Raw genomic sequence first — 71,673 nt, 5'->3', positions numbered from 1 at the left:
CAACTTTCCATACAGTAACTGATCTAATGCAGAAAAATTTAAGTTTGAAAGCCCAGCTGCGTATGGCCGTTCAAGCGGTCAAAGGTCTAGCGAAAGAAAATCTTGAGACGCCACACCAAGATGGCACCGAGCAAGAGGGAGACCATGTGGAAGAACCGGAAGAGAAGGGTGGAGCTTCGGAGGAACTTGTGAGAGTTCGGCCGGCGACCCCGCCCACCGACGCAGCATCGCTTCCGGCGACCTCGCCTTCTTGCCGACAGAAGGGAGAATCGAGCAGAGGAGTGCATCCGCCCCTCCTGCCTGAAACAATAACAGCAGCAATGACTCCCAAAGTAACAGATCAGCCTGTAGCAACAACCAGTCGTGTCATCAATCCACAGAGTGTAATTCGAGCTACTACTTATTACGCTCGCACCAGAACTGAACTGCAGGATTTGTGCAGAGAATCAAGAATCCAACCTGAAGAAACTCTAGCTGTATGGTTGGGACGTTTGGTCGTGGAACTTGGGTCCGACCTGCTGAACCAGGAAGAAGCAAGCTTCTTGGTCAGACACGCTTCATGGAGTAGAGGACATGTCACTGACATTGACATGGTGGCGTTTAACATTCACTGGTCTATTCCACTGCCAGCGCTTGTTGCAGGACTGATCGGTCAAAAAGCCCACACATGGCATGACGGATGGCCAGAACATACCGGCGCAGAGCAACTCATTTTAGCGATTATGGGAGTCTCGTACTGTGCCTGGAACCCCAGAGCATGTGCACTAGGACTGACATCACTCCAGCAAATAAGACCATGGCCTCACCGTCATCTACGAAATCCTGGAACCGTTCCAGTGACCATTCACAACATAGATAGTTGTCTTGAGGTTTATGGGCGAAAGAACATCGTTGTCCTCCGGATTCTGCTTAACCCAATGGTTAGCCAACCTGTGAGTAATCTTCTTCGTCAATTGTCACGACTGCGTATCCTGATGGAGCCAAGAATATCCAGCGATCGGGAACATCGACACCCGACCAAGGCGCAAGACATCGCGAATCCGATCTTCCATCGTTGCCACAGAGGACACCAGAAGAGCGATACACGTTTGGATTTCTCCTACAGTGTTCTGGACTCAATAAGTGGCAACTTCGGATTTTAGGGGACGCAGGCCAATGGCAACTGGCCTATGAGTTAGGTTTTCATTATCTGGAAGAACTGGATGATGAATCCTCGACAATTTCATCTAGTTGAGTGTGCAAGAGACGGTTGTCCAGAGTAGAGTTGTGTTCAAACACCTGTATTATATGTCTTAGAAATGATAGTGCAGTTCCATGTGAATTTTGTAATATTAGTAAAATAATTGTTTAAGAGAATTCTTTTCACAGATCCGGAACTCAGAGTGCGTGGCGGAGAGAAGCCCTGAGAAACAGAAGGATAACATCATCGGCAGAAGTGAGGGCTTGACGCCCACTGAAGCCCTGATCGTGCAATTTTTTGTTATGAATCTGGTTATGTGTGTATGTATTTGTGCCGGCTATTATTTAATTCGATCCCTGGAGGACGAACTTCTTATGTTAGCTGATTTTGTGTTTACCCATTTAGTTCAACGACCCGTTGTAAGAGCTACTGGCGACCCGAGTGACGAGCATGTGGTATAATTCAGCTGTGCCTTCAGCAAGGGGGGATGTCATGACCCAAAGGGTATGACTTTGTGTGTGCTTCGGCACTGCAGAATTATTTCCCGCCACATGGAGTTTTCTTTGCACGGTGCAATTCTCAGTTGCGTAGAGATAACCCCGGTGCAAAGGAGTTCCCGCCACCCGTATGTAAATTTGTTTCCCACTATTGGCTGTTTCTAAATTATTCCCACGTGGCGGCTAGTAATTGGCTTGCTAGCTGTATAAGAGGCTTGAGCAGTTTCCGCCCAAGTTGGAGGACTTCACATCCATCTTGTGAAGAACTCTAAGTGCGCTATGGAGCCTAACAAACTCCGTGTGTGCCTTAGAGGAGGATACAGGGGCCTGATCATCCTCTAGCCTCTCCCCGTCACCGCACGATCCCTCGACGTACCCTACCCTGCACGCTCGTGGAGAGTCACCTTTCGGACTCTCATTTCGGTCATTCCACGGAGCCTAGCAAACTCTGTGAGTGGTATCCAGAGCTCTGTTCGTGTTCGTTTAGCGGAGCCTAGCAAACTCCGCTCGTGTGTCTTCGGTGGAGCCTAGCAAACTCCGCTTGTGTTTGTCTGTAACTGCAACTCAAGAAAGTTTTTCCTGCCTGCACTGCGACCACCTACGGTGTAAGTAAAACAATCTTTAATCAACCTCTACGCGTCAGTGCCTAATTCTAGTTCGCCATGCCGACCCTTTCCCCGGCCCACGTGCCTGGGGTGCTGGCCACAGCCCCTCGGCCCCGACAAGTTCAAGCGTAGTACATTCCTCAGGAAGGGGTTAAGTCAACTCAAGTCAGTCCTGAGGCCACGTCAAACATTGGGGCACCTTTGATATAGCAATAATTTTCCTCCATTCTTCCCAGGCTTTTGCAGTCCTTGTACATTCACTAAATTTTAATCCCATACAGTCTTTGGTGTTGGTAGTCCATCTCATCCTAGGTCTTCCTCTTCTTCTTTGTCCATCCACAGCACCCTGTAGGATGGTATTGGTAAGAGCACTGGGCCTCCTGGTTACATTTCCAAGCCACTGCATCTTTCTAATTTTTATGATTTCGAGTGAGAGTTTGTATTTTCTGACTCCTTGTCTGATTTGATCTTTCACAGATTCATTTGTTCTGTGTGCAGTGTAGGGTATGCGTAGAAGTCTTCTGAAGCACCACATTTCAAAGTGCTCAATTCGCTTTTCCAGTGCCCTAGTGAGTGTCCAGGTTTGGCAGCCACAGAGAGCTGTTGAAATGACAACAATGTATAGTAGATGGAATTTCATTTTCATTGTGATGTTACTGCTAGTCCAGATTTTCTTCAGCTATGGCTATTCTTGTTTTTACTTCTTTTTCTAATGAAGCATCTTTTGTGATGGTTTCTCCAAGGTATTTAAAGTGTGTTACTTTTTCTAGCTTCTCTTATTACTAATTTTTACTGATGCATCATCATTCCTACTGGCTGATGTTATCATTACTTTGCTCTTCTCCACACTGTACCCGCCTCCGCTCTAACAGGTGTTCCTGCGCCGCCTTCGCCTGAGCCCTAGATCTTGCGGGCCCCGGGCCTACGGGTGGACCCCGGAGGTTACCCCTGCTGATGTCAGGAGGGCCCCTGAACTCGCCTGCCACGACTTTGAATGTAACTTCAGTGGGGGGGTCCATCCTTGGGGTAGCCATCAGAGTTGGCGCGGTCCCTGGCGGGTAGTCTTGGGGCTCCGTCCTCCCCTACACCCCAGCCACTCGTCACCTGTAGCTTTACCTCTTCCTGGCTTCCACGGTGTCCTAGGACTGCCACTGTCTTACCCCCAACCTTCCGGCCATCCGTCAAGGTCCTCGGCTCAATGTACTGTCTGCCAGGGTCGCCAGCCCGGCCCTTCTGCCTTGGCTCCTTCCTTAATCCTGCTGTGGGCTTCTCTACCGACTCTGCTGTGTGAGAAGCGGCCGGCTCCCTCGCCGGCCCTGCTGCCTAGGAGGCGGCCGATTTTCTCACCGGCTCTTCTGCCTGCAGCGCAGCCAGTTCCTCCACCAGCTCTGCTGCTCAGGATGCCGCCGGTTCCTTCCCCGGTTCTGCTGCCTGCAGCGCAGCCAGTTTCTTCACTGGCTCTGCTGCTCAGGATGCTGCTGGTTCCTCCACCAGCTCTGCTGCTTTTAATGCAGCCAGTTTCCTCACTGGCTCTGTTTCTCAGGACGACGCCGGTTCCTTCCCCAGCTCTGCTGCTGGCGATGCAGCCAGTTTCCTCCCTGGCTCTGCTGCTCAGGCCGCTGCCGGTTCCTCCACCGGCTCTGCTGCCTGCAATGCAGCTGGTTTCCTCACTGGCGCCACTGACAGCCTTGGAGCCGGTCCCACCACCGGCACCGCTGCCAGTTGTGTTGCCAGCTTTCTCGGAGCCCGCCCTGGCTCTGCCCCTTGCTCTTGCTGCAGCTGAGTGCGGCAGCTGATACCCTCCACGCCAGAGCTCACTCCACTGGTCTCTCCTCATCAGCCGCCCTGCTGCCTCAGCGGGGCCGCCTTTTGTTTCTTCTGGGAGGCATCCTCCGCCCCCGCTGCTCTGCCGCAGCCGGATAAATGCCCGGCTGATCACCCGCGCCGGCGTCCTCGGCATGCGCACCTCCTCCAGCTCTTCTGGATCTGCGGGAGGTAAGTAGGGCTCTTTGCTGCCCTGGGGTTCCTTCGGCGTCCCAGCTCCCCTGGGACACACACTAATTTCTATTCCATTTGTCTGACTTCATTTTATTGTTACCTTAATGAATTGATTCCTGGCATATGAAGGTGTCAGCCTGTACATGCTGATCAACCCGGTGGGGCCAGACATGTCACGTTAATCTGTGTGTGTGCGTATATATTTGACAGATTTGGTGGCTGAAAGCACCCAGCCCCATGGAAACTGAGTCCTGCAAGATAGCTTTACTGGGGGTGAGGACTTGCAGAAGAGAAAGATCCAGTAACAAATCCAAAATTAATCCATTACTAACCACATTACCATTTAAAATACCTTGCTAATACCCAAAACCCAAACTCTACCCTTGTACTGCATACAAATACTAATTATTTTATATATCTACATTTTTTCCCAAAAGCCTGCACAAAAAGAGCTGACTAGAGTACAACCACATAAGCAAACTAATTTCCCAGGGATCCTTTGCCTTCCTGAATCTTCAGTTTGATTTTTAAACAACAGCTTTTTTTTCCTCTCTTTCTTCAGAAATTTCTTAAAAGGACAGCCTTCTCAAAAATAAGTAATCCTTCTTTCTCAATATTTAGTTCTGTTTATTTACCTTCATTTAGAAAAAAAATGGAGTTCAGGTTCCTTTTTATTATTTTTGTCACATATATTAACACAGTGGGGCTGAGGGAGGTCCAGGGCGGTTTGGCAGGATGCTACCAAACCCTTTCAGACCCTACCAATCCCTTTGCAGATGCTGCTAGACCCCTTGATCCCCCCACCCCCCACAGGACCTCTCTTGTCCCCCTGATCCCTTCAGGTCCCCCCTGCTAGCCCCCTGATCCCTTAAATCAAGTGGTCCTTTTTTTAGACCGGGTATACATGGGTTTGTACTCCCCTCTTCAATTGAGGGAATTATTGGCAGGGCCATGTGCTGTGGAGGGACACAACAGCCCAGCGACTGCCTCTGTCCCCTATAGAGTCAGGCCCAGTCAATCAATTACTTAACTATATACAAATTTATTATTACAACAAAACCATTAAAAGGTAAGGACATAGATTTTATATATATATATATATATATATGTACGTATATATATATATATATATATATATATACACACAAATTTACAAAACAATAAATCCTATACCATGTACACACACACACACACACACAATTATTATTCAAAAATACAAATGAACAATAGAACAACCCAAAACAAAGGATATTGATCGAGCAACCTTATATCTCTACTAATATACAAATTATTACTTCAACTTATTCACATAAACTATAAGGCAGAGTCTACAAATATAACCAGCAATCCTTAGATGACCTGGGTGCCCTCCAGGGCAGGGGCCCCACCCCCAAGGTACCACTACAGGAAAGGAGGTGGGGAGAAGGAAAAGGAGAGAGAGACCCCAAAGACTCCTAAGCCCCCACCCCCATTACCCAGGAGTGGCTCACGTGGTGCCCCTTCACAACCCTGGGGGTCCTTCCCCTGTGGGGACCTTCTCTCCAGGGTAACTTTTTTCTCCGCCATCCCAGAGGGTTGCTTTCCGTTCTCCAGATCGAGCTTTGTTCCCTGCTGGGCTTTCCTGCCAACGGACTCTGCTGCCGCTGGCCTGGCTTAGGGCCACATGCACTGCTGTGTGTAGTGGGTGCTTCACCTTGTGCTAGGGGTTGGAGGCCCAGGCAGGTTTGTGCAGCACTGGGGCTCGGTCTGCTCCCGGACCCTCTATGCAGTGTCATCTGAACTGAGCTGCTGCCCTGTGTTACCTGTCAGCTCTCTGCTCCTGAGGGAGCCCTGGCACTCAGCTTGCTGGAATCACAAAGGACTTTTTTTATTCTCCATCCCCTCCCCACCACACACACCTCATCTAACCAGAACTATGCAGAAGAAAATTTTAATAGGCATCTTGGGCCATACATTCCCAGGTCCCAATATGGGAGGCCTACTTTAACTTGATTGACTAAAACTTGGTTGTTGGGTTAGGGAAAGTTGAGGCAAGAGACCGAGTCAGAGGAGGTATGGGCAACATTTGAACAATGGTTAAGGGTTCATCACAATGTCCAGCCTGTTGGAGCCCTGACCACAAATGCTATCATATTTTTCCTGGGATGACTGGTGGAAGTCCTCCCCACAAAGTTTATGAACACTCCAAGTAATCAATCCCTTTAAGTATGTTAAAAGACTAAAGTAAGATCTGGAAGTCATGCTAAGCTGAGGCTTATTCACAACAGGTAAAATACAAAACACTGATGCTGACTTCACAGTGCAAGCATAGCTAGGCTATCTGAGAAGAAACAATGTGGTATTCCTTCCAGTATATCTTCTATATTCATAATAATTTCAAGGTGGCTCCTAGGTGTCTGGTTACTCCTTAAAACTTAATGTTTTCCCTAGCTGTTAATCAGTTTCTCGAGATATTCCAAACCAGATATCCCCTTGTTACTGAAAAAGGTATTCATTTAAATTGAAAGTGTTTATATAACAGGATTTTCCCTGTCAATTACAGCTTGGGACCCTCTTGATTTACACAAATAAAAGAATGCTTTGAAGAGGCTGGACTAAGGGTATAGAAAAGCTGTAAAGCAGAAAACAGGGTGCTTTAAGAGGGAGAAATCTCTCTGACACCATCCGTTGTTGTTCTCGAGAAGCTGGGAGAAACAGATCAGCTCTTTCGGTCGCCTGTTTAAACTTCAACTATCATGCTAGGAACTTTGCCTGTCAACAAACCACCCAAGTGCCTTGAAATGGTGAGATCCCAGATCTTCCTCTCTCTCTTTCTTCCTCTTTCTCTCTCTCTCTCTTTTTATTTTTCTTTCTAGGCATAGCTTTCTGAACCTGAATTGTATTAGTTAAGCTTGAGCTAGGTTTCCCCATACACTCAATTGAAACAGGGTAATATTGTAATTGTTTTTGTTTTCCCCTGCATATCTATTACTATTAGTACCATCATAAATTTCATATACTTAGCAATAAATAACTTTTATAGTCAAACTGGTGGTAACCCGGTGAATTTTTCCTTCTCTACTTCCTCTTCCCCACTTGCTCTGCAGCAACGCTTCTTTTACCCTAAGCCAAAGATCTCTGTGAAGCCCAGAAATACTGTGGGGTCCACTCATCAAGAGGCTACCAATTCTAGGACAGTAAGGGCAAAAGATTGGGACGTGCTGAGTTTGAGACATGTAAGGGAATCAGCTTGTATAGGCTGATTGACGTAGTTTGGCTCAGACGTGCCCTAATGAACTGAATGCTAGCCCATGAGGGTGTCAGCTGGACACCCAGTCAGATTCAGAGCTATTCAATTCACCTGTGTGCTTGTGTCTGACTTCATTTTATTGATACCTTAATGAACTGATTCCTGGCATATGAAGGTGTCAGTCTGTACATGCTGATCAACCCGGCGGGGTCAGACATGTCACGTTAATCTGTGTGTGTGTGTATATATATTTGACAGATTTGGTGGCTGGAGGAACCCAGCCACATGGAAACTGAATCCTGCAAGATAGCTCCACTGGGGGTGAGGACTTGCAGAAGAGAGAGATACAGATCCATATAGAAACAAAAGTAACACAAGCAGCACATGGATAGAATTACAAAGACCCCAGAAACATACCCCTAATAAATGAGTGCACCTCAAAGTGATGGGCAAATCTGGTAACATCTGTACCAGCAGCTATAGACCCAAGTCACCTCAAATGGCTCCCAGGTTCTCTCACCCTCTGTGCAGTGCCTCCTGCACTGAGCTCCTGGCCTCATGCAGAGGTTGGGGACCTGAGCCACCCAACCAACTCCAAAGATCCTGCTTCATGCACTGGCCTGTGCACCGTGTCTCTGGCCACATGACAATGGTTGCAGACCCAAGCCACCTCATGCAGCTCCCAGGGCCCAGACGCCGTGCACTGTGCTGCACACTGAGAGCCTAAACACTGGAGCCATCCGCAGCTCCCCGCCAATAGAAGTCTTCAGGGGCTCTCCTGGGCTACTGCTTCACCCTGTGATGCATCTCCCTCATGCAGGGAACACAGCTCCTTTTATACTCTTCAGGGCTCTGCCCCACAGTCTTCTAGACCAGACAGTGTTGCAGTCTACAATCAGGTCCGATGGAGCTCCTCTCCCCCTCCCCTCAGGAAAGGGGCATGACTTCATTTCTCTTGCTGCCTCCTGATTGGTGGATGGGCTCCACCAATCAAAACAACAGAATCTCAAGCCTGGGACTCGACCCATCTCTGAAAGGTAAGCCTGCTAGACTTTTTAAGTCAATCTAACCTCCCCCTAACCTCCTTGAATTTCTGTATGTACCCTAAGTGACATCACTGTCCAAAGTCCTTTGTTTTCCTCCCCATTTTGGAAGTACTATGTATTGGACATAGCTGGGGATAAGGCACTGGGTAGGCTCAATCTGTGCTCTAAGGTAATATAAAGAAACTTTTTTTAAGATGCCTGGATAATGTGTCTTGTAGTTAGGGGTCAAGCTGATTGTTAGATTTTGGAAAATAACTTTTCCCTGGGTCAAACTGGCATGGCCCTTCCTAGCAGTTTCACCTTCAGCTGCACACTGGTGATACATTGATCTCTCCTGTTTTCAGCTTGAGGTACAAAATTGCTTAGTATCCTGAGGACTGAAAAGCTTTTGCCTAACTAAAGTAACTGAAGTCAGTATAGATGTGTCTCAGTGAAATGTAATGGCCTGTGGTATACAGAAGATTGGACTAGATCAGGGTCACCAACCTGTGGCACACATGCCACAAGTGGCACAGTCAGCTTCTGTGTGTGGTGCACAGCAGTTCAGAGAAGGGGTAGGCAGCACAAGGCTGATAGCACTAGGAACGAAAAGCAGAGCAGTAGAGCTGGCACAGGAAGGGGATCCATACATTCATAGGCTATAAGGGGCAAGAAGGGACCTTATAGATCATTGGGTCCAGTTCCCCTGCACTAGGCAGGAAAAGACAACTGGGGTCAAGTGACCCCAGTGAGGTGACTGTCCAGTCTCCTTTTGAAGATTTCCATGGTAGGTGAATGCAACACCACTGGAGGGAGTTTATTCCACAGTCTGGACACCCTGACTGTGAAGGAGTTTTTCCTGGAATTGAGTCTGAAGTGGCCTTACAGGAGTTTGTATCCATTGCTCTTGGTTTTCACCAGGGGTGTCCTGGTGAACAGCTGTTCACTGAGTTCTTGATGTACTCCCCTGATGTAGCGGTAAGCCACTACCAAGTCCCCTCTCAGCCTTCTCTTCTGTAGGCTGAAGAGGCCCAAGTCCCTCAGCCTTTCCTTGTATGGCTTGTCTTGCAAGTCCCTGATCATACAGGTGGCTCTTCTCTGGACCCTCTCAAGTTTTTCCACGTCCTTTTTGAAATATGGTGCCCAGAACTGGACGCAGTACTCCAGCTGCGGTCTCACCAGTGCAGAGTACAGTGGGAGCATCACTTCCTTAGTTTGCATGAGATGCATTGATTAATACATGCCAGCATGTTGTTTGCCCTGCTGGCCACTGCATCGCGCTGCCGGTTCATATTTATGTGATGGTTGATCACTACCCCTAGGTCCCTTTTGGCTATGGTGCAAGTCAAATGGTCACCACCAAGCCTCTAGGTATGTTGGGGATTGTTTTCCCCCAGATGGAGCACCTTACACTTCTGAGTGTTGAACTTCATTTGCTTCCGGTCTGCCCAACTTCTGGCATGACCATGTTCCCCCATAACATGGTATCGTCTGCAAATTTGGCCAGTGAGCTTTTCACCCTCACATCCAAATCATTGATAAAGATGTTGAAAAGCACCAGTCCAAGCACAGACCCCTCAGGGACACTACTGGCCACTTATCACCAGGACAACACAGATCCATTCATGAGAACTCTCTGGGTCTTACCATGCAGCCAGTTTTCCACCCACTGAACTGTCAAGCAGTTAAGTCCACAATCTTCCAATTTTTCCACAAGGATATCATGGGATACTAGATCAAAAGCCTTTTGGAGGTCTATGTCGACCTTCTCGCCCGTGTCCAGGAGGCAAGAGACCTATTCGTACAAGGAGATGCGATTGGTAAGACAAGACCTACCCATGATGCAGCCATGCTGGCTGTCGTTCAGAATCTTACCCTCAACAAGTATATCGCACATAGATTCTTTAATGAGTTTTTCCAGGATTTTCCTGAGATAGAGGTTAGGCTGATTAGCCTGTAGTTGCTCGGGTCCTCCCTCTTCCCATTCTTGAAGATGGGCACAATGTTGGCCCTCTTCCAGTCCTCAGGGATCTCCCCTGTGCGCCACAATTTCTGAAAGAGTTTTGCCAGGGGTTCAGCAATGACCTCGACCAGCTCCTTCAGGACTTTCGGGTGAATTCAATGTAGTCCTGTTGACTTATAAATGTCTAGCTTTTCTAGTTGGTTTTGCACCAGCTCAGCATTCACAGTGGGAAGTCTATCATTCCCACCATGCCCCCTCTGATCCTTACCTTGCTTGTCTTTCCCCTTGGTCCAGTGAAATACCGAAGGAAAGTGGGTATTCAAGAGTTCAATTTTTTCCTGAGTGTCTGTTACCAGCTGTCCCGAGGTGTTAAGCAGGGGTCTCACTCTTCCATTTGTTTTCCTTCTGCTCCCTATATACCTAAAGAAGGACTTCTTATTGTCCTTGACTCCCTTGGCTAACTTAAACTCAGTTGCCACCTTAGCTTTCCTAATTATTTCCCTACAAGTGCTGACCACTGTTGTATAGTCCTCCTTGAGGACTGTCCCTAGCTTCCACTGTCTGTACAGCTCTTTTTTCTTTTTCAAGAGGACCACAATGTCCCTATTGAGCCAGGAGGGCTTCCCAGCCCTTCTGGTACCTTTCCTCTTCATGGGAACAATTTTCTTTTGTGCTTCGAGGATCGTGTCCTTGAGGAATGACCACTCTTCGTGCACCCCATTCGCCTTCCGTCCCTGGTCCTGCATCACCTCTTCTACTAATGCCCTGAGCCTGTTGAGGTCAGCATTTTTGAAGTCCAGGACTTCAATCCTGCTAGTTGATTTGTCAACCTTGTGGTGGACAGTGAACCTGATGAGCTCGTGGTTGCTGTCGCCCAGGCTACCCTCAGTGTTCAAGCCACACACCAGATCATCTTTTTTGGCCAAGACCTAGTCTAGGAGAGAAGTACCTCTGGTTGGCCCTTGCACTTCCTGGGTCAGAAAGAGCTCCTTGGTTACAGTTAAGAAGCTACATGACCGATCCGACCTAGCCAAATGCTTCTCCCAATCTATGTCCAGGTAATTGAAGTCACCTATAACAACCAAGTCCCTTGCACACGCAGTCTCTGACAGTTCTCGAGAGAACTCCAGATCCAGCTCTTCCCCTTTGTTTGGTGGCCTGTAGTAAATGCCTACAGTTAGGTCTCTCTCACCTGTCGCCCCCGCCCCGCCCTGAAGCTTGACCCAGAGAATTTCAAGCTGCTTATCTTTGGAGCCAATGTCAGCATCATGCCCTGAGTAGGCACTGTGAGTCTGACTCTGCCCCATGCTCAGGGTCCCTCCCCAAACTCTTTTGCCATGACTTGATGGTGTATATAAGAGGAAGGGGGCTCAGAGGTGTTTTCTTCCCCTCTGGTCCCAGCAATGGAGGTACTCACAAGTACGCCATGGTGTTCCTCAGAGCTCCATCTCTCCTACACCATATCCACTTGCCAGCTACTCGGGAATCCTGGTCTTCGTCCTGGTGATGGTGAACCCCTTTGGCAAAATGGGGTGCAGTGTTGCCTCTAATGATCTGGTCCGGTACACAGATGAAGATTATGACAAGGGCTTTGGCCCCTAGCCTCGGGGCCTCCGCAGCCAGTGTTGGGTGTCCTCCTTGAGAGGAGTGCCTGCTTAAATCTCCTTATAGCTGAGGGGCTGGGAACTGCCCATCCCAGCCTGGTGCCAGCTAAAGCCCCTGCTCTCCTGTGGTGGAGCAGTGCCAGTGGAGTTGGTGTTGCCAGTACATGGAGCTTCCCTCCATCCAGCGTGCTCCCAGTTGGCTCCCCCTCTGCCAGCTTCCGGTGGGGTTTTTGAACTCCCCATGGTGGTGGCTCCAGCTGGCATAATCAGCTGGCTGCCGCCCCACCTGGGAAGCAGCCACTTGAAGAGCCAGCAAAATGCTGGCTCACACGGCTCCTGTTCTGCCCCTGCCTGCTCCAGCTGTGAGTTCTCCAGGGCTCAGGTGTCTCCTCTTTCCCTTTCAGGAATGCTGGGGTTTGCCCTCAGCATTTCCACAGCTTGTGGGGGTCCTGCTTGGTCCTTTCTGTGCAGGGTATAGCCCTCTATGGCTACGCTCCAATCATGAGAGAGTCCCACCAGGTCTCCATGATCCCTACCAGGTCATATTGCCCACTAAAGAGCAGGAGGCCTGGCTCCTCCTGCTTGTTACCTGTGCTCCAGGCATTGGTATACAAGGAGCTGAGGCCCCAACTGACACCCTCGATTTCCTGAGGTGCTGTGGAAAAGCCATTCTGTTAGCATTTTCAAAAACAGTTATCTTAGTGTCCCCCATGTGGGAGCTTTCCTGTGTGCCAGTCCCCAGGCATGCTCCACTTGGAGTTTCCCCGTCCCACAGCAAAGTCGGGTTAAAGCCCTGTCCAGTAGATCAGCCATCCTGGCTGAGAACAAGAACTTACCTCTGCACGTGAAGTGGATGCCATCTCTTCTCAGGAGTCCTCTCTCCCTGAAGTGCATGCTGTGGTCGAACAACCCTTGCGGTATCACCACTGTCAGAGGTGTCTGTTTACTTCTCCCACACAGCCTTCCCTCTTGGACTGAAATGGCACTTTGAAGGGTACAGGGCTTAATTTGTGGCATGCCTGCCCAAAAGGTTGGCCCCCACTGAACTAGATGATCTAATAGTCCCTTCTGTCCTTTACCTCAATTAAAAAAATTATGTTTTTTACAGCTGCTTAACTTTTCTGCTGCTGTTTTAATTTGGCATTCAAAGGCATACACAAGGTTGTCAAATAGTGTCAACTTGGTCTAATTCCTCTCCATATTTTCTTCAATGAGGTCAAACAATTTTGTGCATAACTCTTCCTTTAGTCATTTCCTGTATAGATGTACTATCTCCTGAAGGAAATATTAGTGCTGTTGAGGTACCTAGAGAATGTTCCTGTAAGAGCAAAAAGGTTTTGATGTGACCAAGAGCAAACTGAACAATATCTAATCTATTCCTAAATGGACTGTGTTAGGCTTCTGTGGCATTTGTGGGATTCACTATGCCTCTTGGTCCTGCAAGGCTTCAGGCCTCCCCTCTTGTCACTCAAGTAATTTAGAAGCAGACAGGGAAGGATTATGAAGCTGCACAGCAGATGCCTCTGGAACTCATTACACTACAAGCTCCATGTGTCATTTAAAAAAGGAAGAGGAGGAAGATGTCTTTTGTGTCTAAGGGAGGACTTTAGAAGCATGTCTGAAAGAGGTTGTTTTTGTGCTTGGGAATGCTCTGACTAATTGTCTTTGCTTTATTCTGAAAGCTTAGAACAGAACTAATTAAACACACCATATATTTACAGATGGTTATGCTTCTGCCCATTCCACCTTAGAGTCTTTCTACAAAGAAATTATATAGCTACCACCATCTCATTTTTTCTGGTGCACACCAGAAAACAAATTCATTTTATTAGCAGGGATTCGAGTTTTCTGTTTCCCATGGAAAATGGAGAAAAATGCAAATTCCCTCCCCCCGCCTTACCTGAGGAAAATGTGGGTTTTTCATTTTAACAGAGAAACCTTTGGATTTTGCACATTTGCAAAGAGCATTCTGCAGGCTGGCAGAGTTCCAGCCTGCATGGGGCTGGGCAGGGAGCGGGAGGAGGGTGGTCAGGCAGAGGACAGCATGTGCATGTATATGCACATGGCTGCCAGGCAGCCTGGACAGCAGCTCCTGCAGGTAAGTAGAGTGGGGGCAGGGCAAGGGGGGGCGGGGAACTGAGACCCCCCCCCCCCACAGGAAGGGAGGGAGGGAGAGAGTGAGTTTGGAAGGGCAGGGCTAGAGCTGGGGATGCTGCCCAGCCAGGAGGTATGTGGGACTTGGGGCCTGGGACGGGAATGTGTGGCTATAGGCCCCAGTGGAGAGCAGAATGGGGCCACAGGAGCTTGTCCGGAGGGTGTGTAGCAGGGTGTGGAGCCGACTCACCACTACTGCATGCAGCCCGGTGGGAGGGAACCTGTGCCCCCCGTATCTGTGCACAGGGCAGGGGCAGGGGTGGGTGCGGACTTGTGCCCCTCATTGCTGCCAGGCAGTGTGTGGTTTGCAGTAGCAAGAAGCTTCCCCACACAACTCCACTCTGTTTTGCAGCACCAGGTCACACCCTGTGGGCTGCAGAGGCTCTAAGGGAGGGCACCAGGGTGGGGAGCCCAAACCTGCTCCCACCCCTGCCCCCATCCCTACCCTGCAAACAGATCTGCAGGGCATGGGCCACCCCGGGAGTGCCCACAGCACCAGGGAACCTGCCCCACCCCCTGCCTGAGCCTGCAGCAGGCAACAGAGTGGGAGAACCAGGCTCCATGCTCTACTGCACTGTAGCAGCTGCTGCCTCCTGCAGGCAGCAGCTGGGGCTGTGTGGGGCAGGGAGGCTGCAGACCCAGATCTCTGTCCCCGTAGCCCTGGTAGCTGGGCCCCCCACTTCAGCAGGACTGGGGAGAGAAGACGTCTGTGGGTAGGGAGTGAGGGGCAGCAGCAGGGTTGGAGGGTAGTGGGGGGAGTGAGGGGCATGAGCAGGGCCAGGGGACGGTTGGGGAGCGTGAAAGGTATCAACAGGGCCAGGGGGCTGTGGCTTGGAAGTGAGGGGCCTGGGCCTGTGTTCTGTGAGTTAAGGGGGCATGGGGAGCTCTGATTTTCCGTAATAAAACACCCAAAATCAAACACCAAAATTTATAGGTATTTAGAATTTATTTTATTATAGTGATTGAAGCACTGGTAGGCTTTCAAATTACTTTAAAATTGTAAATATATCAACAAACCATTGTGTGCAACTGATACCTGTACGGTATAGATAGTGGCCTTTCATTTTAATTCTACATTTTGGTTTTTTAATCAGAGAATTTGTGATTTTTTTTATCAGAGAATTTGATTTTTTTTTTATCAGGGAAAACCAGGATCCCTGGTTATTAGGCATACACTTCTATTTGTTTAGACTTAAGTGTAACATATTATTTGATAGATAGGAGGGAAAATTAATTCAAGTGCTGCAAAGAGGTTACTCAGTTGACTTTTAAGTATTGGGAAGAATTCACCTCTCTAAGAAAAATGCAAATTACTCATATCTTGCTAGGTTGTGCAACGTAAGAAACAAAGGAAATGGCATAATGTTCCCCAGGGACTTCATTTCGTCATCATGGGAGACACTCACTATATTGTTGACTTGAAGCATTAAAAAATCATGAGTCAGGCCTTCAAGGCAAAAGATTAGCTTTAAAGAAAAAGAACTTTGAAACAAATATGGTAGTGTAAGAGTGATATTGTAGCTGTGATGGTCCAGAAATTATGTGAGAGGCAAGGATTTATTGCGGTGATAACTTTTATTGGAGCAACTACGTAGTTATGATAAAGTTAGACAAGCTTTTGAATGTAAGACTTTCTTCAGGTCTCTGATTATAGGAAGCTGGCACATCAAATGATGCACAGCATGAGGAGGGGGGGCTGAGAGAAATTCTCAGGTGTAGAGGACACACAATTAGCAAAAGAAAAGAAGCTGAGTACTGGAAAATGAAGACCTATCAGAACAGGGAAAGGGGGTGGGGGAGGGGAGATCAGTCCCACCTTCCTTGTGTGGCAAGTCTTCAGGACTTGGATAAATTATAATGTGCCACAAATCCAATATCAGTGTTTAGTCCTTGCTTCTTAGTGTCCAGCCAGCTTATACATTTTTGTTCCTAAGGTCACCTTGTAAAGGTGTCTGGTGGATTTTCTTTTAACGTAAGGATAGTGAGGTCAGAGACAGAGTGGCTGTTCTGTAAGAAACATGTTCCTAATGGAGAATGTACATCTCCAGTCTTTATATTTTTCTGTGAACATTCATTCTGGTGCATAGTTGCTGTTTGGTTTCATCCATGCTATTGCCATGAGGGCACTTGGTGTATTGGATTGGGTATACCCCATTTTGGGAAAGGCATGTGTAGGATCCATGGTTCTCTCTGTAGCCTGGGTACACCTGGGGTGTGTGCCCTGTCCTCCAATGACTGCAGGTGGTCAGGCAGGGGGCTGAGGAAGGGGTCAGCTACTAGAGCGGCTTCCTCCCCTCTCTACAGAGCTAGGCCAAAACCAAATACTTAACTATGTACAATTTATTACACAAATAAATACAGACGCTTAATATAAAACAGAATATTTACAAGGCTTAACGTATAATACTATATATAATATTCCATAATTCACATATAAATACCAAATATCAACCAAATAACTTACAACCTATACAACGCAATTAACACATAGGGATATTAACTTATATAACCCAAGTAACTTAACCATAATATTTCTTTAAACCTTCACAAATAACAATACCAATATACCCACTGAGATATTAAAGCACATAAACCATATAAACCCCCTTAAAAAATACCCCTAGCTATATAACCCTTAACACAACAACCTCAAAATAGGGAGTGCACTCAGCACCTCCCCGAGGGGTTTCCCTGCAGCCCCTCCACTTTAGGGCCCTGGGACATGGACACACCCTTTCTGCAATGAAGGGTAGAGGTGGCAGACTTTCCTCACCCGTGTCAGCTTCCTGGTGGGGTCCTCTTCCCCAGTAACTCACGCTTCTTCTCTGGAGAAGTCAAGGTTCATCCCCCGGTAACCAATCCCGCAAGGAAAAGGGCGGAGTATTGCTTCCTTTGTGCTGCCTCCAGATTGGTAGGCAGGCTCCACCAATCAAACAGCAGACCCTAGAACCTGGGACTCAACCCAAGCTCTGAACAGGTAAGCCTGCTACATCTCTATTTGCCCTGTGTGCTCTGGGCCTTTTGTGGGGTGTGTGGAAGGCAAGGAAGATCCACTGCTCAGATTTGCTTGATGCTTTCATGGATTCATCCTCACAGTCCTACTCTGCATACTCTGACATACTCTGTGGTTGTCACCCCTGTATGGTACCTTCACCTTGTGGGCCTGGCATGCTTCAAAGTGGTTTGTGATTGACTCCAAAACCTCCATCTGAGTCAGGTCCATATCATTTTTCCTGCATTAGTGGTGGAAAACATAGGAAGCTCCACACTAGGCCAAGCCAGTGGTCTATCTAGCTCAGTGGTGCTCAACCCTGATGGGGGAAGTGGGCATGACTTGACCCCCACTGGTGTGGGGAGAGGCAGAGCATGGCCTGGCTCCTACCAGGCCCTGTGGGGGATGGGTAAGACAGGAATTTGGAAGCAAGAGACGCTGGTGGTATTGCTACTGCTCCCCAACCACCACATTTCTCAATCCATGAGGAGTCCCGTGGGCCAGATGCAATGGCTCCGCCAGCTGCATCTGGCTTAGGGGTTGGAGGTTGTGCGCCCCTGCTCTAATCCAATATCTTGCATCTGACAGTGCCATGTAGTAGGTGCTCGAAAGGGAGAACAAATGAAGGGGGGATGTCTAGTGTCCCCTCTCCCTGTCATGACCTGCGTGGCATGGGCCTGTTTGAGCTAGGAGGTTAACATGGGCCTGACGCCCGAAGAGCAACTGTTACCGCTCCCTGCCCCCCAGTAATTGCAGGGATGCCTCAGTTGATTTTGGGGGAAGGGGTGCAATGCCAGCCCTGGCAGGTGTGCAAAGGGGATTTCCCAAGACCACCTGAGGTTTCCAGAAGGAGCTGCAGGCATGCCCAGCGCTCCGATAAGCTCCCTGTTTGTGGCAACAGAAAAAAAAGTTCTATTATTTTTCTGAAAGCAAAAAAAGTGGAGACTGGTGTGTGTGGAGGTGGGGGAGAGGGACTGTGTGTGTGGAGGGGGTGGGGAAGGCTGTGTGTGTGTGTGTGTGTGTGTGTGTGTGTGTACAGGGGGAAGGGTGTGTGCACATGTGGAGGGGGGAGGGGTGTGTGCACATGTGGAGGGGTGGGGAAGGGGGGCTATTTGTGGAGGGGGTGGAGATGTGGGGCGGGGCTGACAAGGAGGTCCCGCCCCTGCAGGGGAAGGGGCGGGGGTGGTGCGTGCCCCACAGGGGGCGGGGCCCGGCGGCGGGGAAAGTGCTGAGTCACGGCGTGACGCGCGGCCGCCCGCCCCAGTTACGTGCCGCCGCCGGGACAGAGCTGGGCTCCTGTCGCCGGCGCGCGCACTCCCGCTCTGGGCAGCCGAGCGCAGCGCGACCCCTCGGCCCCGGCGGTAGCGGCTCGGCTCGGCATGGGGTTGCTGTCTCAGGGCTCCCCGCTGAGCTGGGAGGAGACGCGGCGGCACGCGGCGCACGTGCGCTCTCACGGCATCCTCCAGTTCCTGCACATCTACCGCGCGCTATGCGACCGCCACAAGGACGTGCTCAAGTGGGGCGACGAGGTGAGCGCCCGGCCCGGCCCGGGTGTCGGGGGGGAGCGGCGCCGCGCGGCTGCACCTGCCGCTGGGCCCTGCCGGCCCCGCCTGCCGTCACCGCCTGGCCGGGGCCAGGGCCGAGGGAGCGCGGGTGCTTGGCTCGGGGCCGCCCGCACCGGCACGAGGCTGGCGGGGCGGAGGGTGGCTCCCACACAGTGCGGCTCGGCCGTGGGGTGCTGCAGCGGCCCGAGTCCCCAGCACGACACCAGGCCGGATCTGCAGGTTTCCTTTTCTATGTAGCACCACCATGTCCCACTCCTCCACGCCCACCGCTCCGGTGAGCGGCTTCAGGCTGGTCCTTGGGGGCCCCCGATCCACTTGTCTGAGCTAGTCCAGCGCACCAGCCCTAGCAGTGGGCCCAAGGCAGCCCCAGGGATGGATTATGGGGTGCTGCAGGCTGGATCTGGCCTGCGGGCCAATGTTTGACAGCCCTGATTTCATGTTTCAGGACAAAGTTGGCCGGGATGTGGGTCCGTGAGCCAAGCTACTGACAGCGTGGGTAGGCCACCGCAGCTAATCTGTCCACAAAAGATGATCTAAGGGCTCTTCCTTATGGCTTGAGCTGCGCTGCTGATATTGTCTTTCTTAGCCCAAACTGTGTTTATGGTTCTAGTATTTCTCCATGTGAAATAACCCCAGCAGGCTGGGAGATCCAGTTGGGAAATGAGCAGCATCTGGATTCATCCATTACACCTCATACTATATTGCTAGATCTCTGTGAAGACATTTATACAGTGCACAGCAGTGCCATTCGAGACATAGCCACTAGGTTGAGGTAGGCTCCACCTGTTTCTTGGACACTGTCTCCCAAACTAGAAGCAGTGTAATGCTAATGTGGTCCCACTACAAGCATGCCGGTGAACTATTGTCTCAGCACGGCACTGCCTGCTCTGGATACACCAGGCTTGCAGTTGCACATGCTGTGCAAGCCTTCCCCCCCCTTTCCCCCCCCCAATCATAGTGACCAGAAGTGCATCCCACCTGTGATAGTGCCTCAGGATGAGAGAACTAATTGTGACCAAAAAGTGTTATAAAAGCTTTTGGAAGAAGGACATCCTTGTCCTTCCTGAAGGGTCTTTCACAGACCTGGGGTTCTGAAGGGTGGTCTTAATTCAACTCAACTGCAGGCCCCCCGTGCTGTTGTCTGAGCAGGGCCTGGAGATGTTGGGTTGTGCCTCCATGAGATGCTGGCTTCTGTGTATCCAGCGTGTGAAGAGAGTGAAGGAGAAGCCAAATCACTTGTATTTAGGTGGTTTGCAGGTTGTTGAGTGAAGGATCAGCTCTACAGCCGGGTGTTTCATACTGACTAGGGCAGGGGTCAGCAACCCCCAGCATGCATGCCGAGCATGGCACACAAGGCCATTTTGCTCGGCACACCACCACCAGCCTGGGCTCTAAGCAGCTGCTGCCAGCCATGGAGCCCTGGCTGCTACCAGCAGGCACCTGGGAAGCTGCAAGCAGACTGGTTTCTGTGGGTCATCTGCAGCTGTGAGGCTGCAAACAGCTGCTCCGGGCTCTGGCATGTCGGCACTCTGGTACCTTCCAAGGTAGACATAATGGGTTTTTTGGCATTCCAGCCAAAAAACATGGTCTACCCCTGGACTAGGGTGTTACTGATTTTGTTTTACCCTAGCTGGCAGAGATTATAGTAGAAGATGCAGCAGTGGAAAGGAAAGAAGATAAGAGGAGAACGATGATAAAGGAAGTGAGGAAGTTAATTTAGAATGATTCACTGTTTGCTGTGGCTTTCGCTACAAAGGAAACCACCAGCTGGAGCAGAGTAGTGGTCCAGCAGAGCTGATCAGCCCAAAGCAGGCCTACCCAAGAATCTGGGTTCTGCTGTCTTACTGCAGACAGACTGAGGCTGTGCTTACATATTTATCACTCAGTGCTGCTAATTAACCTGCCCATGGTGCCGTGTAAATGTAGCTGTGGTGCTTCTGGTTCAAAAGGTAACCAAGGCAGAACAGCATATAGGCTGTCCTCAGATTTATGACGCAATTGGTTTCTGAAAACCATATCTTAAATTGACGGGGTTTAGGTTGTAGCTGTGTTGGTCTAAGTACATAGGCAGACAAGGTTCCTTGGGTTAATTTTATATCTTTTATTAGACCAACCCAAATAGTTGGAGCTCCAAATAGTGCTCCAGCACACACCAACTGCTGAAACTTCCTTAGGCTGACGAAGGGTTTTTGAACCCTGAAGCTTGCTTAATAAATATTCTCCAACTATTTGGGTTGGTCTAATAAAAGATATCAAATTCACCCAAGGAACCTTGTCTGCCTATCTTAAGTTGAAACGCTGTAACTCAGAACCAATTTTCCCATAGGAAACAATGTTATAAATGGGGGATTGGTTCCTGAACCAAGGCCGGATACCCTATTTTCACCCAAGATAACCCTGAATTTTGTACAGTACTCAATCAGTTGTATAAAATAAACATAGCTATATTACTTGTCTATATGTATTGTAAATATACCAGATCTGGGGGTCACACGTGCCTCCCCCAATCCCCTCTATGCCCTCCTGGACAAGCAGCAGCAGCCTCTGGACAGGCCGCAGCTTCTCCTGTGGCCGCCCAGCTCAGCCCCAGCACTACCTGCCTCACCCCAGTGCGAGCAGACAGATGAGCTGTGGTTTCTCCTGCGGCTACCTGGCACAGCCCCGGAACTGCCTGCCTCATCCCGGTGGGGGCAGCCAGGGGAGCAGCTGGACGAGCTGTGTCTTGAGCTGTGGCTTCTCCCACGGTCATCCCGTGCAGCCCTGGCACTGCCTGCCTCACCTTGGTGCAGCCAGGGGAGCAGCTGGACAAGCTGCAGCTTCTCCTGCCACCCAGAGCCCTCACTCCCAGAGCTCGGCGCAGCCCCATCTGGGCAGCGTTTGCCCCACCCCCTGTTACAGCCACAGCCCTTTCCTTCCCCCTTCCCTTCCACCGGCAGACCTGTATCCAGCATTCAGTGTTGTCAAGTTGAAACCCATGTTGGAACTTCAAAACCCAGGTGTCAGTTTTACAAATGTAACTGCGGTTCATCCAAACTCGAACCGTTGTAAGTCGAGGACTGCCTGTACTGTTCTACAGCGTACAGCTGCTTACCATGAGAAGTTTTCTGTGTAGGCCTGCCCTAATTGCTTCATGTTCTCAAGCATGCAGAACTAAAGCTGTGGGAGTTTGTCAAACTTGTTCTAAGATGGTATTAGTTGCATGAAATAAGCATTGCAATGCATTGTATTTGTACCTACTGCTCTACTTGCCAGGATCAAGATATTTTAAGGTATCTGTGTTTCGATAGGGTATGTGTTTCTATTTGAATGGCCCTTACGGCACTGGAATTGTCAGGTGTTAGTTGTTGCGTGTGCTTTTTGAAAATGTAGCTCATGCTTCACATACTAAGCTGGCTTCCATAATTTTCTGTATTGACGTTGAGACTGACTACTAGAAAACACAACAAACTTAAGTTTTAGATTCCTCTGCTTAAACATACAAAAAGATGGTGATAATAGCAGGAGGTGATGTAGCATCTCTGCAACTTGAATGAATGAACCCGTTCTAAACCTTCAGAGAGTTCTTCTGGACTTAAATCTTGTATACTAATTTGGGGTCCAGAGAAGATTTTTAGCAACCTGATTATAAAGCCCTGGTGAAACAGTTCTCATTTAACTGTAATGATGCAACTTACTCTGGATTCCTTTAAGAGTCAATTGGACATTTATCTTGCTGGGTGGGATCCTGTGACCCCAGCTGACTTCCTGCCCATGGGGCAGGGGGCTGGCCTTGATGATCTTCCAAGGTCCCTTCCAGCCCTAATGTCTATGAAATCTATGAAACTTGGGGAAGTAACAAAATAAAGAGACAATCATAAAATGCTCTTGAGGCAGATATTTTATTTTTATTTTCAATTTTTTTTTTTAAAGAGGGGTGCCTGCCTCTGGCATGCTTACCTTACCAGCTGTATAGCCAGAACAGTGAGGGTAGGTAGGCATCATGGGCCCTGCCTACAGATGTAGCCTGTCCATTCTTGTCCACAATCGGATACTAACATTTTGAAGATTCCTTTCCCCTGTGCCTCTCAAATCCCCAAGTAAAAAGGAAAGTCATCATGGGTAACCGCCCCTTTGCCATTTCCCGGATATGTCATGGCAGAGCTGCTCCCATTCATATGGACCCAACCCAGAAATACAATAGTGAAGCTACTCTGGAGGTCTGCCACACCCTCCCCCACTCCCTTTCCATTTCCAACTGCTTTTGAGGCCTTGGTGTATGGTATGTTTGTGAGCAGCTCTTGGGATGACCTCGAGCAGCTTCTACAGTAAAACTTGAAAGCAGTTGGGCTAGTAACGTACTGATAGTCCTGCTTATCATGCTGACCTTGTTGTTTCCTTGTGCTTTCCCCTTCTTCCCATCCTCCCACCCCCGGTATACAGTGTCTGTTTCTTGCCTTTCATCTTATATTGTAAGATCTTTGGGGCAAGGATCAGTTTTTTGTTCTGTTTGTTCAGTAGCTCGTGCAGTAAGTTCCTGGTCCATGATTAATGTAGTGTATTACAAACAAATAATTACTGGAGGTTGGCAGATTTTAGCAAAACAGGGAAGTAAGACTGAGCGTGTTTTCCGTGCTTCGGTTGTTTTCCGGAAAGACCTCTATTGCAGTAGTTTGTTACCAATGTCCTGTGTTGCTCCCTGGATTGTCTAGCAGAGTTTTTTAAATTTCACTTTGCAGCTGAATGTGGACATACAGCTCAGAAGAATGGAGTGGCTGGGCTTCTAGCTCTTGATTTAGATCCATTGATTTCTAATGTGGGCAGTGGGGTCCACAAAGTAGAAAAACTTCATGTGTACATTAAGCTTTTTTATTTTCAAGTTTAACTGCTGTGTGCTGTGCTGCAAGAGAATGTTTGTAGTCCTGCAGTCTTTGTAGAAATGATACCAGCAACGAGAATGACAAGGAGGTACCCATGGAAAGGGAGCTAAGTAGCAACAATGGAGGAAGAAGATAATGCTCCTTCTTGCCCATGTAAAAGTTATGGAAATAAGGTGACTTTGATATGAAGGTAAGCTGCAGACCGAGTAAACAGACATGGTTAGATGTGAAGATATCTGGTAATGAAGTAGCAGTTTAACTTGTAATTTCTAGTCTGTCATTGCTGTTTTGCAATATTAGACCTAATGATTTTTTTTCCTGAGTGTAAATGTAACCACTGTTTTGGGGCATAGGATACAATGAATGGATTCAGGTTTTTAAGGGTTCATATTCTGTATAAAAGCAAGCTAGATAAATTGTCAGGATTTGAAAATCTATGTGTTATCCAAAGCAACAAAAATGTGGCACTATGCTCATTTATAACATGAATAAGATCCTTGTATACCAGTTGTACACTATATTTACTTTACAATTCTATTTAGAACATAAAAAGTTGTATGCTCTGCCCTGCATTCCCCTCCTGACTTCATCTTTTCTCAAGGATGTATATTTCCTGGAGTCTTTTATTCTTTGAAGTCTTCGTCTCCCTGCACTGTCTTATGCCTACCAGTTTGTCATATAAAGGGCTTGAAAAAATGATCAGCCACCTAATTAATAACTAAAACGGAGAACAAAAATGAGGATGCCTGTTGTTCAGCAGTAGCTATCAGAGCAAGAAATGAAGCATTTCTTCTCAGGTTTAGTGAGAAAGAACAATGTGTAGGTCTTTTAAATGTAGTACCTGGAGTCTCTTTAGAGGTGTGGTCCCTGGTTAGTAGTTGTCTGATAAATATGAAGCCTTTTCTAATCACCTTTTTCTTGGTGGGAGAGAGACATGATTATGGTTTGGATGGTGGTGAAACCTTACACTTTTTAACCTTCTGTCACCCTTTGTATCATGAATTGTCCTTCTCAGAAATTGAGTCTGCTGCTGTTTACAGCTCTTCCCAGCAGAAGCAGGGCAAAAGCAATGTGGTCCTTTATGGATGCATTAGTGCCCACAGGATGCTTAACTAGTAAGTTAACTCGGGTGGTTTCTTTTCTGTAGATTTACAGTTTTCTTGCACATTGCTCAATTAAGACTTTTGTTGGATGTGTAGTAGTGGTCCTAAACCAGAAACAATGTTAGATTTCATAAGCATGACAAATACTATGCTATAATACAAATGAATGCTATTTGCCCTCCTAAAAATGGACATCCATTTTGGTCCCCCCTTAAAATGGAAATAAAGTGCCAGGATACAGTTAAAGTGAATAAAAGGAGAAGTTACTGTATGAGGAAAAGAGGAGTTGAAATTAGTGGATATGATGATGTAAACATAAAGGACAAATTAAATACTTCACTTTTTTTTTTTTTTTTTACCTTGCAACAAGTAAAGGGATGGCTAATGAAACTAGAAGAAAGCAAAATTAATTGTTTTTAACAGCACAATTATACTGTGGCCAAAACTTAACAGGATTCAAAAAGTGTTTGCTGCCTAAAAAATAAGCAGCCAGTGGCATTTCCCCATCATTTACATGAGCAGGAGCACATTGTTGCAGTTTAGTTCCCTTTCCATGGCTACCTCCTACTCATTTTCCTTGCGCATAACAACAGAGATTTTTTTTAAGTATATAAACTCTCATGCATCAGGGCATGAACGAGCCTTTGCAGAGGTTTTGGGGGAAAATCCATTATATAGGTACATTCATAATGGCCTATTTTGGGCTTTTGTGAATTTTGAAGCATCCACTGCTTTGGTAGTTTGGTATTGCATAAAAATCTTTAAAACTTTAGCTAACTTAAAATAAAAGTGTGTCATAATTGCTTTACTGATACTAATAAAATGAGATGATATATATATTGGGTTAAGATGTTTTAACAAGTCCACACCCTCCCCTCCCCCACCATACACGCGCTCTCACACTTTTTTGCATCTTCTGCAATGTGGGTAATGAAAGTGAATGAACTCTCATTATTGATTTCTGCTAGGCACAGCACTGCATTGACTTCATACACTGCAAAGGAATGCTTTGTTTTAAAGCTTTTCATGTTATCTTATTTTCTAGAAATGTTTATCTTGGACCGACCCTTATAAAATTTGCATTTACACATTCTAAATGTTGTTTCATATTAAAGTTGTTTGTCCCTTTTAAAGACTCTACAAATTATCCTTCTACAAAACAAGATGCATTTTAAAAATGCTTCGATGCAAAAATTCATAGTAGTGGCCCCCTGCCAAATACAACATGACTGGCTGTGTTTGAATGGTGGTTGTTGTAATCACTATACTTGCCTGATATCATGTGAGAAAAGTAGTACTTGTGAGTGATTTAGATTTATTGTTGCATGACTACTTGCTCAAGCTTTATCTCTGAGCTGTTTTTGGCTGAACACAAAAAGTTGGACAGTAGATTATTCATACATAAATAAATGATTTAGCTGCCTTTCGTAGGAGACATTTTTGAAGGTGTGGTGTTAACATGTTAGTGGACGCCTGTAAAAGTCCAGGGTCTGTACAAAACACCTAAAATGAATTGGCTAACATTATACCTTAATTCTTTATCTAGACAAGATGCATATCCATATGCAACTCTCTCTTTTGATATTTCTTCTTCATGAGATGTCCAAGCCTGAAACCCCTGTTTTCTCTCTTATTTTTCTCATAAAAAATAAGTAAGAATGAAATATGCACTTAAAACCACTAAGCTGCAGAATACATACGTATTCATCCTTCAGATGGACCACACAGTCTTCTTCGCTAGAGACAGAAATTACACACAAATCAGTGTAAGTGATCAGAAACTGGTTCAAATCTGTAACACAACAGAAGTTCAGTGCACATAAGCTGCTTTCAAAATGGCCAGAATCGGTTTAAGATAAACTGGTTTAAGATGAGATAAATGGCCAGTTTATGATAAATGGCCAAAACCTGGATGGATGGTAGTATCAGACTTAATTGATCTAGGTTAAATCGGTTTACTGAACTTCTGTCCCAGATCCCCTCCAGATTCAGTTTAACTCTCAGTCCCCCAGCTTCCCAAAATACTTTGCAGGGTGTGCAGGCTAGCCTTGGCCCAAGCTGTCTGCTCCAGCTGAGCAGAGAGGCATGGTCTAGCACCCCCCAGCTTCTGGCCTGAGCCACTGAAGGCGCATGATCACATTTCTAGAATGAAAAGTGAACGTCTGTTCACGTGCTTATCAGTTAAATCTATGCAGTTTAGACTAATATGCAAATATTGAACCAGTTCAGCCTCAGGCTTTTTGACGGTCTGTACTTAGCCCTTGTCTTTGACATTGGTTCCTGTGATCCAGCCTTAGAGCTTGTCTTTGCTGTAGATGGTTCTCAAATCTTGCTTGGGGAACAGAAAGGAGTCCAGTGTTTCATATCAACCTCCTCAAGCTAAAGGAAGACAGAAGTAACTTCCCATTTCTTCTCCTTCTCCCATTTGGAGCTGTTCAGCTTCTTAGAGAATGGAAGGATTCTACTATTCTGCCCCTTCCATTGCCTTTATAGTTTGGGTTGTCTTCCTTTGTGCCTGTTGCTGTTTTGCAAAACTATTTACATTGCAGCCTCCAGGTTAATCCAAGTCTTCACTGAAATTGACTAGGACCTTGTTAATTTCATCCTACCCTAGCTGGCAGAGGTTATATTAGAAGATGCAGCAATGGAAAGGAAAGAGGATAAGAGGAGGAGAACGATGATGCAAGACTAGAGGAAGCTCCTTTGGAATGATTCACTTTTGGATGAGTTATTTCTTCAATCCTTCAAGGTTAGGAACTTCTTTTTTTAAGAGAATTTTTTAGCAGAAGTAGACATGGGTCCTTGTACCAGATATATGAATTTATCAAATGCACAGATTTCAGTAAAAGGTGCTGTGATCATCCAATATTGGGTTTCCCCTGGTAGGAAAATATCTTGTTCATCACCATGCACTTCATTATTATTGTGAAAGTTGAATTCAGTATTGAAGCAAGAATAAGTCTTTATTTAGAAAAGGGAAGCAAAGTTATGATTCTGGCTTTGACCGGCTTTACAGCTGACTTTTCTCTTGTGTCTTATGGAAGGATTCTTTATATCTGGGCACAGTTCTCATGGTCATTTGTCACAAGGATTTTTATTTCCTTTGCTTGTCACTGTTAAATGACCGTATTTGGTGAAAAACCTGGGTGGTGAAAATGAATGTGGGCAAGCCTTCTCTCCCCTCTCTGAGCTGAGGGGCTACTTTCAGGCCAGCCACCTGGCCTGGAAATGTTTACATTTACATAGCAGGATCTATTCCTCCATTGGTCCACAAGCAGGTGTAGAGTAAAAAATATAACTGTACAAACTAATACCCGCACAGAATGAATGACAGCTTTTCTCTCTTAAATCTAACCATTCATAACTAAAAGCCTCTGCCCAATGTTTGTTTTATGTAGTAAACATGACTCATGTTCTGTAGTCTTGCCTTTCTGTGTTTGTGGTACAATGGTCAGAGAAAGGAGTTCTTTGTTTTATATTGTGGCACATTTTTTCTTTAGCTGCATACAAATTACTTTAATCTCTAGGTTTAGATTTCAGTAACCTGCTTCCTGGTTTGTGGTATTAGCTGCACAGGACATCCTCTCATCAGGTAGTACCACATGCAAAAAGAACAAAAATACTCAGTCCTGGTGTGAGTTGGAGGGGGGACATTTAGGAACACTTGCCATTGATTTTGGTTTTGCTAGCTAAAAATGCAGGCTGCTGCATTCTCTTCATGTTTCTCTACAGTCAGCTCTAACATGGCATAAACTGTAGGAACAAAAGTAACAACATTGCTTTCTATTTTTGCAGTTGTACAGTGGCATCATGCTTTGTCGCGCTTTTTTCCCCCTCTTCGGGTTTAATGCTTGGCTTGTAGAAGTTTTGCCTAGTTATATTCTCATACATTGGAGAATGTAAAATATTTATTATATTGGAATGGCAAATTTTGATTCAGCTGCTAGAACAAAATTATGCATGTTTGGATATTGACTTAAACCTGAGTCCCAATATTACTCTGAGTCAGTCTGCATCTTGACTGCTCTACAAATAAAAATGTCTTTCTGGACTTGGCCTGAAGACTGTCTGCTAGTAAGATCATTTGATCTTTGTTCATGAAACAACAAAGGATGGAAAAGCCTCTCATGTTCTACTTCCAAAGGCATTTTGCTTTTTCCTCAATCCCCACAGGCTAGATCTCCAACACTAGCAGTGGAGGCTGCTGATAAATCTGTCTTTAGAGGCATATTGCAAATTGGGTGTTACAATGACCACATTTAACTGGTTTGTTTATATTCAGCATAGCAGTAGAGATTAAACAGTTTACTTAAAAACTTGCTGGTTGGCAGTTTTTCTAAATGTACAAAAACTGGCTTCCCCCTATTTTCCTTAAAGCAAAACATAAACCCCAAACCTTGAGAGGTTCCTCAGTAAGCTGTCAAATTACTAAACATACTAAATATCCCACATATGATCAGGCAGAGGGCAAGGTAGATTTGCACCTTCCTAGACTAATTAAATTAGAGATGTACAGCATAAGCCCTCTGTTTATGAAAGTTTACTTCATCAGATACTATGAATAGACTGGAGGAAGCAGAATAGCTAAATGGAAAGCTCTAATTAGAGTACCAAGGGTAGGGAAAAGGGTAGGAAAAAGAAGGGGGCACTGCTGAGAGAAAGGTAAGGTGGATAGAAGGGAGAAAAATAAAGTGGTTAACCCAATAAGGGACATAAAGCTTATAAAAACTAATCCAAGTAATGTGATAAGAATCCATAGTCTTAGCTAAGATGAAGGGCAAGCAAACTTTTTCAAGCTGCAGGTCAGAACAACCCAGCTTCTCTCTACTGTGGACCAGGTGACTTCAGCATCATGTCAAGGCTGGTGGGGGACTTTCCCGGTGCCCCCATTGGAGCCATGCATCTGGGAGCTGTGCGTCTGCTGCGACTGCTTTACTAAGTTGCCTGCTTCTGGTCTGGGGTGTGAATATAGCTTTCAGCTGAAGCAGGGCTGGACTGGGCAAGGGAGGGGGGGCAGGGAGAAATGGAAGCAGCTTCCAGCTACCTGGCTCTGATGCCATGATGCCGCTGCTGGTTCCAGTCCATCCCCCTGCAAATCTTCAGCTTCATTGTGGCCTGTACATCACCAACTCCTGATTTAGACGATAGTTCAGGGGTAGGCAACATTTTTTTGTCGGAGTGCTGAAAAAACCACAACGTCTACCTTGGAAGGTGCCAGAGTGCTGGCATGCCAGAAAAACAAAGGGGGGGGGGGGGGCGGCGAGGCGTTACATGGCAGGACACACTGCATATTAGTACATTTAATAATCATAAATGTCGCTTTTATGTTGTGTATTACTTTTTTGTTGAGCATGTTGCAATGACAGAGAGAGAAAAAAGAGACAAATAAGAGGGGAGAGAGAGAGAAAGATAAAGAAAAAGGAGAGCAGAGAGAGAACCAAACACATGCACATGCACACAGAGAACCATGTGCACAAACACAAAAAACCAGAACACACCCAGAATAGATGCATGCACACAAACATCCGGAACCAGACACATGTGTGCACACAGATGCACACATGCACAGAACCAGATGTGTGGGTGCATGGAATCAGGCTCCTGGGCCACTGGATAAAGTCGAACCCGACAATGTCCTGGTCCCGCCAAAACCCCTGTGCTTCCCCCGGGAGCCAGCCCTCAGGCTACAGCACAGCTGGTTGAGGCCCTGGCCCGGAGCCTACGCATCAGCCCAACCACCCACCCGCCCCACACAGCTAGGTCCGCAAAAGGTGCAGTGCTCCTGGTAAGGGGAAGCTCCAGCCTCATCCTGGTGCGGGGCTGGGCCGGGGCTGGGCTTGGAGCAGCTGGGAGTCAAGTGGCCTCAGCTGCAAGCAGCCTGGGCTCCGTGGTTGGCAGCAGCTACTAGAGCCTGGGCTGGCTGCAGCCAGGAGGCTGCAAACAGCTGCTCTGGGCTCCGGCATCAGCTCCATACCGACTGATGTAAGTGCGCCTCAGAGCGGACAGTAGGGATAGGGCCTGAGGCAACACAGCCCTCCCGCTGTCTGCTTTGAGGTGCATGTGCAGTCGCTGTCAGCATGGAGCTGATGCCGGGGCTGTGGAGCCTGACGCAGCTGTTTGCAGTTTGCCTGCTGCAGCTGCCCAGAGCCCAGGCTGCCTAGAAACAGCTGTGCCGGGCTCCGGAGCCCAGTCATCAGCTCTGTGCCGGCAGCAGGGAAGAGGCTGGGCTTGCACTGCCTCAGGCCGCTCCCTCACTGTCTGCTCCAAGACGTGCATGCACCTGCTGGTATAGAGCTAATGCCGGAGGCCAGAGCAGATGTTCGCAGCCTCCTGGCTGCAACCGACCCAGGCTCTGGGTAGCTGCTGCCAACCACGGAGCCCGGTATGCTTGCAGCAGGGCTTGCAGCCGCCTGCTGGGAGCAGCCCGGGCTTCGTGGCTGGCAGCAGCCGCCTAGAGCCCAGGCTGGTGGTGGCGTGCCAAGAAAAATGGCCTTGCATGCTATGCTTGGCACACGTGTCGGGGGTTGCTGACCCCTGCTATAGTTAATCAAATCCAGTCTGTCATTGATTTCCTGTTCCAAAATGTTCTGTTCAAAGTTGTTTTTAAAGTTGTGTTATCTAAGAAGAGCCCCTCTGAGGTCAGAGGTATCGATGCAGGTAAATGACCATTGGGTGTTAAGTCATTAGTGATGTCTGAAGTATTCAAGCTGGAAACTGTAGGTTACAACCAAAGGGATTCTGTTGTTCTTGTCTCGGGGTTGGTATCTTAGCAGATTACAATATGGTCTTTGTCTGGCTCTCAACACAGATCATGTTATCACCAGACCAAATAACAGGTTATAACATCCGAGGTTCATTTATCTGCACTGCTGCCAACATTATATATGGAGGGACTTACTCAAATTGCAATTTCATGGAAATTGCTTAATCTGGTATTGTCCCCATTAAAAACCAAAAAAAACTTACTGAAAATAAAATTCTGGCTCTCCAGTGGGAGCCAATAGTCTTCAGGGCTTCTGCAGACTGCCTGTCATGCAGCCCCACTACTCTCCACCAGTCAGTGTCAAGGGGTGGGGCCATATTACAGATAGCCCTGGCAGCTAGTCAGAAACATAAGCCTGCAAAACTGGTGGCTGGCCCTGCAGTCTTCTTGCCGGCCCTGCAGTCTTCCTGAGAAATCAGCTGGTTGCCTCCTCAAGTTGGGTAGGGCCCTACATATAGCGCATCTACTTAGTGCTCCTCTGCTGTCTACATTAGACAGACAGGACAGTGAATGAACGCTGATGTGACATCAGCACCAGAAAAACAGACAAGCCTGTGGCTGAATACTTTAACCTCTCTGGACTTTCCATACAGACCTCTTGAGTTGCTGTTCTTAGACAACAAAACTTTAAAAATGAAATTCAACAGGAAATTGGGGAAGAAGAAATTGTGCACAGTCTGGATTGTTAAGTATAGTGTAAACTGGTGGTGATCAAACTTTTCCTTGCCGGGCCGGATGGACAGTGCCCAGTCTCCACTGGCTGGATCCCGGTGCCCAGGGCAGGTATGGCAGGGCCCCATCTGGCTGCGCAGAGGGAGCTGGGGACTATGGCCCAGGCCCAATCCAGCCCTGTGGGGAGTAAGGGGGTTTGGGAGTTTGGCAGTGGGGAGGGTGGCTACTGCTCCCCTACTGTAAAATTTTCCAACCTATACAGAGCCTTGCAGGCCAGATGCTATGGCTACAGATTGCATTTGGCCTGTGGGCTGGAGATTGAACACCCCTGGTCTAAACTGAGGCCACAGATTTGTATCCTGTTCCCTAGATTAGTTTTCTGAAGCTCCACATCCCTCAGTGAGTTAACTGCTTGACTCTTCTCTTTCCTACAGACCTTGCCTCTCTCAGTAGCACCTTTCCTTTTCCCTTTCATCTTTCCTACCCTTTGGATTCAAATCAGAGCTTTCTCTTTAGCAGTTATGCTTCCTGCAGTCCCTTCACAGTATCTGATGAAGAGAGCCTTCTGCTTATGAAAGCTTATGCTGTACATCTCTGATTTAGTTTGGTCTAAGAACTTGCAATGTACCCTGCCTTCAGACTAACATGGGTAATTGCATTTTCCAACTTATGATTTAACATAGTGCATCTGCTTAAGAATTTAACATGCTAATTTGCAATAAATTTCAGTCAGTTCTGAGTCCCTTGAAGGAGATGGTCAATTAAGGCAGTTTGCTTTATGAAGTTAATTTACTTAACAAAAAAATGTGCATTCCCTATCTTTACTGGCTTTCTCTATTTGCAAACAAAAGCATCTGATGCTATTTGACCTTTAGGAGCATTTCCGACTTTAAGGCTGCTTTATCTATAAAAAGGAGACAGAATACATTAGAGAAGAGTGTTAGCTGGGTAGCTTCAAGGTGACTTGAAAAGAAACATTCCGTGTATTTTTGGCAGTATTTGTAGAATAAAAACACTGGTAATGAACATTGTGCCAAAACCATATCAACTAAGTTCATCTTTCAAGAAGTACTGATCCATGAACCAGATCATGGATGGTTTGTTTGACTTAGACTGATGAATGGAAGACAGAGGGCATAGGCAAGAGTCTACTACACTGGCCTTGAGGTATGGGTTATCCTTTCCAGTATTTTCAAGCGAGAGGTTGAAAAAACAGTGAAGAACAGGCTGTCACAACCCAAAGGTGTGATTTTTGTTTTGTGTGTGCTTTGGCATTGCTGAATTATTTTCCCGCCGTTTGAAGCTTTCTTTGCAGGGTGCATTTCTTCTTTGCAGCATAGAAATGCACGTTGCAAGGAGTTCCTGCCATTTGTATTCAAATTCGACCTCCACTATTGGCCAGTTCTAAATTATTCCCACGTGGCGGCTAGCGATTGGCCTGCTAGCCGTATAAGAGGCTTGGGTGGTTTCCGCCCAAGTCGGAGAACTTTGAGCACGCTGCAGCGTGCCTCTACGGAGATTTGACCTGCGGCTGGCTGATCGATAGACTGGTCACCTATCGATTCTTCTCCCCATCGCCGAGCGCAATCCTCGACGTATCCCTCTTCCCTGCGCGCAAAAAGATCCACGGAACCTCGACAACTCCATGTGAGTGAGAGTTTTGTCCGAGTCCTCAAACGGGGAATTAAGCGGAGCTTTACCTGGGAAACTGTCCAGCCTACTCCGCGACCATCTACGGTGTAAGTAAACAATCTTGAACCAACCATTAAGCGTCTGTGCCTAATTCTAGCGTGTCGCCTGCTTTCTCTGACCCAGCGTGTCCAGGCTGCTGGCCACAGCCCACGGCGCGAAAAAAGGGCCCCGGATCGCTCCCGGCCCGCACATGGTGACGAGGATGGGATCAGGAGAAAGCACGCTAGAGCTAGAATTAGTTAAGAACTGCCCTTGGCGTGGTGAAAAATGCCAAGTGAAAAGTTTTATGGAACTGGAGGCGCATATCGCTTACCACCAGGCGGGCGGAACGGGTGAGAGATTTATCAGCGGACGTCTTTCACTGAAGGGAGAAGAGGGAGCTTCCTAAGACGGAGCCCCGAGAGAGAGGGAAGTGTATTTGCACCCCGCAGCATTCGGGTGTATGATGAGCGACGAGCGGGTCCTGTTCAGGCCCCTCGACACTGTCCCTCGCCAGAGTCAACCCGGCGGGTGCAGTGAACCCGACCCTCACCCGGGAGTGTGCCCATTGCCTACAATATGCTCGGGAGAGTGAAGAACCGGTGCCGATCGGCCGGTTCTCCCCTTTCATGGTGGCATCCAGATTAAGGGGTCGCGAGCTTCCATCCAAGCTCCACGAAGATCTGGAGACGGAGGGACGCCCCGCGGATGAGAGGGTGGCCCCACAGTACGACAAGGGGGGAGAGTTAAGTGCAACTTTCCCGTACGATAACTGATTTAATGAACAAGAATTTAAGTTTGAAAGCCCAGCTGCATATGGCTATTCGAGCGGTCAAAGAAGCGGCTGAGAAAACGGATCCTGAAACGCCAGTCCAAGATGGCGCCAAGCAAGAGGGAGACTGCGTGGAAGAACCGGAAAAGAAGGGTGGAGCTTCGGAGGAATCCACGAGAGTTCAGTCAGCGACTCCGCCCATCGACATAGCGTCGTCTCCGGCAACCCCGCCCAGCGACGCAGCGCCGCCTCTGACAACCACACCTTCTTGCTGACGAAAGGGAGAATCGAGCGGAGGAGTGCGTCCGCCCCTCCTGCCTGAAGCAGTAACAGCAGCAGTGACTCCCGCAGCAGCAGTTCAGCCAACAACAATGACTAATGGAGTTACCACTTCCTACTATGCTCGCACCAGAACTGAATTACAAGATTTATGCAGAGAATCAAGAATCCAACCTGAAGAAACTCTAGCTGTATGGTTGGGACGTTTGGTCGTGGAACTTGGGTCCAACCTGCTGAACCAGGAAGAAGCAAGCTTCTTGGTCAGACAAGCCTCGTGGAGTAGAGGACATGTCACTGACATCGACATGATAGCGGTCAACGTTCACTGGTCTATTCCAATGCCAGCGCTTGTTGCAGGACTGATCGGCCAGAAAGCCCACGCATGGTATGATGGACGGCCAGAACATACCGGCGCAGAACATCTCATGCTAGCAATCATTGGAGTCTCATACTGTGCCTGGAATCCGAGAGCATGTGCGCTGGGACTGACATCACTCCAGCGAATAAGACCATGGCCTCATCGTCATCTACGAGATCCTGGAACCGTTCCAGTAACCATTCACAGCATAGATAGTTGTCTTGAGGTTTATGGGCAAAAGAACATCATCGTCCTCTGGATTCTGCTCAACCCAATGGTGAACCAACCTGTAAGCAACCTCTTTCGTCAGCTGTCATGACTGTGTATCCTGATGGAGCCAAGATTGTCTAGTGATCGGGACCGTCGACACCCGACCGAGATTCAAGGCATAAAACATCACGAATCCGATCTTCCATCATTGCCACAGAGAACACCAGAAGAGCGATACATGTTTGGACTTCTCCTACAGCGTTCTGGACTCAATAAGCGGCAACTTCGGATTTTAGAGGACGCAGGCCAATGGCAACTGGCCTATGAGTTAGGTTTCTGTTACCTAGAAGAATTGGACGACGGCTCCTCAATGATTTCATCTAGTTGAGTGTACAAGAGAGGGTAGTTTAGAGTGGCAAACACTTCTATCATATAGAGGTGATGGTATATTTCCATGGAAATTTTGTAAGTAGTTTAAGATGCGTTAACTTTTTTTTTTTTTTTTTTTTTGAGAGTTTCTGTTTACAGATCCGGAATTCAGAGTGCGTGGTGAAGAGAAGCCCTAAGAAGGATAACATCACTGAGAAGTGAGGGCCTGACGCGCGACTTCGCCATGACGCCCACTGAAGCCCAGATTGTGCAGTTTTGTTATGAATCTGATTATGTGTATATGTATTTGTGTTGGTTATTGTTTGGTTCGATCCCGGGAGGATGAACTTCTTATGTTAGCAAATTTTGTGTTTGTTTGTTTTGTTTAACGACTCGTGATAAAACTCTTGATCACTCGAATAACGAGCGTATAAAATGATTCAGCTATGCCTTCAGCAAGGGGGGATGTCACAACCCAAAGGTGTGATTTTTTTGTTTTGTGTGTGCTTTGGCACCGCTGAATTATTTTCCTGCCGTTTGAAGCTTTCTTTGCAGGGTGCATTTCTTCTTTGCAGCATAGAAATGCACGTTGCAAGGAGTTCCCGCCATTTGTATTCAAATTTGACCCCCACTATTGGCCAGTTCTAAATTATTCCCACGTGGCGGCTAGCGATTGGCCTGCTAGCCGTATAAGAGGCTTGGGTGGTTTCCGCCCAAGTCGGAGAACTTTGAGCACGCTGCAGAGTGCCTCTACGGAGATTTGACCTGCGGCTGGCTGATCGATAGACTGATCACCTATCGATTCTTCTCCCCGTCGCCGAGCGCAATCCTCGACGTATCCCTCTTCCCTGCACGCAAAAAGATCCATGAAGCCTCGACAACTCCGTGTGAGTGAGAGTATTGTCCGAGTCCTCAAACAGGGATTTAAGCGGAGCTTTACCTGGGAAACTGTCCAGCCTACACCGCGACCATCTACAGTGTAAGTAAACAATCTTGAACCAACCATTAAGCATCTGTACCTAATTCTAGCGTGTTGCCTGCTTTCTCCGACCCGGCGTGTCCAGGCTGCTGGCCACAGCCCGCGGCGCGAAAAAAGGGCCCCAGATCACTCCCGGCCCACACACAGGCAACCTTGGAAGGCTGTGCCTTTTGATAAGTATCTTCCCAAACTTAGTTGTTGCATTGTGACTGAGAAGGAAAAAAGTATACACTTCTTGGCCTATACAATACATCTGAGCTTCCCAAAAAAATACAGGTCTGTATGTGTACTTTGACTTTGCAAATGATACATGCAGTCAGAATTAGACATTTTATATAAGGTTCCTATTTGGCATAAATCAACTCTAAATGAGTTGAGGTTTTGCACTGAAGGTTTGGGGTTTTTTTTTTAAGTATTTGCACACTTGGCATGATGTGAATAAGATAAAGCATGTGTTTGCAAAGTGCAGTTAATTTGCGGAACTCATTACCACAGGAAGATGTAGAGGCAGATAGTATAGCCAGGTTCAAAAAGAGACTAAATAAATTCATGGATGATAGATCCATGAATAGAGGTGCCAGAGGATACACCTCTGACTGTTGTTTAATAGCTAAACTAGTGATGGTGGATGCCAGCAAGGGTATGATGAGATGGATCATTCTAGATATACTCTGTTCACATGCTCTCCCTTTTGAAGCATCCACTCCTGCCACTGTCATATGCAGGCTGTGGGGTTAGTCTGGCACTTCTTATGGTTTTATGCTGTTGAAACTGTGCGCGAGACAAAACCTTTTGTCATTAGAGACTGTCATAGTGCTGGCTGCTTAAAGATTAGCATTGTGCTGGTTTCAGCCATTTAACTTATGGCATCTTTGCTTTTTATGCATCTCTTAGAGAGAGAGAGAGATTGCATGAGCACCTTTCATTTTAGAGGTTTATTTTTGTGTGGGGGAAGTAAATCTCATGATTTCTAAATGAGGTTATATATGCGCAGCACACACACACAGGGTTAAGTATGCTGACTCTCTCTATCTTGGGTTTACCTCTTTGTGGGACATGTCCAGTGAAACCATTAGTTTCCTTTGTAAGCAGGATCTGCTTCTATCCAACAGAGGCTGGTTCAAAACTTGTATTGCAGTAAACTTTTTCTAAAGCTTTAAATGTTATCCGTGGCCAATGGTGGGTGTGTGTACATTTATGCTAGGCAGATGCCCTCAAACATGCTGCTTAATATGACTGCATTGCTGCTTCTTGGGGGGCCTAACCCACCTGAACCAGCATGTTATGTTTGTGGTATTGCTGCTTAGCACACTAAGACAGTCTGAAAGTGTGTATGCAATCTGGGATATTTCTTCCAAGTTTGTATTCCTAGTAGAAAAACTTACCTAGGGACACGTGAACCAATATTCGATTGCTGAACCCTTAAAGAGCAGAGTTTGCAGTGCTGACGCTGCAGCCAGGGGGCCCATACTTTTCGGCATGCTCTGCAGCAGGGGTGAGCAAAATGCAGCCCGGCAGCCGGATGTGGCCCACCAGACCATTGCATCTGGCCTGCGGAGCCCCTAAAAATTTAGAAAATTAATATTAATCTGCTCTGGGTTGCCTGTCATGCGGCCCTTGATGGCTTGCCGAAACTCGGTAAGTGGCCCTCTGCCCCTGCTCTGCAGACTCCCTCGTTCTGCCTGGTGACAATAGCAGTAGGCACAAGGCAGCCCTGATTGGCTGACTCTGAGCTATCTAAGTCATCTTGCGTGTCCTTGCAGTACAATGTAGGAATGTGAAGGGAGCATGTTCTGCTCTGTGCTCAACTGGAGCAGCAGAGTCCAATGAGTGACACTGTCAGATGAGGGAGGTGATGGGAGCAAAGCACCCTGGGATGCTGCAGGACTGCTGTGGCTTCTCTCAGAAGAGAACTTGTATAGGCATTCACTCTTTCACAAGAAACTCTCCTGGGAGTGATTTAACCTTGGTTGTTCCCAGGTTATTTTTTCTCTTAGAGCAACCTTTTTTTGCTCTGGGAGAAACATTCAGAACTTCTGTACGTGTATGGTTTCTACCGGGAAACTAGTGACGCTCCCAAGAGAAACTGAATGTCTGTATTTGGCCTAAGTTTGTAGTATAGACCTAGTTGGTGAGAAGTACCCTTGCCATTCGAAACGCCACCAAGGCACAGTGTTTATAACACTTTCAAGAGACAGCAAATGGACCTGAGCTTGCCACTGTCACTCTAGTAAATGCAGTGTATTTTAGAGCTGTTGGTTGTAGCCATGTTGGTCTAAGGATATAGGCAAAGTTCTTTGGGGAGATGTGATTATCTTGTATTGGACCAACTAAATGTTTTGTTGGTCTAGCAAAAAATATCACATCTCCCCAAAGAACTTTGTCTGCCTGCCTATTTTAGAGGCAGCTGAGCCCAGTGGGTGCCATTACAGCTTGTACAAGTTGAGAGAATTGCTGAGCCTGTAAGCTAGCTAGCTTTGGAAAGCTCCCTGGGCATGTAATCCCCAGACATCGTATTCCTGTAAAACAGCAAGGCACACTGCCCTCTCAGATTCATAGCAATGTTTTTTGTCTGACATCCTCATTAGTAATTTGTTCTAACATGTTGGAATTCTGCTTGCTTTACAGGCTAATTAAAATTTGAGAGAAAAGAGAGCCACAAACTGTGTAACAGTGCCAGGTAAAAGTCCACATAGCAAAATGCCCGACTCTTTCAGCTGTTGTAGGCAAAGAATTCTTGTTGAAACTTACTAGAGACTATTTCTCTAAGCTGGGAGCAAAGTTTCTCCTAACAGTGAGTAAAAGTAAATAAATAAATAAATAAAAATCGGCCATGGAACCTTTTTCCAGCTAATTCTGGCTCCATCGTGTGAGTGTGAATTCTGAATATTCTGCTGTTCCTGTAGTCTCAGGAAAAAGCTCCTGACAGATTGAAATTGCTTATAGCTGCTCACTCAGTCAAGCCTGCGTTGGCAAGCAAATTCTGTGGATTGCTTAGAATTGTTGGCAGCCCTGTAAGCGTGTCTTCCTTATTAAAATTAACAGCAGATCTTCTGTTTGTCAGGAAAGCTTTGTAAATCTTGTCTCTGAAAGCAAGATTGGTTGTTGCATTTATAGCTGGGTACATGGAGGGACAGTGTTCACTAACATGTTCAAATTAGTAAAACACAAGCAATTCAAAATAATGTACATCTCAGCAATCTTCCCCTCCACCCCCGAAGAACTCCCATTTTGCTTTGCATTGTGAAATCTACAGTTTACAGAGGAATTCACCCTGGCTCTAGGTTGATGGGAGTTTTTTGGGTGGATTTTTAACATAAAATTCCCTTGATCGTTGTGGGGATCAAAACAGGATGCAGCATGTTTTGAAAGCTCTCTAGTTAAATTGTGTAATTAACGACAGTTGCTCCTTCTGTAAGGGCCAAGTCTCTTGTCTACAATCTCCATCAGAGGTCTTCATGTCGAGGTAATCTGAAACAGAACAGAGTTAATGTAACAATTTTGCAACCCTTTTGGATATCTAATAATGAACAAAACTGTAAATTCCTGGCAGCCATCTTGGAATCCAAGATGGGTACCACAACAGAAATGTTACAATTTGGTTCATGCAATATTGGTTTTGTCACTGGAATTAATTTTCTAACCCTAGTGGGGGATGAAATATTGACCAAAACATGAGTTGATAGAAGTCATCTTGGATTCCAATATGACAGCTATATGCACTACTTGCCATGTTGGCAACATGACTTTTCTGACAGGTTGTCCACCTCTACCTGAAAGATGCTGCTGCTGCTTGTGGCAATGAGTTGCTTGTGGGGCATGATATGTTTACCCTTTTTTTTACTGTACTACTAAGGACTTTTCATGCAGGTGCCATTCTGTTATGCTCTGGTTCCCTGTGTATATGTAGGTCTCTTAGAGTAAGGAGGCGGGTAGTGCAGTGATTTCAGAGTGCTGATGGCATCCAACCGTCTTTCTTGCTTAGTGTTAAGAAATAAGAGTCCAGTGCCTCGACCAGCATTTAGTTGAGACTGGGGCATGGTAAGTCCCTGAGTTGGAGGCACTGTTGGTGCCTTGGAGGGAGGATGTCTTCCACTAGTTAGTTGCAACTTGAGTATTTATTAGATCTTTGATACTGCTGCTGTACAATATTTCAACAATAGCTAATAAAAGATAACCTAGCTATACTTGGGCAGAGACTTTCCTTTTGCATGTTGACCTTGCTGTTGTTACCCTTTGTCATTTCAGTACATAGGACTGTGTGTTAAAGTTTGGAGGCTGAAGCTGCAACAGCTGCTTGCCTCATGAGCAAGGATCCTGGTTTTCTCTGATTTAAAAAAAAATCCCCAATTTTTGGATTTCAAGTAATCCAAAATCCACATTTTTCCATGATCAAAATGAAATGCTGCTATTTGTGTGTATGTAGTTTCATTTTAATGGAAAAATATGGTTTTCAGGTTACTCTTTTTTTAACCTGAAAATTGGATTTTGTTGTTTTTTTTTCCCAGAGAAAACCAGGATCCCTGCTGATGAGGGGGAGACATCTTGCTGCAAGTGCATAAACAGGATTCCTGGTTCTGTACTGACTACCTGTTGATAGAGTTTAAGGTAGTGATTCTCAACTGGGATGCCATGGGATCCTGGGATGCCTTTAATCCTTTCAAGGGTGCCATGCAATGATAGCACTATTAGGTGTGCAAATGTGATTTGAGAGAGAAACCCAGATAGTTCAAATAGGAATCCATAATTAGGGGTGAACCAAGAGATTTTGGGGGCCAGTACCAATAGCTGATTTTTAAGGAGTCATATCTGCTGATACCAATCTGACTTCTGATGCGCAGCTCTTCAGTTGGTAAGTCTGGTGTGGAGGGGGCGGGGCGGGGTGGGCACAGATCAAGTCCTCTGCGATGAGGGAGGGAATGGGGCTGGGGCAGGGGATGGGCACGAGACAGAGCTGCAAGTGGCTTGTCCAGTGGGGAGCATGTGTCCCCTGGATCTGCATAGCGCGGGGCGGGCTGCACTATGGGCTGGGGTGTGCATGGGACTGAGGGGCGGCTCATCTGGTGCTTGTCTGGCAGCTCCCACCACTTGTCCGGGAGGACGTGGGCAGACGTGTCCCCAGATCTGCCCAGCTGGGAAGAACCCAGCCCCAGCTTGCTGCTGCCCCCCCCCCCCTTCCGGGTGCCCTCCTGGATGAGCAGTGGGAGCAGTGACAAGAGCAGCCAGATGAGCACTGGACAAGCTACACAGTGTTAGGAGCTGTCCCTTCCTTCCTGAGCGACCTCCCCCCTCCCCCGAATGAGCTGCACCTCCGTCCCACGCCCACCTTGGCTGGGCAGCCCCATCCTCACACCCTCCCTCACTGCGGGAGCCTTGATCTGCCCCCCCATGCCACTCCCCTTCTACCACACCAAATTTACCAGCTTGCATGCAGCAGTCTATGCTACTGGCTCTGCTCCTCACTGCCTGTGTGCTGCACTGTGTTGCATGCCTGCATGGCCATTTATCGGACAAATTTTTGGCTGCATTGGGCCAACTTCGGATACAGAAAATTTTGTTTATATCAGTGCCCATCCAGTATCGGACCAATATATCAGCGCACCTCTGTCCATAATATTAAAAACATTCTGATTTGTTGTGGTCTCTGAGTTCTTTGCAACAGAAAAAATGCTCTATTATTTTTCCATAGTCAAAAAACAAATCAAAACTAAGAGTTGGCATTTTCTAAATGGTGTCTTGAGTCTAAAAAGGTTGAGAGCCACTGGTTTAAAGTGGTGTTCCTGAGCTCTGAAGCACCCAGTGGCCCAAAACCTCTATCTCAAATAGTGCCTCTCTCTCTTCTATGCTACCCCTGCTGTGAGGTCAGTAGCACCCTTTGAACTGGGTTCTTTGAACAAGTCCCTTGTATTGTTTAAAAAAGAGCAAAAGCAAACAAACTGAAGCTGCTGGCAAGGTCTAATCTGTAAGGGCCAGGGGACATTGGAATGTGCTCCCTGTTCTTTGATCCAGAGCAGCCTGATTTGATGCCACTTCAGTGCCACATACAGGCCTTCTGCTTGATAGGAAAGTTGTGTGTTTTTTAGAGGCAAGAGGTATTTTAATCGTTCTTTGCTGTCTGTTAGTTGAAGTAAATCCTCTGCTGGGGTATATAGTAGAGTCAATATTTGTTAGTCCAAAATGATGCTCTGAGTGGTTGTGTTGTCATGGTCTTAGAGTTTTTGTAAGGTCCTTTTCTTTAAATATACCATTAATAGGGGTGGGAAATCTGTTGGTAGCTTGTTCTATAGCCCAAATCCCTCAAAGCTAAGAATATTCTCCCTTGTTCTTTTACTTTTTACCCTTGGGTTTTTCTTGATGCATTGTCTTGTGGGGAGTATAGATGTCTTGCAGGTCAGGGTCCTGACTAGCTGGTGGTTTTGATGATGGAAGGGAGAGAGCCAGTAGAAGGACTGGAAAACAGAGGTTTGTATGGCATGTAACAGGTGTAGAATCATAACCTGGAGCCTCTAAACTGGGTTCACCTTTAACCCTCAGGGACACTGCAGCCTAGTAGCAAGCTAACTAATATGTAGATTGCTACAAATCTTTATCCAAGAAGAAATTTTTAGTCTCTTAACCAGCTGAAGATGGATGATGTCAACATTGTAGTTGCCCAGTTAAATAGAATTTGTGATCCGGCAGAACCGTAAGGCTTCATCTTATTCTAAAATGGGGTTAGAGATCTGGAATGAAAGAGAGATAAGTCAGTATCTAACCAGCTCTTTGGACCTTTTCAAAACCCAACTAACATCACTTCAGCTTTTCCTGGGTTTTGTTTGAAACATCTCTTCTTTCAGGTACTGATCTCTTTCAAGCATTGAGACACTTTTGTGATGGAACTGGGAACGGGCTGCTTAATTAAAGGAGACTGCCCTCCTAATGTAAGCAGAGTCAAATGTGCGGATGGAACTGGTGAACTGTGATATTGCCCTGCTGAATAGTAATCAGGGGAATTGATTGCTTTAATGTTCACTCACATCTCCAAAATGGCCTGGCCTACAAATTCCAAATCACTGAGCCTTGCATTTAACTTATGAGGGGGAGAAGCGGGGGTGCAAGCAGGGGAACTGCACCATTGCAAATTCTTACTTGTGATACCATATCTTTATGACCCACATTAAGGTAAGTGCAGAAGGTACTAATGTGGCATTTAGACAGTTATAAAGTGGAGAGACATACCCTCCCTACACCTAGGGGAAACACCATGCATCTGGGTCCATGAAGGCAGGTTTCCTTAAGCGTTCCCGGGGATAATTGTTCTTCTGGCATGGTTTAGTACCCACCGAGGTGTTGGGGCTTAAAACCCACTTTATGGAAATGGGAGGTTCCTCCCTAGCTCACTCCTGCAGCCATATGGCTGAGGGCAGGTGAAACTTAAGGGCATCTGAACCCCAAGCCTCTGGCCTTGGGCCTGCATGTAGAATGTCTGCCAAAAGACTTTGGAAATATCTGAAGCCTCAGGTGGGGGTGGAGGATGTTTGCCAGTTGATGGGCCACTTATGGTTCTGGACTGACTTATGGATTTGGACTTGATTTGGCTGATTTGGCTTGGAACACAAAAAATTTCTTTAAAAAAAAGTTAAATTAAAAAAAAAAACCCACCCAAGAGTAGTCAGTTTTGGGGCTCAGATTTCCTTATATACAAATGAGACATGGGAAAAGTTTATATGATTGTATGGTTGTAAATCAGGTGGTATAATAGTGAGTAGTTAAGGTCTTGGCATATTGGAAATTGGCTAGGTAAAAGATGAAATTAATTAATTGTGTTCAGAACAGCTAGTTTTTGTATTTTCGGAAAAACAAGAATTCTCAGAAAGATAAATGTGTTGTGGAACTCTTTATGCTACTATCTCTTAAGATAATTTCCAGAACTATGTGTATTATAGAACTTTAAACTAATCCAACTGGTTATTAAAAGGTCACTATTCTAGCAGCACTTAACTGTCAGGAGTTCATACATTCATTTTGCAAAGGAAAAAATGAAACTGGAATATATTAAATCTACTATTTAAATATTAAAGTAAGATATTTACAGTTTCATGATACAATACATGAAACTGATTATTTCCACAGAAACTAGAATAATATTGCTGTCTAATTTAAGAATCAAGCTTGTGAATTACTCTCTTCAAATCAAAATGTATCTGTGTAGTAATAAGCCCTTCAGAGCTCTGATGTAACCATTTTCCATAGAATTTCAAATATTCCTGCATAATACTATTTTAGATGTAATGAAAAATCCCAACAGTAAGTTGCATTCACCGTCACTCTAACATCGGTAACTCATCCATACAAATTTAAGTAACCAAAGAAAAACTATGTTTCTTCTAATTACGATTTTTTAGAAAGTAAGTTACAGCAGCAAATGCTTTTTATAAGGAAATGGTTTTCAAGTATGTTATCGAGTACAATGCATAAGTTAGTGTGGTGAAGTATGGCATGGTAACTAAAAAAATGTCATCTTTTGGAAATAACAATAAGCTTGGGTCAAGCATATAATAAGTATGGATCACAGTTGGTAGTAATGGATATTGGTGGGCTTCTGTTGTCTAAAATGTAGTAAATCATTTACTGTACAATACAAAGGTGCTAAAACATTCCTGCTTGAAGTGTTACTGCGTTTAGTGCCCTTCAGAATTCTAATTATGGTTCAATGTTCATGTTTCCATTCTCTGTGTCAGTCAAAAGCAAGAGCCCATGCTTCAAGATCCTCAAAAAAAAAAAGAAAAAAAAGGGGGGGGTACTATTTATAGGAATACAGTATTGCTGTGGGTCTATTTGGGATTTTCTAACTCTTAAATCTTGTGGGGAAAAGACATGGGGGGGGGGGGGGAAACAACTTTTGAAAAATGGTCTTGAAGTATTGTATTTAACTGTCCTTTCCAGAGATAATGTTCTATTTCCTGATTCAGAAAAGTCCATAATTAAATTTTTTTTCTTCTCTCCCACCCCCCGAAAATGCATTTCGTGTAACAGAATTAAGCTGATAATTGAGTGTTAAAATCTTACAATATCGAGATGGGGGTTGTGTTGGCATTACAGTTTTCAGATGGTCCCAAAAGGCACTTGACATTTAGATATCCTAAGCTTGACTCATTTTAGCAAACTGTACTGGAAACCAATTTTCCTTTAGCTTTTTCCCTATAGAACAGCTGGTAATGCTTTTCCAAGCTGGCCCGCTGCTATTTCCCATAACCTTGGACTTTTCAGTTTGTAAAAATAGTTCTTTAAAACAGGCCTGTCCAAATTTCATACAGCCAGGGGCCACACACAGCACTAGTATGCAGCCCTCAAGTCACATACCACACGCGCAGAATGCTGTGGAGGCAGCTTTCCACCCTCCCTTGGCAGTGCCAACAGGACAGGCAGCTGCTGAGGCTTGTGGGGTGCGTGCGGCCCCTCTCAGGCTACTAGTTGGACAGCTCTACTTTATGATATCAGTCTTAAATTGCCTATTCAAGTAATTGTCATATGTTGGGGCTTGCTTGCTGACTTTGGGAGTCCTGGGTATTCTAAACAGACCCATAAAGAAATAATAAAAAAAGAAACAATCTCTGCCCCTGCATTAAAATATTTTTCAAACAAGAACTAAGAAGTACAAGTCCATAAAAACTACTAACAATTAGTCTGAAAACTTAATGCAAATCTCTTTGATATGCCAGAAACCAGAGAACCTCCAAATGGTATTAAGACAATGTTTAGGAAGGAAGGACCTTCCTTCATGAAATTTTTCTCTATTTCTTTATGGGTCTGTTTAGAATACCCAGGACTCCCAAAGTCAGTGACAGATAAAAAGCTAAGAAATTTAATCATGGAAAATAATTGTTAATCATTCCTGTCTACAGTATCTTTTACCGCATTCCTAGTTGGTAATCATTAAATATAAAAGAAATATGTAATCTGCAGAATTCCAGGGATCCCATTGATTAGCATATGACTCTTCCTCTTTTTTTTTTTTAAGCACTTTCTAAAAATGTTCAGAAAGTATAAATGTTTTTTCCCTCCATTATTTACAATAGGTGGAATATATGTTGGTAGCTTTTGATCATGAAAATAAGAAAGTGCGTTTGTTGCTAAGTGGAGAAGACGTTCTTCATACTCTGCAAGAGAAGGGGGAAAGGATTAACCCCAAGTAAGTAGCAGTTTCCTTCCATCCCTCTCCCTTAGTGTTGCACAGAACTGAATTTCCTTACAGTGGCTTACCCTTCAAATCTGCATTTAATCAAATTGAATGGCACAGCTATGTTTTTGAATGTTTCTATATTCCAGCCTTCATGGAGATGGAATTTCAGTAAATGCTGCTTTCAGGATGGTTTAAAACAGGGCAAGAGTATGGCAGTGTAGTTGCAAGCCCCTCCACTCCCCTTTGGCTGTGTGCTATATGCCTACTGAGCTTTCCAAGCTTCTGCTCTGGCTGGGAGCTCTGCACATGTGGGGAGCTCTGAGTTTACCTGCTGATTTGGCATGGGATCTAGCTGGAGCCCCTGCTGTACGCAGCTCTGGAGCCTGTGGGGTGTGTCACTACTGTTCACCATTACTTCCTGTACCCTTTTTACCCCCTGCACCCCAGACTACAGTGGTAGGGGAAAAATAGGGGATGAGTAACTGTGGTGTCTTATACCCAGGGCTCCTGAGCTGCATGAAAAGTGGGGCTGAGCTCTGCTCATCCTGTCTTGTTTCTTCTGCTGCTAAATTCAGGCATAGGGGGAGAGAGGAAAGGTGAGAAGCATTATCAGGAATGGTGCTCACCCTCTAGGCTGCAGAGTCCTGCAAAAGTAGCGACTCCAGCCAGAGCCTGCACCAACCAGCTGATGAGCACAGAGAGCTCTTTGGCATCCAGGATCACAGTGGGGGGGGAGTGTAACTGTATGGCACATGTATGGTGAAGAGACCCCTTCCCACAATCCTGGATCTGCCATGTAGGCTTCTGAGCTGCCTTAAAACGTGCCTTCAGGAAATGCAGATTTAAGGTTGTTTCTGCTTTCCTTAATTTGCACCTCCTTGTGCCATAAGCATTAATGCAATAGTTTAGTTAACTACATGATCACCGGACTTCTGACTCGGTGCTCTGGGGATAAATCAGAATTATGTAGTTAAGATTTGTCCCTAGGAATCATCAGTCCTGGAGAACTGAATTCAGTCTTTTCCTGTATGATGCATGGCAAGTCACTTAAAACTGAAATGTTCACTTTTGGCCACTATTTGCAAATTTGCAGTTACTTGTTTTCTGGGTGTTTAGATGAGAAATCTAAGCTACAGCTGTAGTAGCTGGATAAAAAGTATCATTGCATGTTTAGCACTCTAAAAAATAAAGCTTTAAATGATTCAAGTAGAATCTCCAAATTAGAGGATATTCTTGGCAGTTTTGGCCTTCCTCTGGAAAAGTCTCTGATTTCCCTTCCTGTCATACGAAGTGAAGCCTTATGGCAGGGGTGGGCAATTATTTTGGGCGGAGGGCCGTTTACTGTGTGTTGGCAAGCCATTGAGGGCTGCATGACAGGCAGCCAGGGGCAGATAAATATTAATTTTCTAAATTGTTAGGGGCCCTGCAGGTCGGATGGAATGGCCTGGTGGGCCATATCTGGCCCACAGGCGGCATTTTACCCACCCCTGCCTTACGGTCAGTAAGGATACAAAGAAATATTGAATGACCTCCCCTGCTTCTTTCATAGAATGGGTAAAGAACAGCAGGTGATAACATAACATACACCAGCACTATGACAGTTTTTAAGAGAGACAAAGAAAGCTTACACAGACAACCTGAATAATGGCTCACACAAATTTTTTAGTGCTTCTATTTACAGCCTAAGTAGTCTTTTAACATAGCTTTTGAATATAGATTCCAAATTAAAACAAGCACATGCAAGCCTCTCCTCCACCCCCTAGCCCCCCGCAGCTGCTCGTATAGATCTCTAGTTGGGTCATTGGCAAGATTCATCCATAAGGGTAGGTCTGTAGGATGCACTGTGTGAATTGCAAAGCCAGAGCCAACTTGATTCCAGCTAGAAACAGCATAGCTACAAAATCAGCCACACATCCCTGAAACAGATGCGTCACATGCAAAATTTCAGCCTGAGTGATTCAAGTTTGCCAAAATAATAAATTACTAATAGGGTCTCGTGATAGAAAATATTAGGTAGCTTTATCTATTAGCACCACTGCCAGCTCTGCCTAGAATAAAACTTAGTTGCAATCACACAGTCTTGAGAATGTAGCATTTACCTTTCACACACTAGAAGAAGGATACTCTGGAGTTTCTAATTCTATTGTACATTTAAAATTTAGTAAACTTTGGAGGTACATGACCATTCCTTCTTGTTATTTCTATAATTTATACATACTAATCCATCTCTTTTGCAGTTACATAAATATTTAAACTAGGCTGTCCTTTTATTAAAGCCACCCAACACTCTGGCGACCAGAGTATGGAAGGTATATGATTGAAGGGACACCTGGGCAGCCATATGGAGGAACAATGTCTGAATTCAACACTGTACAAGACAACATGAGGAAACGACGACTGGAAGCTGCTTCTGTACTGAAAGAAAATGAGGCTGTTTGCACTGTAACATCCTTTCCAAGGTTAGACCATGCGTTTGTCTGAGTCATGCTTGTATAACAAGGGTGTGCTGAATGTCCTCATCAAACCTAAACATATTTGTCATGTGCGTGATTTCTCCTTGGATTTGAACTTTTGGCATTTTCTGTGTTCTACTTGTTACTTGAATCGGTCAGTCAGTGCAGCTGAATTGTATGACTAGATCACATAAAACATTCGTGTAAAGATTTGAATCTGTACATGTTTTCTTTACAGAAGCCTTTTCCTGCTGCTGTTATGGTTTGTGTATCATCTTTAAAATTTCCAGGCATTTCTAAGCATTCCCTGATAGCTTTGTACTTCAGTGAAGACTAAACTATTAAATATACATACATGCATGAATGTATGAGCACATACATGCACAACCTGGAGTGTAGTGTATACTCTTCAATTAACATGGCACTATAGATAAAACTCTTTCAGGATTCTCCTTTTTAATTTTTTCCCCACTCTGTTTTTTATTAATAAAACTAATTATTTGATCAAAATACATGCAGAAAAGAGAGCTTCTTTGGATGATTTTTTTGTTGAGTTTGGATTTCACAGAAAGATTTGGGGAAGCTTTGAAAACAAGAATATTGCAAGAGCACAGTATTGGGATGTGCTGACATAAATTGTTAGGGACTTGTGGGATCCTTCTGTCCTTTTCCTGTTGAATAATTGTAGAAAAAATAAAATATTCAACAAAGATTAAGCCTAACTAGAATATCAGTTTATTATCAACCAGGAGAAATAACACCGTGCGATATATCACAGACAGATTATGATCATGCAGGAAGATTTGTTAATATGTTCTCTAGTTTAATGTATCCTGTCAAGCACTAGATGAAAACTATGCTAGGATTTATTTTCCCGTAATAAAGAAGCTGGTGTATAGTAGAACAGGGAGAATTCCAGCTCAGCTCCAGTTTAGCTTGTCTATCTGGCTTGTAAGGTAGCAACTTAAAAACTGAGAAGCATTGCTGTGCCCATTTAACAAACAAATACTTTACTTTACTTTCTGATAGAGAGGTTATAATTTACTGAAGGTCTTGGAGCATTTCATTGGCCAAACTGGAAATAGAGCAAAAGTCTCCTGAACCCTAGCCAGTACCAGGGTCACTGGGTTATCACACTTCGCTGCTTTCACAGCTGGAGATCGGTTTTTGAGTTTGCCTAGTCAAACAGACTTTGAGTAGTTACATAACAATAGTCTTAAATGTTACCTTTTTATCAAACAGTGCAGCCTGTAAAATGCAGCTGCAGGGCTCAGTGCCATACCTCCGCTAAATCTAATTGTTTTTAAGTATCTTGAGGTATGTTGAGCAGTTTGCTTGTATTTGCATGTAGCCAGATTTTCTTTTCACAGCATATGGGTTTGTTCTAAATAACTATCATCCGCAACATGTGGAGCTGGGAAGCTAAACACACTCACTGCCTCCATCTTCACTGGTGTGACTTTTTAATTGTACTTCAGTTCTTGACAAGCTAGTGTCCAAGAGCGTACTTAGCAAATATACACATAGGATAACTTCTACATGTCACTAGGTAAGGAGTGTGTGTGGTTAGTTTTGTTTTTTATAGTAGAACTAATATGACAAATAGGATTCCCTACAGAGGCATGCAGTTGTTTCATTTTCTAAAACCATTTTCATATTATATGGCCCAGATGGAAGAAGCTGACACAGCTACTGGCCCCAAGTGTGCAGCAGCAGCCCACCCGAGCCCCCCACACAGATCTGGGGAGGGAGGCAGGGTACATGGCGCCCCCCCCAATGCCTTCCCCAGGCTTGCACACAGCAGCAGGAGCCCCCTCCACCCCTGTACTCTCTGGATAAGCCTGTGCCCCACCTCACCCCAGTCCCACTCCCTCACCGTGGGGGTCTCAATCTCTTCACCCCCCACACCCATGTCCCTTCCCCCTCCCCCTAGCAGACTTGGACGCTGCTGGGTTGCAGATTGGCAATTAGTTCGGTATTGGTCAATTATGGCTTGTTAATAATTGGCCATTGGTACTGGCCCAAAAAATCGTTACGAGTTCACCCCTACTGCTAATATGTGGTCAGACCTATGCGAGAACTAATATTCCCTAAAGTTTCCTTTAGTCATTGTTTTTGCTTAACATGTCAGCATTAGTGCCCAGCAGCATGAAGTACCACCTATCTTAATAAAAGTATAAAACAGTGGCAAAAGTTGCCAGATACTGGCTTTCAACAGTGAGTGATCTAAGCCTGTTATAGTGACTATCAGGACTTGGGTAACAACCTGAGAAGCATATTAAAATACATAAAGTGAACAAAATATGTATTTTATTTAATTCTGCCCAATTCTTTTATCTACTAAAGGCCTAGCCTAGCCTAGCCATAAGCTATTTGATCGTTTAAAATTTTTTTCCACATTCATGTTAAGTTTTATTCATATTTATCATACAGGCTAGGGTGTCCAGGATTCACCCTACCAGAACATGAGCCAACACCAGTAGAAGGAGGAGTATCAAAGTCTCTGTTCTTTCCAGATGAAGCCATCAACAAACATCCTAGATTTAGGTAAGACCATTTAGAAAAGGCAGGTTGTTGAATATCTTTTAGTATGCATTTCTTACTGGGACTCGGACATCAATTATTCAAGTGTTATATTTTTAGCACAAAGACATAGATAACCATAAGTATGTATCATTACATATCTAAAGAGACCCTTAAGAAAGGTAAACTGCAAAATTCCAGCAACTTTTATATAGTGAAATCTGTCATGAACAAACTTTTCTACGTCACAGGTTAATAGGTTAATTGCACAATTGCCTTAAGACCAGCTACACGTGCGAAGTAACTAGCACCATAAAGCTCCAACCGGCTCAGAAGTGTGTACTAACTTTATAGCTGGCTGCTGTCAAACTTTTATTTGCATTTGTAGCAGGGTTGTCCCTGCAGCTGGGAGCTCCGTCAGCTGACAGCTTACTGGTGCACCATGCCTAGACTAGGGACCTGTAACAGGTCACCTTCCCCAGCACCATCTTCCTGGTCATCTGCGTCTTATGTGGGGCGCCCTTGGAGCCCTCTTGGAATCCTTCTGCCCCACCCTAGTCTCGTCTGCCATGTCTTGATGGAAATTATTATGCGAGCGGGAGACTGCCTGTTATATTGGATATGTTGGGGTCTTTCCTAGGATGGCCTGGCCCCTTTTTCTCTAGCTAGGCCTCCCTGTCCAAACCCACCACACAGCGTTAGACTCAGAGGCTCTAGCTTTTCCTTCCAGTGCCTGGGGGTTCATGGGCTCCCTTTTCTGCTCCCTTCTGGAGCACGGCACTCCCCGCGGGGCCCAGAGGCACAGACCGGCCCCACAGCGAGGGGGCCGCAAGTTCAAAACCAGGGTGCAACCCCACCAGTCCAAACAAAAATATATACCTGCACCCCAAGGTGCAGCAGGCCTCCCTGACCTTTTTAAGATAGTCCCTTGAGTGCTGGGGTTTGTCTCATCCCAAACTGTGCCCTTACTGGCACTCGGGCTCTCTGTGGCCCCATCTCACTCTGCGCCCTCCCTGGTGCTGGGGCTGTGCCCCTCAAAAAAGCTGCACCCTCACTGGCGCTGGGGTCTGTGCCCCCCAAAAGCTGCGCCCTTACTGGCGCTGGGGCTCCCACTCCAGAGTGGGTCCCCAAAAATGAGGCCGCCTCCGTCCCCTAATAGCCTCACCCAAACCTCCGGTGTTATTCAATAGTCACAAAAAAAATAAAACAATAACAACTGCACGTGCTCAATCAGCACAGCGGATCAGCTTACATGAACTCTCTTCGAGTCTTGGCTCTGCACTGCTGGCTACAGTCCTGGTTGGATGCAGTCGTCATCTCGCAGGGGCTTCTGTAGCTTGCCCCTTCCTGCCACGAACTGCTCCCCAAACTTCTTCCTGGAGCTCTCAGGGGCACTGCTTCCCCTTCAGCTTCCTTCCTCACCAGCCCTCCGTGCCCAGAAGGTTCTTGCCTTATAGGGGCGCACCTTCTTCCTTGTGACGGGGTTAGGGTTCTCTGTCACAGGACCCTTGGTCCCAGCAGCACAGGGAGTCCTGTGATTGTGGGATCACACGTTAGATCCCATTGTGTCTTTACTTGCATGTGTAGGGGGGGCCTCAGGCTAACAGCATTCAGTACCTTTCTTAAAATGACTTCTTTTTTTTATAAGAGTTACAATGGCCCCACCTGCCACAGCCCTCGGACTGCTCCTTACTGGTCTCCCAATCTGCATTGTTCTGGGAATATCACAGCACCCTGGAATATATCTAGAGTATGGAGTTGGTCTGTTTGTGCATGTAGTTCTTAATTTTGTGGAGCTGTATAGAGGTTTTTTGATCATAAGATTTAACCTCAGGAAAACCACTCCAAATCAAAAACCACTTTTCTTTGCCTGATTTTTGTATGTCATAGGCCTCTTAATTCTTTTTTATGATATCTATGTTATATGCTGATACCACAAAAATAGGATTGAACTCACTTGAGGGGAGGGAAATTGATTCTCCAACTGGTAGAATATGTAGTTATACAGAAAATGCACATAATGCAAGGGAGTGTTGGTATAACAAGACTTGAAAAATTAATGAGAAGCCAAATGCTTAAACACTAAGAAGCTTCTCTGAGGAAATGTTTCAGCTAAACTCTTTCTGTTTTAGTACACTGACAAGAAACATTCGACACCGGAGAGGAGAGAAAGTAGTGATAAATGTACCAAGTGAGTAGACTCGGTGCTTTTCTTCAATTAATTGTTCAGTGTGGCATACGATTTATTGAGTACATGTATTTTTTTACTCAGTATTTAAAGACAAGAACACACCATCACCATTCACTGAAATATTTCCCAATGATGATGGCGAAGCAGCTAAAGCAGCTAAACCAGACCATATATACATGGATGCCATGGGTTTTGGAATGGGCAACTGCTGCCTTCAGGTAAATTGTATCTGAGTTCAAAATGTAATAAAATAATGTAGATTTTTGCCATAAATTGCTCATTTATAGACATACTCCTTAAAATGATTTGTGCTCAGGCTAGGTCTTTTTTTAAACAAACTTTTATTTTGCACACTGTCCTGCTTTCTTGAAAATGGTTTTGCAGTTTGATTCATTTTTTCTGCTTATATCCTAATATAACTTTGATTTGTCAGTATTTAACAACTTCTGCTTACAAAAACAATAGGCTGTTTCAAATTGATGCTATTGCCTGCTTTTGGACTTCATTAATAAAGGAAATAGTCATTTGCTTGACTTGAGGCTTGAGATAAGTTTCTTTCATATGACCCTGTTTGGGATTCTCACCGTTTTTAAGTTGGAAGATGTGCAGTTCAGGGCAGAGGACCCCTTTCAGATTGGTGGAAAGACTTAGGTCACATTTCACTTCAGCTCACAGCTGGCCAGACATTTGGAAATAAGTGCAGGTCAGTTTTCCTCACCTAAGAGTGGAATTCTGTTAGTGGCTCCATTCTGTGGAGATCAGACACAGTAAGGACGAGGAATGCCAGCTGGAACTTCCTGAAGATTTGCCCATGACAATATTTAATTGGATAAATAACATGATCTGTTTATTCCAACATATAATTGAAAAAATTGGCACCAACTCTTTTCCTTTTTCTTCCTAGATATTTTTAGATATGCAGCAAGATGCTTTTTCTTCCTTAATTACATAATCCTCCTAACTAATCCACAGAGGTCCCATTGTTTACTACTGTAAGACAAATCTTTGAGTAAGAAAATACACTTTTTTGCTTTCACTTACTGTTCTCCTTCATACTTCCTATCCATTCCTTCTGTTTACCAACTTTTTTTTCTCCCTTAGGATAAAATAGTACACCTGATATTATAGAGTGTTTTGATACCCTTAATTTGGTTCTCTTGGAATGTTTGTCTAATGAATGAACTTAGCACAGACAACTGTTGACTTGGTGCCTGTGGTTTTGACTTTTTATGTTACATTCTGTTTTTACTGTTGCTGCTTTCTTGGTAACTAGGAAGAGCTATGATTTTGGAATTAAGTAAAATTCTCCAGGAATTAAGTAGGTAGTCGAATTAAGAGAATTAAGTAGAATTAAGTAAAATTCTCTTGTTTCTCAGCATTCAGCATATGCAGCACTTGTAAAAACTAACCAATTTCAAACCACCTTTGATTTAAAGGACTTAATGAATTAATAAAATAGTCTCAGACAGCAAGGTAAACACATTAATAGGAAGGAAGTGCACTACAAATGCATCTAGAGAGATTCCAAGCATTCAGGCTTATTTTTACACTGTTAAACAAGTAAACACAATGCTAACTTTTGAAAAATACGAACATTTTTCGTTTCATCTCTCTTTGTATTTGATGATGATGAAAAGCAACAGATGAGTAATTACACAGCATACTGTAAATAGGATTTTATATAACTTTAGCTATTATTGTATGACTGCAAGTTAGTTAATATTCAGTGTCTTCCTAGTCAGTTTTTCCCACACTACATACTATGAACATTGCTTAAGAGAGACTGAATGATGATACAACTATGATAGATGTTGTAAGCAACCTGGAATTAAGACTTTAGGTGTTTAACCATTGACGTAATGGAATGTAGAAAATAAATTAAGCCTGTTATCTGGGAAATGCTTAATATACAAAGATATAAGCTTAACCCCCACACTTCAAAGCCAGGACTTTGGTTCAATAAATGTATAGCCTATTTTTGCCAGTTCCTACATAATTGTCACATCAAGTCGGGAAGTGTGAATTGTCCATGCCTAATTACCTCATTGCCCTTGCCAGAGCATAAGCCAGGCGGGAGGTTCAGTTCTATGTAACTGCCCTTAGAGGTATGAAGTGTTACAGTTTTCCACTTTTAGGGATCCCTTGGCTAGAAACAAGGATAATCCAGGAGTGAGTTAAACCCCAGATTTCATTTGATTTGGATTAAATCAGAAGAGCACTGTTTTTTACCTTTAGATTTGGGAGCTGAAAACAAATACTACTTCAGCAGACTTTTGTTCTCAGTTACTAACTTTCAGGTCTGATAATTTCTTTTTCACGTGTAGACTAGTTCCAAACCTGAATTTTCACCAGAGCATTCATTTATTTTGCAGTTGGCTGAAGGCAACTGAGGCGTCTAGGATTAAAAGCTTAGTTAAAAGTGGGTTTACCTGTAGAGTCAAGAAAATGCTATATCTGTAAATCCTCTCAGGCTGCATTGCTTCAAGACAGTTGACTCCTGGCATATTTCCTGAAGGACTGTTATTATTATTGTTGTTAGAGATATTAAGTTCTTGGTTTTTGTTGCTTCTGGCTGATTGTTTGAACTCTCATCTCAGCATCTGAAGAGTGCCTTTATACTGCAGCCTTAAAATTTTTACTGAACATTGAAGTAATGGGAAGAGATTTGTGATGTGGTTACTCCTGGTAGCAAGAATTGAGTGTTCTCATTTCCTGAACAAGTTAAAATAGTCAATGCAAGTGCCTTTTACAATACCATCGATTCAAATAAATCATTTAATGTCTGGAACAGTGAGTCTTCAAACAATAATAATCCTGCTGCTTCTAACAGGTAACATTCCAGGCTTGCAGCATTTCTGAAGCAAGATATCTTTATGATCAGCTAGCTACAATCTGTCCCATTGTGGTGAGTAGTATAGTTTTCACTAAGTCCTGTTGTTTACTATATTAAAGAAAAAAACCCCACAGAGGACAGCAGCTTAACATGTTGACATCTTAGTCCATTGGGTAAAGGCATCTTTTTCAGCAATGTGTTTCAGTGAATTGCCACACCCATAAAATTTATTCTTGTTGGAATGATTTGAGGAACTTCCAGAGAAATCTGCTTGTCTGAGCACTCGTTACATAATATCTTGCAATATGTAGAAGACTCACTTAATTCAAATGCCAAGTACTGAGTAGACCATGGAAGGAATAGTAGTGACTTTTTTATTTAGTAACAAACAAACTAGGATTCTATTGATACCAGAAATGTTTGCGCTGAGAGAGGCCCCAGTAGACAGAAGGCTAGAGTTTATAATCACAGTTTAGGCATAACATGGCAAGGAAGTAACAAGGGCATTTGGGAAAATGAGCAAATGAAAAGCTTATAGGCATTGTTTTCAGAAGTTGTCCTGGAATTTAGGACTTGTAGCCTCTGTTTTTAAAGTGAATTATAGGCAAACGAGATTAGATTATTTTTCATAGGCTTATAAATTGGACAGACTTGAAGAAGAACATCAAATACTAGCTGGATACCAATAAGGAAGGGCAGTGTTCTACTGCCGCAGTAGAAGACGGGTAGAATAATAGTTTAAGTCATCTCTTTATTCACCTGATAAATTTCCCATTCTTACCTACTCCCTCCACTGCAAATAGTTGGTCTGGCTACACAATACATTTCTTATTGCTCATAAAGATAGACGTATCCAGAGGAATATAGCTGGTCCAGAAGTAAACTGTCTGTGAAATTGCATAGCATTGGTATTAGTCACTTGGGTTTATACTGTGATCTCATCTCTGACTTGGTTTTATTTTAGATGGCATTAAGTGCTGCATCTCCGTTCTACAGAGGCTGTGTGTCAGATATTGATTGTCGCTGGGGAGTAATCTCTGCATCTGTAGATGATCGAACACGAGAGGAGAGAGGGTTGGAGGCAAGTGGTGGGCTAAGTTAGCATTTGTACTTCCTTATGCTCTCATCAGTCCCTTGGAAGAACGAAAATGTTATTATCATTCTCTTATTTTAGTTTTGTCATTCTTTGACCATTGGAGAATATTGTCTTTGTAGTAAATGCTTCTGGAGGCCTAATGTTCTCCCCAGTCATACTGCTTTTAGTGGAGATGCTATAGTCATATGTTAGGGATTCTATTTAAACTCCGCTTTCATTCATTCACAACTTCCTGAAAATTTCTCTGACTCCTCTTCCCTTTCCCTACATGTCTGAGATTTGTTCAGAAAACAAACTTTGGATTCCATATTACATGGACTGTACCATATTTTCTCAAATCCAAGACTGCTTTGAGTTTTAGATGCGCCCCCCTCCTCCCCCCCAGCACCCCAGTAATAAGATTCTATACATGGAAAACAAATGTTGTTATCATTTGTCCATGTATAAAATCTAATTATTAGGTGGGGGGATCATCCTTAAATTTGTCCTCCCTCCCTTCCCTCCCACCCCCTCCAACTACAGCAAGAAAAGAGGTGGCAGAAGAGCCCTGAGAGAGACCCTGCCAGCTGGTGGGAGATCAATATAGCCCAGCCCTTGTGTGGCTTTTGTTAAAGCATTAACCATGTTTGGGGCAATAATATAATTTCACAAACTAAGGCATTATTGCTTACTAGCTGCTAAAGTATTATTTTTTTTTTTAATTGTAGCCACTGAAGAACAATCGTTATAGAATCAGTAAATCCAGATACGATTCCATAGACAGTTACCTTTCTGAATGCGGTGAAAAATACAATGACATTGATTTGACCATTGACAAAGAAATCTATGAACACCTAGTAAAAGAAGGTACGTGTACTGACTATGAGACTGTTTAGTCTTGTAATGCTTCTTTGACTTCTAGTTTGTTGCACTCTTAATAGGACTCCTATGGAGAAAGCAAATGGGTGGTCTAGTGACAAGTAAGATCCTTGGTCCGCAGTGATAAAAGTGCCTGTTGCTTCAGGTCAAGCAGCTGATTTAGTGACATACTAACATTTGTCAAAGGCAACAGAGGGGACCGAGATGGAAAAATGACAGCTGTACTCATCCTTAATAAATGCCTCCGATTAGCAACTAGTATCATCCTTTCTGCAATCATGTTACTTTTTTTTAATGCTGATCATTTACTTCAGGTAGGATATGTAGGGTTGAGGAAGCCTTGAACAGTCATGTTTTCACCCTTGCTTACTAAGTAACTTGGCTATTTTATAAATTCCACTTTAATATCTCTGATGGTAAATTTGATCTTGAGACTTTTTATTTTATAGGAATTGATCATCTTTTGGCACAGCACATTGCTCACTTGTTTATTCGAGACCCATTGACTTTGTTTGAAGAGAAAATACATCTGGATGATGCAAATGAGTCTGACCATTTTGAGGTTGTATCTTTTAATAGTAATTTAATGATTGAATAGTCATAACTGCCTACCCCATATTTAGTGCTTAATCATAGTGCTGTGTGGTGTGTAATAACTAATAATATTGACAAAAGGAAGGCGTACAGGCAGAAACTGGGAATAGCCCATTTAAAACACCCTGAAAAGCTGTGCACTGTGAAGAACTTTACTTTGAAGCTGCAAGCATGCTGCTTTTTTCTTTTACGTTCTAAAACATTTTGTTTTTCAATCAAGAGAAGTGAGGGCTTCTATTTTAGGACTTCTAAAATATAAACAGCATTAGAAACTGCAATGAAAACAAGAGAAAACACTGGAGTAAAACCAAACCTCCTCATGTGTATTCCTATAATTGGAATCTTGGTGAGTGTGACATACTGTCCTTTTTAGATGAGTAAGTGGTTACTCTTCTGCGTTTGAGTAGGACCAGCCAAGTTATTTCATATTCCATCTTTAACATGAATATAATTATTTTTGAGGAGTCAGCAAATATTCTCCCTCCCTCCCTCCCCTTCTTCCCCCTTGCATATGCTTCATAGAAATTAATGTATTGTCTGTAACATAATATCTTGTACCTTGCAGAATATTCAGTCCACAAATTGGCAGACAATGAGATTTAAACCACCTCCTCCGAATTCAGATATTGGCTGGAGAGTAGAATTCAGGCCCATGGAGGTAAGAAATAAGTATGCTCAATGACATATTCCATCATAAATGGAAAAGTACTAGACATTGTGCTATTCAGTGTTAAAACCTTAGTACTTATGGTATAATTTCTCTCCTGGGGATTGCTAGTCTTCTGAGAGAAAGTAGACAATAGTGTTTAATCAGATGCGCTATTGGAACATAGCCAGTGACACTAATAGGAACAGGGAGGGAGAAGTTGGATCTATTTGTTTAAACCAGCTCTAAATGAAGCCTTCATACTCTGAATTTCCATCACCTTTCTTCTGAGGTTTTATCTGTACTAAACAAGTCTTTATGTCATTGCCACCTTTGTCATGTTGTGTTGTTTTGGTGTTTGTTTTTTTTTAACTGAATGGTATAATAGATCTGACATTTGTTTCCCCTCTTCTCCCTTCCTCTCCCCCTGTTCTATAATCCTTTTTCTCTCTTTTTTTTTTTAACCGTAAGCTGCTCTGAGCCTTCTTGGAAGGCTCTTTGTATGATAAGGTGGCCCTTCAAACATGTAACTTTTTGGTTTCATTTAGAGGGCTGAATTTGCAGAAACTTGTTTGAAGAAGCATGCACCTGATTTCTTATGTTAAAGGTCTGAGTATGTGGGCCTTGCATATATTTCTGCATGCTGAGCACACGTGTTCTTGCAAGTCCTTTGAAAATATGATCCAAGCTGTTTCAACTTGATATTCAGTGATTTTATTTTTTCTGTTTGTCAGCATTCCACTGACTCTGATCCTTTGTTGTCTAGGTTCAGTTAACAGACTTTGAAAATTCTGCATATGTTGTGTTTGTAGTATTGCTAACCAGAGTGATTCTGTCATATAAACTGGATTTTCTCATCCCTTTATCGAAGGTAAGAGTGAAAGCCATTGCATGAATTTTGAAACTTGAGATGGTCTTTCTAAACATTAAATCAGTAGTTGGCAGTGTTTTTTGCAGCAGTGGGCCAGAATGACCTGGCATGGGTCCAAAGCAGGCAGGCACTGGGACCCACAGGCTAGTGCTAGGACTCAGCCATTGCTGCTGCCACATCTCCCCACTGCCTGGCTTATGATGCAGCATTGGTGAAGCTTCTGGCTATAGCACAGGCCAAGCCCCCTGCCACTGAACACCTTTCACATCTCCTGGCCCTGTGGGTCAGATCAGGAGAATGTTTAACTAATCTTCTGTCATACAAGTTAGGCATCTCCTACGATAAATTTATCGTAAATGTAGATGTAAATTTTTCCACAGGATGCCAAACTACACTAGTCCTGTGCACATCTGCTTTTTCTTAAAGGCTCACTTCTGCAGCAACCCACATAAGTACCTGCACATCTTAGTGTGTTTCACAAGTCCAGTAGACAAGTCCAAGGCTTATTTCAGCACTGCAGACTCTCACAGAAAATATCCTTATGCCACCTTGCCATTAATTATTTACATAAAGAAATTAAATGCATATTATTAACACCCTTGCTTGGATTGTAAACAGTACTGCAATCCTTGTCCCAGAGCAAGGACTCTCACAACATGCATCTAGAACATCTTGCACATTGAGGCCTCACTACCATCATAACAGTTTACACAGTGCACCCTATTAACTGTAAAGATTTGTTATGTAAGACCAGTTTATTAGGGCTGTGAAAAATTTTGGTAGCAGTTTCATTTCAGAGGTATTTTGGGCTGTTTCAGCACCCAAAACCGAATCCAAATCAAAACGGAAGGCTCTGAAACGAATAGGAAGGCTCTGAAACGTTTCGGACCTGGGCTTGCAGGGAAACAAAAACTAAGAGGAGTGGGGGAACAACTGCTCTGATATTGACATGTAGCTCCCAGTTTGATTCCTTAGCTCTGATCACTTCCCTCAGCACTTCCCAGGGGGCGCAGGCCCCCGATCTGCATGCAGGATTTCAGCAGGCAGCCGCTGCAGGCCGAGGCCAGCAGCAGCTGCTTGACGCAGCCTGCGCCAAGCACCAGGAAGACTGCAGTGCTGCCACTGGTCCCAGCCTGCAGTGGCAGCCTGCTGAAACCCAGCCCGCAGATCTGGGGGCCTGCACCCCCTGGGAAGAGCTGGGGAATGATCAGAGAGCAGGGGAATCGAACTGGGGGTGGGGAATCCCTGCCGTGTGTCCCAGCTCCACAGGGAACAGAGATCTGTGCCAGGGTCTCCTCCCCGCCGCTGCCCGCCTCATGCAGCCCCACATCACCGGGGTAGCACAGGGTGGGCAGCAGTGAGGAGAAGACCCCAGCGCAGATTTCTGCTCCCTGCGGAGCAGTGTTGCACAGCAGGAACCAGCAGACTTGCTCACCTGTCTGCGCTGCTTCCCTGCCCCCGGGACCCAGCGTGACAGGGATCAGAGATCCATGCAGGAGTCTCCTCGCCTGCCCAGCTGAGTAGGGCTGTGCAAAATTTCCCTTGCAGCCCATTCGAAACAGATTCGCAGGAGATTCAGCCAAAACGAAGCAGATCAGTGATCTGAAACACTAAAACCAATCGCTGTCCTCCGAAATGGCCAAATCCGAAACTGAATTTAAACAGACCTGTTTCACACAGCCCTACAATTTATAATTTCTGCCGTTTTACTCAGTTCCACTGACCTCTGGTCTGTCTCATCTTCTCCTGTGTCTTGATGAAAGATCAGAATCATGCTGCAGATATCATCTTGTAGAAATGCACTATGTAGAAATGTTTCCTCACACATACAAGCTACTTTAAAAAAAAACTCTATTGTGGTTGTAGACTTCAGGACCCAAAAGTTTGGAAATGCCAGAATTGTGGTTGCTTATGCAACCTGACTTTGCTCCCCTGCTCCAAGGACTCCTGCCTTTTTTAGGATGCAGGATGGATGATGCTCCCTTAATGAGCAGCTATTCAATATTGTTTTTATTATTGATCAGTATGACTCCATTCCTTATTTACTGAACAGTATTCAAACCCTTCTCTGGAAAAGCACGCACATAGCTTGAATGCCTCTTAACACCCCTGTGAGCTGAGGGGTAATGGTATACCTGTCTTATGGATTGGGAACCACAGAAATTTTGGTAGAAGAATCCATTAATTTGGGGTCCCCAGTTTCAGATGTTTGGCACCTGTTTCAGTTACCCCCACCTACAAGATAATACTTAGTATTCTTCTGCAACTTTTTAAAGCACATCTCTGACTCCAGCTGCAACTGTGACTGCTTCATTCAAATTGGCATGGCAAAATGTATTTTTCCTAATCTCACTTTTGGAAATGGATGAACAATTTTGGCTTAAGATTTTGAAAATAGCAGCCTTAAGCAGGCACTCGGCAAGGAGAACTCAGTCTAAACACTGACAGACAATTGAGAAGAGCATGTAATAATGGGAAGCTTTGCACAACTTGAATATGAGTGCTACCAGCCTTGCCCACAATATCACTGATAGTATCCTGTGCAGGGGGTCAGACGCGATGATCCTTAGGGGTCCCTTCTGACTCTACAATCTATGAATCCTATTGCTGGTGTTAATTCTTTAGCAGTTCTAACAACAATAATAACAGCAGCAACTTTAAAAAGCTAAATACTTTTTGGAGTCTGATGGTTTTTATATTTTAAAAGTAAGCAACAGAAATGTCTTCACTGAGGATTATCCAGTACCACATCTGTGGTCTGCAGGTAGGAATGAACATAAATAAGCAGGTACGTAAAATGCTCGTTATGTGAAGTGCCTTTAAATTCTAGCTCATTACTTTTGTTAGTGAAAGCCAGTTAAAATTGGGTCAAGTACATAGTGAACCTAGACCCAGTCAAAAATTAGGTCGCTTATATCTGCCGAGCAGGCTTCATCAGAGAATTACATGGCTGTTAGTAAACCTGCTTTTGTCGCTTACCATAAGGTTTTATGGGGCTATTTGCTCACTAATGCTGCCTCTTCAGCCTCGTAAGTTACACTTGTTTAATTTAAGAATGCTTTTAATTGTTCAAAATAGTCTAAAGAGTATAAATAACTTTATTATAGGATACTAGAAAATGATTAAGAGAATGGATATTTCTGATATTTTTAAGTAAGACTAAAGACAGGTGTTTTTGTAACTTCATTAACACTTTTGCATGCTGTTGAAAAATAAAAGAGCAAACATCATGCAGTAAATCCTCTCCCTTTCTCCAAAGACAATGTTAGTTGTTTGAAAGTGATATTCTGTTTACTCCCAACAAAATTACTAATTAAATAATTTGAATACAGTTTTTACAGTTGCTTGCTGGCATTGCTACAGAGCTCATTGAAGGCTCAGATTTTAAAATCTTTGACCTAAACTTCTATTTTTCTTCTGCCTAAAACATACAGGTCACTTGGGATTATATTAAATATATGATTGTATCCTCACTAAATTGGTAAAAGTCCCTATTTTTGAAAGTGTATTTTGGGATGCACTGAGTTTCCTGCAAGCTTGAAGAAAACTATTTGTAATAGCTGTACTATGACTGCCTTCTGGTTAAATCTGGTTTAAAAAAGGAGCATCTTTTTACTTTTTAAAAAAAATTCCCATTCTAGTCCTTCATGTCTTGTATTGCAACAACATAGAGGTGCAGCAATACAACAGCCCAATATCGGCTCGGCACCAATATAAAGAAAAATTTCTGTATTGGAAATCAGCCCGATGCGGCTAATAGTTTGTCCAATAAATGTTGGTGCATGCACGCAGTGCAGCATTTGGGCATTGAGGAGTCAAGCTGGCAGCATGGAGAGCTGCTTGCAGTTAGTAAGTCTTGTGTGGTGGGAGGGGACGTGGAAGGGGTGTCGGGGGAAAGATCAAGGCCCCTGTGGTGAGGGAAGGTGTGGGGCTGGGGCCAGGGCAGTTGTAGGGAGAGCCCAGCCAGGGTGGAGTGGGCATGGGACAGAGATGCAGTATGTTGGGGGGAGGGGTCACTTCCTGCTACTGTGCGCAGCTCATCCAGTGCTTGCCTGCTCGTCTGGCATCTCCAGCCATTGCTCCTGCCACTCATCGGGGGGGGGGGCGCGCGGGGTGCATGTGACCCTGAATCTGCATGGGGCAAGCTGGGGCCGGGGCTGTGCCAAGCTCTTCCCAGTGGGGTGGGGCTGGCCTGGGCTGGGCTGGGCTGGGCTGGGCTGGGCTGGAAGAGGGCTACCCCGGGGGGGGTGGGGTGATATTCAGCTCTGAATATCTCTAGCTCTGAATATCACCAGCTTCGTATATCTACCTCTCACTGCACAGATCTGGGGAGCACACACCCCCTCCTGCTCCCTGGACAAGCCGCTTGCAGCTCTGTCCCGCACCTCTCCCCACCCTGACTAGGCACCATCTTCCCCAGCCTCAGCCTCACTCCCTCCCTCATCGCAGGGGCCTTGATCTACACCCCTTCCATCCCTACCTCCCCTTCCACCACACCAGACTTACCAGCTGGACACAGGTCTTCAAGCTTAAGAGCTGTGTATCGGAAATCGGATCAGTATCAGCCAATATGCCTCCTTAAAAATCAGCTGTTGGTATTGGCCTCAATAATCTCTATTGGTGCATCCCTACAACAATACCATATTTATTTACATGTAAATAAGGACGTTTACTTGACAGGATATAGGACATGGTGAATAGCTGCTCCTCTGGTTAAACTTATGGTTAATAGTTATGTACAGGTTGACTCTAAGATAATTACCAATTATTCATATCAGTATTTTCCCATTTATTGACAATGGTGCTACACTTCAGTAGAGAGAAGCTGTTTGATTCTGTGAAGCATGTTTAACCTTTGAGAAATGAAATAAAACCCATTGTTTCCAGTGGAACTTAGTTCATCTTAGAGGAATTAACAAAATTGTATCTAGAAATCCTAGCTTCAAAGTCCAAAGACCTCTGATAGGCAGTCCCTGTTTTCTGGAATCGAATAAATAACTTTTGGGATTTTTCTCATAACTAGGTTGATGAAAATATGAAGGTAGCCCAGAAACGAGATGCTGTCCGACAGGGGATGTTTTATTTCAGAAAAGATATTTGTAAAGGTACTGAGCTTGCTGCTTTCAGACTTCTTGAAGACCAATTCAGGAAATGCACACAACTAATTGGTTTTTCTTTCCCTTCTTCCCTTGATTAGGTGGAAATGCTGTTGTGGATGGATGTGGCCCAGCTCAGAATGGGACAGACACAGATGCAGAAGAGTACATCTTAATGAGCATAGATACTATCATCAATGGGAAGGTGGTGGCAGCTTAAATTTGGAATCCTGAACTAGTTTTTCTTATTCACAAAGTAACCCAACTTGTTAATTTTGACCATGTGTTATTTTATGCAGGAAGGGGTCTTTCCTGGTTTAATCCCTGTTCTGAACTCTTACCTTGAAAACATGGAAGTGGATGTGGACACAAGATGCACCATTCTAAACTACCTGAAGTTAATAAAGAAGAGAGCCTCTGGTATGACTAACACTTGGTTGGGTACAGAAGAAACTAGACCTTGACATTTCCTTTTCCCCCACCATGTGAGAAACAAGCCTCTCAGCTGCTTTCTGACTGTAATTACTGTACCTACCTCATATAGATGCTGTTACTTTTTGCACCTATTGAAACATATGGCTGAAAGTGAGCGCCTGGGTTTGGAGTCCTATGGGGCGTTGCAGGGTGTTTTGTTTTTGGTTTGGTCTGGTTTTTTAATCCCAATTTTTACTTCTTCATTATATAATTCCTTTTAAGCATGTTAACATCTGCTGTGTAATTATGTTGCATGCTTATTGTTTGTACAGTACATATGAGGCGCAATGCAAATGTGAAGGTTATATACTTCATTCAAAATTGGATACAAACAAAAAGCCTTAACTACAGGGAAACTGCTTATGCAAACACCACAGTATACCAGTTTGGCTGCATATTATCTTGGGTAATAAGGTTAGGGACTGGTTTTCAGTTTTATAGAAGATGAATCTTTTAATGCATAAGTTACCAAATCAGTTTCTGAATCCATGATTTCACACACCAAGAAAAGGCTTATTGAGTCCCTCCCCAATTTTTGAAAATGCCTTTAGCAAGGAAATAATTTTGTAAAAAAATTGCATTTATAACAGGGGTGCTTAACCTCTGGTCCATGAGCCAAATGCAACCTGCACAACCATAGCATTTGGCCCATGGGTCAAGAAATTCGGTGGTAAGGAAGCAGTGGCCATCAATACTGTCACCCTCCCCTGTTGCCAAATTGCCATGCCCCCTTCCCTCCACACAGATATTTTGGGGTCAGACCAGACCCTTTTCCCTCTGTGCGACCCAGTTGAGGCCGCACTGTTCCTCACCCCACTCCCCATGGCCACTGCAGCCACCCTCGGTGACAAATCAGGGCCACATGTAACACCCATTCTTTCTGTATACCAGCCTGGCCCACTGTGGGGGAAAGGTTGAGCACCACTGCATTATAACATTCTTTCCACCATTAACTTTAATACTGCTGGTAGATGCTCTTGCTCCTTTGGTAAATCTCAAAGCATAATTTGTTCAGCAATTTTTTTTATTTGTTGCGTTGGCTTTTATCCACTAGCAGCACCTTTCAAAGGACCTGGCAATACTCTGGTTGAGAATTACTGGTCTAACACTAAACCTCAAAATGAAGGCATGAGTCCGGTCAAACATCCTACAGGAGTGGTTGTACAGGAGTTTGTGTCCTACAGGGCTGATGTTAAGACAAGCCAGGTTCTGTAGTCATAGCACAAAAAAGGAGAAGTATCTCCAGCCACTCTTGACTAACCACATGTGAAAGACCAGTTGCCTGTTTATAGTTGGGTCTGATGGGACTCACCCTTTGTCTAAGTCTGAAACAAGGTTCACACTTGTGCTTCTGGGCCTTAGCTTTCATGACACTGCACCTGTACAAGACTTTGTATGTGTGTGTAAATATGGAACTAGAAATATTTGTGAGTATAATGTACTTAAGTAGATGCTAAAAGAAGAATATCAGATGTCTAAAATATGACTTCTATTTCAGGAGAGTTAATGACAGTTGCCCGATGGATGAGGGAGTTTGTTGCTAATTATCCTGACTACAAGCAAGATAGTGTGATAACTGATGAAATTAATTATAGCCTGATTTGGAAGTGCAACCAGATCGCACAAGGACGGACAGAGTGCCCTGAATTACTTGGAGCAGGATTTAACAAAAAACACAGTGGAATTAAAAGTGGTTCTTCTTAATGAAGTGCTTTCTAGCAGTTGTAGAAAGTGTAAGCATTCTAGTGAAGCACTAGGTATAGTACTGTGACTCCAGTACAGCTTTGTGGTGTGAAGACCAAAACAGGTAAAACTGCACTATGAAAAGGGCCAATCTGCCTAAATATTTGTTTAAGGCTTCATAAAATGGGTATATTCTTATTGATGAGGTTTCTACAGTGTACCTGTACATAGTAAAATATTTTTATGATTAACATCAATGTATTTTAATAACATTGTACCTAAAGTTATTGTGAACCAGCTTGTAACTTTTTTATGCTTATTCTGGAAAAAAGGACTGTCCTGAACAGCCATGTAAATGTAATGTAATGGTACTTGTAAATTTATATATGCATTCCAGATACTGAATGTTTACTGTAATTTTTTTTTTTTTTTTTTGTTACCTGGAATGTACTAAATAATCTACCTTATTTTAAAGAGTTTTTGGGGACCTGACTCCCAGACTTCCCTTCCCAGTCTGTTTTTAAAGGCTATTTAAAAGAAATGAACATATTCTACCTATTCCACTTTGCAGGAATCCCTCAGGTGCCACAATACCTGCATGCACTCATCAACCACAAAACCAGTAGAATTTGTTCAGCCTTCTCTCAAATATGCAAAATCTTTCTGTTTCCTGATGGCCAGAGTCCCAAGAATAGGCTTGCCTCATACCCTACAAGAATCATTTGCACAACCACACACCATGTGCTCTTAAAGCACACTTTATAGAATGTAGGGTTGGGGGTTTTGTTTTTTTAATTCTGTTAATTCCTCATACTCCAGTAATTTCCCGAAACTGATTTTTGCCCACAGCTTATGTTTTAAACAAAAGGGGCAGGGAAGCAGGGGAAGAGCGGAAGAGCTGGAATATTGAGAAATGTTTAAGTGAGATGAAGTGTTCTGGATGCCAGATCTATTTTGTGCAGCTAATTATTTTCCCCCTCTTCAATTGCTGCTGTTTCTAAACAATATGTTGAGGAGCACATAAAATAAGTAGTACAACAAATGAGACAGGTATTTGTTCCTCTTCGGTTATGTCTCTCACCCCTAATTATATTTAAGGTATTGCTTGTTAGCATGCTCATTTCCTAAAAACTACTTTGAAAGGTAGCAGAGAGTTGTAAAAGAAGCCTAATCCTTGCATTAAATAGTTTGAAAGAAAATCATGAAATGCACTAATTCTTTGAATCAGGAACCTAAAGTATAGAGAGACTGTAAATAATTTAAAACTTGGCCATTAGAGCTGTGTATAACTTTAAGTTTCATGGGGGCTTTTTACTTTGTTTCCTAACTGGCTTCTTAAAGTGACTTACTGCCTGGTAGATTATGCAAAGCTTAATACAAGCATATATAAATACCTAATATGTAATTTTTAAAAGGAACTAATGGAAATTTGCAGTGAAGCTCACCAGGAAACAGCTTGTATGTATTGATATTAGAATTTGTGCTGTGTTCATAGGTGTGGTTTAGAGAATAAAAGAATGCTTCTTTCTGCTACTGGTGATTTTATTTCAATCGAGATGTAAGTGACAGGTGTTTGCCCATTTTAGTTGGCAGAATAAGAAAATAAAAAATTTAATTTGCAATACAGTGGTCATTTCAGTGTATAGGAGTCAATAAATATTGGGGCTGAAAGGAAGAATTTTGCTGTTTGGCTGTTCCCGGGTGGTGGATCATGCTGCTCTGGGTCATTTTTTAAGTGGCTAATCCTCACCATCATTGCACCATGTAACATAAAATTCCTGTGATTCCTTTGGATGACTGATTATCACAGTCAAGAAATTTCAGCAGAATCAGCTGTCTGGAAGAGTCGCATCAAAATGCCTGCAGAAAGCTGTAAGGAGTGGTATGATCAGCAGATGCTACTCTTGCCTTACACTGATGCTGAATTGGTTCTTGAGCCTGATAAGTCTGACAGCCTTACAATTTATTATCAGTTTAAGACACTGAACCAAATGTGGCTTGCAAATTTTGGAAATATGTATTGAGAGAGAAACCCCTAAAGCTATAATTTGCATCCCAGGAAGATACCTGTCATTTGTTTCTAAACATTTCACATTCAAAACATGAAGTCCTGCTATGACAGCACAGCATATACTGTCACTGCTCTAACCTGTATTAGACTTACTGTCACAATGACCATCATATACAAGTCACATTAGCAGCTGCTGTTAGGAAGGGCAAGGCTGTATATTACAGATGGATTGAAGCCTACACTGTTGTCAACAGTAAATATATATAGAGGCATTAAGCCAGGTCTCACCTATGCTACAGCATCCTGCGGGTAGAAGTGTGTGCGTCTATGTTTGCAGCTCTCCTGTGCAGGCAGATCCCTTCCTTCTGCCAGCAAAATAACGCCAGTTCTGCAAGAAACGGAAGGCTTTTGATGCCATCCAGCAGCCAACAAAGCATGTGTAAACACCACAGGTCCTATCACTTAAGAGTTTAACTTTGGGGTCTCTAACTTCTTAGTGCACTATTCTGACCACTGTACCACAAGTCAACCATTATACTGTCAATCCTCTTGCACTCCTTTTTAAACTTGCCCTTTGGACAGTCATGAGTGGGAGAAAAGGTAGCTCAATGAGGTGGCAGCAATGCTAGTGAAAAGGGAGCCCTTGATTCCCCTACCCTGCCCTCCATCTTATATTTCCAATGACTATTAAAGGGAAGTGGCTTAGCTTCAGAAGGAGCACTGGAGCAGGGGCTGGTTATTGCCTGGCTTGTGATGTGGTGGTTAGGGTGCTGTTCTGGGAAAGTTCAAACCCCTTCTAGGGGAGGAGTGGGGAGCTAGATGTCAGGTCCTTTGGTTTGCAGGACAAGTGCCCTAGCCACTCAGTGACTAGGGGAAAAAGATGGGAAGAGTCCATCTCCCCAATCCCTTCCATTTTTTCAGCTGTGGCTATAAACAGATGTTGTCTTTGGAGTGGGATCAGCTGTGCTGGGATGTGTCCTGGCACAACCAGCAGGGTCAGGACCCTGAGGCTTTAGGGGCCCAATCTTGTGGAGCAATTGGCCCTGGGTGCCAACACCAGGGTGTGTGTCCGTGAGGGCAAAACTTTATGGCAGCACAAGGGCAACATCTATTTACAGCCCAAATCCTGTTAGTCATGGGTTTTGGTTGACTATGCTTTTGGGCACTGCAGAAACCCCTGCACATCTACAAAGGAAGTACGCATCCAGGAACAGAATTCCTATCTAGGTGTAAGTGGCATTTTTGGTACTTGGACAATCAGGAAAGGAATGGCATGTCACCGTAAGCGTGCTGAATCTGAGTGTGACTTTCTCAGGTTTGGGAAAAAGTTCACTAGGC

General features: G+C 44.7%; 1 protein-coding gene across 8 annotated transcripts; it reads left to right on the top strand.

The window, feature by feature from the left end:
• Positions 1-14,140: 14,140 nt before the first annotated feature.
• GCLC (glutamate-cysteine ligase catalytic subunit) lies at positions 14,141-69,857 on the top strand. Of its 8 annotated transcripts, XM_059730409.1 has the most exons (17): positions 18,700-18,776; positions 27,386-27,520; positions 46,903-47,015; positions 49,283-49,465; positions 51,893-52,006; positions 54,115-54,173; positions 54,255-54,391; positions 57,004-57,078; positions 57,971-58,087; positions 58,810-58,948; positions 59,410-59,522; positions 60,120-60,212; positions 60,967-61,071; positions 66,095-66,176; positions 66,269-66,372; positions 66,467-66,587; positions 68,140-69,857. In XM_059730409.1, exons 3-17 carry the CDS (start codon positions 46,912-46,914, stop codon positions 68,343-68,345), a joined length of 1,752 nt encoding a protein of 583 aa, XP_059586392.1. In that variant the 5' UTR covers positions 18,700-18,776; positions 27,386-27,520; positions 46,903-46,911; the 3' UTR covers positions 68,346-69,857. The 8 variants fall into 8 exon arrangements, with proteins under 8 accessions (XP_059586380.1, XP_059586400.1, XP_059586370.1 ...); XM_059730397.1 differs by lacking the exons at positions 18,700-18,776; positions 27,386-27,520 and adding an exon at positions 14,141-14,199; XM_059730417.1 differs by lacking the exon at positions 27,386-27,520 and having other exon boundaries at positions 18,505-18,776; positions 66,467-66,652; positions 68,140-68,228.
• Positions 69,858-71,673: the final 1,816 nt, after the last annotated feature.

The sequence above is a fragment of the Alligator mississippiensis genome, chromosome 1 (genome assembly GCF_030867095.1).
Source record: "Alligator mississippiensis isolate rAllMis1 chromosome 1, rAllMis1, whole genome shotgun sequence".
In the NCBI taxonomy this organism is placed as follows: Eukaryota; Metazoa; Chordata; order Crocodylia; family Alligatoridae; genus Alligator; species Alligator mississippiensis.
The sequence above is the reverse complement of the archived record's forward strand: the minus strand, read 5'-3'. Positions and strand labels throughout refer to the sequence as shown.

Bases quoted from the DNA above. Each gene is read 5' to 3' on its own strand.
- GCLC (XM_059730387.1), top strand. From the start codon at position 18,627: ATGGGGTTGCTGTCTCAGGGCTCCCCGCTGAGCTGGGAGGAGACGCGG. The intron at 54,392-57,003 runs GTAAATTGTATC...TGCTTCTAACAG, and splicing joins TGGGCAACTGCTGCCTTCAG to GTAACATTCCAGGCTTGCAG. The intron at 58,088-58,809 runs GCAAGTGGTGGG...TTTTAATTGTAG, and splicing joins GAGAGGAGAGAGGGTTGGAG to CCACTGAAGAACAATCGTTA.